Source organism: Lygodium microphyllum, chromosome 4 (genome assembly GCF_053477565.2).
Source record: "Lygodium microphyllum isolate KBCC chromosome 4, Lygodium_microphyllum_v1.1.10, whole genome shotgun sequence".
Classification (NCBI taxonomy): Eukaryota; Viridiplantae; Streptophyta; class Polypodiopsida; order Schizaeales; family Lygodiaceae; genus Lygodium; species Lygodium microphyllum.
In genome coordinates, this window is record NC_141138.1 from 86,143,598 (window position 1) to 86,215,686 (window position 72,089).

The 72,089-nt window shown below is 37.9% G+C and overlaps 1 protein-coding gene across 1 annotated transcript; it reads right to left on the reverse strand.

Moving 5' to 3' along the window:
• Nucleotides 1–23,026: 23,026 nt before the first annotated feature.
• On the reverse strand, nt 23,027–42,368 carry LOC148037265 (putative xyloglucan galactosyltransferase GT13). Its single transcript, XM_087677085.1, has 3 exons — nt 42,252–42,368; nt 36,538–37,788; nt 23,027–23,712 (listed from the first exon to the last, which is right to left on the reverse strand). Exons 1-3 carry the CDS (start codon nt 42,366–42,368, stop codon nt 23,074–23,076), a joined length of 2,007 nt encoding a protein of 668 aa, XP_087533211.1. The 3' UTR covers nt 23,027–23,073.
• Nucleotides 42,369–72,089: the final 29,721 nt, after the last annotated feature.

Genomic DNA, 72,089 nt, shown 5'->3' on the forward strand with positions numbered 1-72,089 from the left:
GTGATTAAGATGACCACCCTGCGCTTAGTCTTGGCTTTCGTTGCTCAGCTTGACTTGGATTTATACCAGATGGATGTCAAGATGGCTTTCTTACATGGGGACTTGCATGATGAGATTTATAAGAAGCAGCCTAAGGGCTTTGCAGAACCTGGCAGGCAGCACCTAGTGTGCAAATTGAAGAAAAGTCTTTATGGCTTGAAATAGGCACCTAGGGAGTGGTATCATAAGTTTGATGCCTTTATGCAGTCACAGGGCTATAGCATGAGTGGTATGGATCGGTGTCTTTACACGAAGAAAGCCCGTGATGATTCTTTATTGATTTTGGTACTCTATGTGGATGATATGCTGATAGCAGGGAAAGCTCATGATGAGCTAGATGTTCTTAAGGCTCAGCTCAAGAAGAGCTTTGAGATGAAAGATCTGGGACAGGCCGCTCACATACTTGGTATGCGCATTAGATGCAATAGGCATCAAGGACTCCTCTACTTGTCACAGAGGGAGTACATTCATAAAGTCCTTGAGCGATTCCGCATGCAAGACATAAAGCCTATTGGCTGTCCATTGCCTTCTTATATGAAGGTATCACAGGCCGATTATCTGTAGACAGATGAGCAGAGGGCCGAGATGGCCAAGATTCCCTATGCATCCGCAGTGGATAGTCTTATATATGCCATGATAGCCACTTGTCCAGATATTGCCTTTGTAGTTGGTGTTGTGGCACGCTATATGGCTACACCTGGCAAGAAGCATTGGGATGCCGTGAAGGGTATCATGAGATACCTGAAGGGCACTGCAGATATGTGCATATGCTATGGCAGCCAGGATACAGGAGTCGTGGGGTACACTGACTCTAATTATGCAAGACACGCAGATAGTAGGAAGTCCACTTCCGGCTATGTATTCACCTATGCTGGAGGTGTTGTTTCTTGGATGTCCAGGGTGCAGAAATGCACAGCCCTTTCTACTACAGAGGCGGAGTATGTTGTAGCCACTGAGGCTTGCAAGGAGGCCATTTGGTTGGGTCGTTTAGTTGCTGACCTTGGTATTGATGCTATCCCTACACTGCATTCGGATTCTACGAGTGCTATTCAGTTAGCCAAGAATCCGGTCTTCCATGCGAAGACGAAACACATTGAGGTGAGGTATCACTTCATACGTGGGGTCGTTGAGAACAAGTCTATTGATCTTGTTAAGATCTTGACTGACCAGAATCCTGTAGATCTACTCACAAAAAGCCTCTCTACAGAGCGCTTTGCCTTGCTTAGGAGGTTGATGGGCGTGGGATGAGATGACGTCTTTCCTCATCCTATTATACATGTGTACATGTTGTATTGTCTTTTTTTTCTTTTTCTTTTCACTCCTCACTGGGGTAGATTCGCCTTTAAGTGGGAGGTTGTTGGGGGTAAAGGCGCCTCTGCCTAGCCGCTCGTGTATTACTACACGGACAGTCACCGCCACTGCACACTACAGGTGGCGAGCACCCGTCAACGTCACTTTATTATTTATTCTTTTAGTGACAGTTTGAATAAAGGAAGGCCCGGTCACACATTGTGACTGTTGGAGTTTCCATTTCTAGTCTCTCCCTTTCTTGCTCTTGCTCTCCCGCCATAGCTCTCGAGTCCAACCTTCGATCCGTCGCTCCCTTTCAATCCGTAAGACTTTGGCACATGCCAGAGGATGTGCAGATTAGGAGGGGGTGGATGTCATGCCGCTATGCGCATACTGTGTGAACAACTCTAGAGTGTGTCTTTCTTATTGATCTAGCAAGCTAATGTCATTTTAGACATTAATGTTAGTGTTCATAGTGAGGATGGTTCAAAAATTCTAGATTTTTTGATAATTATAGCCAATTTTTTATATTTTAAATATTATCTCTTGTAAAAATCCATATACAGCAGGATGACATGTAAAAGAAAGTAAGATGACAACTTCTACAGTAGGATGACATGTAAAAGAAAGTATGTAGCTTTTAGCCATTTTGAGAGGATGTTATATAAAAAGAAGGATTGGTGAAATATCGCGACATGCCATCGCACTTTTCAAGCAATGAATAACACTCCAAAAGTGGGAGATGAAGAAGGAGTGATCAGGAAGAATTTTGGCCAGGTGTCCTGGTGTCCTGGTAATTTACCCCCCCTTTCAAAGCCAATGGAGGCATCAAATTGTCAGCTTGAGTAGCATAGAGGAAGGTATTGTTTTATGTATGTTTTTGTCTACAAGAGATTTATCTTCTCATAATGCAAAAATAAATTGACAGGCTTCACCTCTGTGAGTATTCTTCTACATCTTCTATTTCTTTCTATGAGTATTCTTCTACATCTTTTGTTTCTTCAAACCCCTTCTCTTCCATCTACTCCTCTCCCTAAATCTTTCTTCACCCTACTGTCTCTTACCCCCACGGTAGACTTTTGACCCCAAACAATCCGACACCGCATAGCAGCACGACAACGTTTCAAGCAAGTGGCAATGGTTATCTCTCACATAGTTGTGTACGCTCTCACACAAGGATATAGTGAGCTTACCATTGAATCCAATCATTGTAGTGCTCTTCCATGAATCCTTTGATGGCTCCAAGATTCAAGGTGCTAGCTCAAGCAAGCTCCATCTCCATGCTCCAACCTTCAACCTCTAGAGTCGTGCGTGTGAGAAAAGAGAAGAGAAGAAGGAGAAGAAGAAAAGAGGAGACCAAGACCTTCTCCATGATCCCTCACTCTCACACATTCACACTTTCCCTCTCTCACACTCCCTCTTTCTCTCTCTCATGCATAAGAAGAAAGTAAGAGCAAAAACAAGAAGAGAGCTACTTTACACATACACCAAGAATGAGCTTATCCAATCACTTTTTGGCTTTTATATATGCCCTTCTCCCCTTGGGCATCCAAAACATTTACATGATCAGTTGTCTAGCCTTAGTCCTCTTTTTCACTCTTTTTCTATTATTTCTTATTCTCATGGCTCCTTTACATATGCCTTTTCATTTACGACTTGCATAGGAGGGAGGTTGGTGCTCTTTTACAAAGGGCTAGAACGTGCTTTCTCTCTTGTGCACCTTGTTCTTGATTCTAAAAAAATTCTCATAATTATTGGTATTGTTTTTCCATTGGCTTGTCTTCTTATGCTCCTTCTTAAGCCTTCTTTGCCCCTTGTGTTGTTTTGAGGGTTAATAGAATGGAGGACTTAGGTTAGATCAATATTGAAATTGATAAAAATTATAGCTAATACATGCAAGATTTTCTTAAGCAAAAAAATGATAGAGAAGTCTAAGCTAGATTTCAATCAAAATTTTTAATGGAAAAAGCACATACTAGCCTAATATTTAAACTTGTAGTTATGAATAGGCTCTTTATCTTATTAAAAGATAACTTAAATACTTAGATTTCTTTGTAAGAGTATTAAACCACTTAGATGGGATATCATGTTTAGTCTAAAGTTTTTCATAGGATTAAATTCAGGTAGGTTAGATTTAACTATGGCATAATCATAAGATTATTGTCAGTATGAGACCAATGAAAGGATCCAATTTGACCTTACCTTTGAAACGCTAGGTAATTTGGATAAAATTTAATTTAGAAACTAGATGCTTGTTTAAATGTTAGAGAAATAATAAAAGGATGATCTCTAAAATGAGTTTACGTCAATGAATGATCTTGGAAAATCATTTACTAAAATACACTAAGGACTTATACTTCTTGACCTGAATCAAAGGTAATGAGAAACCTTGATAGATTGATTATCATGCTTTTGATGAGTTGACCTAAGCTAAGGTTTCTAAAATCAAAACCCTAGCAATTGAGAGAATTGATTACATGATTTCCAAGAAGATAAGAGAGAGAATTTTTAGAGAATACTAATTCTCTAGAAAAGAGCGATGAGACCTCATAGCCTGAAAAAGCCTAGTAAATCCCAAGGGGAAGAGTAAACCCAAGGACTATTGGAAAGATTACCTATGAGGATAAATTCTATTTGTTTTTGTGCATTCAAAGGGCTGCTTGATACACCAGGAAGGAAACGTTTGTGTTGTAAAGTTTTAGGATTCTAATTGAATCTTACTATAAATAAGTTAACATGAAGGATTGCACTAGACCTCCTGCAAGGCTAGTTGTTGAACCCCACACCAATGGGATTGGTTTTATCACTTTGGAGAGCTCAAACTAGCCCCAATGGTGAGAGATCACTCAATGGGGAGGATGTTAGAGGTAATAAGGATGCCACAGTGATTCTAGCTAGTAAATTCCTTATACATCCACGAATTTCCTATCCCTTAAGTGATTCATGATGGACTTCTTAAGAGCCATGTTACTAGGTAAGGGAAAAAATCTTGGTGAAATTTAAACCTCTGGGTTGTACTTTCAATATGGGAAATTGTAAAAAGAATATTTCAAGAAGAGCTATTTCACAAATGAGTGTTTTACTTTGTTTGAGTACCATTGTTTAAATTATGTGAACGAACCCAATGTCCTAAAAGGTTAATTAGGAAATTTTCATTTACATGTTGAAGTATAAGCATGATAGGCAATTAGACAACTATTGTGATGTAACATGTAAATAGTATTGCTATATTGCCATTATGCAAGCATTGAATTCGTTGAGTTGCTGTGAGCATGTAATTAATGTTTATGACTGAAGTAGCTTGCAATAAGTACTAGTACTAGAAATCATTTTTACAAATACGAGAACTACTTTAGTATAGGCTAATATGATGTAATTCCTTCTCAGTAATATTTGGAATTTAGGCTTTTGTTGAAATTTGAGAAAGCTAGTGCTACAAATGATTCTATACTTCTAAACTTAGTTTGATATGTTCTAATCCCTTTAAGTAATTGATGCTTATGTCATGATTAATGTAGTAAGAAATTAGTAGTAATGAACTAATCCATAATACCCTAAGTTAGTACCTCTAATCATTGTCTAGTATATTCCAAGCCTTGATAGTAATGTTTGAAGTTGATATTGCACACAAATAAATATTGACTAATATGTCGTAATGATTGATATGCTACAATCCTTCAAAGTAGTTCATGCTCACGTAGAATAGCATTGCCCAAATATAGTCTATGAATTGATTCAAATACTAATAAACATAGTTGTGATATGCTACAATCCTTCAAAGTAGTTCATGCTCATGTCGAATAGCATTGCCCAAATATAGTCTATAAATTGATTCAAATACTAATACACATAGTTGTGACATGTTCATGCTTTTTGTCAATATGAAGGATCATTCAATTGTTGGTAATGATAAACACTAGGAAAAAAATGAACTCACAAATGGGCCCTTAAAAATAATATAGTTTAAGATGTGGGCCTTTTGGATTGTCCATAGGAAGGCTAGATATTGACATCCATGGAGGGTGAATCTTCTCTCTCCAAATCTTGGGATTTCTATTAAAAAAAGAGGTAGTGGGAGATTTATAAAAGGGAGAATCAATAGTACACAAAATTTGAATTTCTCTCACCTCGTATTTCCCCCCTTTTTTTGGAGAATTTTCAATTTCGATTTTTTTTCCTCTCACGAAATCAGTTTAACCCAAAAGTTGAGCAACAGACCACTTTCCCTCTCTTCTCTATACTCGTGAATTTTCGTCTCCATTGAATCTCCCTACTGAGAGTAATTAGGGTTTTGAGCGTTCTGCTTACCTCTGTACTTTCTTCTCCATGCAGCTCCAAATTTTGGGCAAAACACAAGTTCCCATCTCTCTTTGCATTTTCTCTTGTTCGCTACTGTTGTTGTTTTATTGCAGAGGTTGTTTGAGGCAGGAGACAGAGGTGCTTATCTCTCTCTCCTTTCTTTCCCCCCTCTCTCTATGTGTTGTTTCTCTTTTATGTTGTGTTTTCAATAGAATTTGATGTTGGTTCTAATTGTTGTTTTCTTACAAAGTTTATTTGGAGCAAGAGGCAAAGGTGTTAATCTCTCTCTCTGTTTGGTTTTTTTTTTTGCTGATATTTTTTGAATACAACACAATGTTACTTTTATTGGTCCTATGTGTCCATTTGGATCTCCATGCCAATTGGTAATGATCCATGAAACTCTTGTATAATATCATCCATATAACACACAATGTGTTGAGTCTTAGAATACCTCATGTGTCAATCCAATGTGTCTATTAAGATTTGCATGCCATGTGGCTGCTATCCTTGTAACAACTACTCTATAATACCCACATTTCATACAATGTATTGAGTCAAATCAGACTCCTCTTCGTTATAATAAAATTTATTTTGGTGAAATTCTCTGAGTATTCTTGTGCTATTCTTTTCATTATATTTCATGTAAATGGTATGATTAAAATGATGTCTTGAAATTAAATCTATACTTTGTATTGATGTATATATCTAGATGCGTTTCGATACCAATGTTTATGTCTATTTACAAAAGTGTAAACATCTCGTAATGCCATGTTGATTTGTATGGCATATTGGTGATTATTGGACAGACTTAAAATGCTTATTATTTAGGGGTTAATGCATTCTTCTTTATATCTAATGCATATGTTATAATGCTTGAGAGAAGAACAAGCATTTTCTCAATAGAAGTACGTAACAGAAAAGATGAAGAAGGGAATTGGATCACTGTCTTGGGTACATATGTGTCCAAGTATGAAGGGAGCTTTCAGGGTGAAAGCATCTGCAATTGCAGATGTATCAAAGCACTGGAAGGGTAAAATTTTAGCTCTCAGACAAAGGAATCTTGATTCTTACCTTGTAACAGAGATGTTTGTACAACATGTATTCATGCAAAAACAAATACACATTGCGCCCACTGTGCCCTTTCAACAAAACATTGCAAACAATAAGTATTTGCAACTCATTGAGAATGAGAACTTTCATGATTCCTATGTAACAACTTGTCTTGTATTTACACCCTTCGGATTGCTGTGAGTGGCAAAATGTTGAGAGTTTCACTGGTTCTTTTAAGTGTTACCACCTCGAAATTAACAGATTGCTCTTTGAGGGGCGTATAGCTAAGCAACTCTATTGAAATTGACAGTGCTAACAAAAACTGTAAGTAAGAATTGAAAATACAGCGAATATGCACAGTCAAAGTTGAGAGCGAAGGACAAGCGTAAAATATTAATTCATATTTTAAGGGTGCACACAACTATAGTTTTGCACTGGGACATAGTCATATGTCTAATGCACGAGGATAAGACTATGCCAAAAAAGATAACATTGCAAACTATGCTCATTCCATTTGAATGAATGCATCCTTCACTGCTTGAAGATTTCTTACAAGTTGGAAGTCCTTGGGAGTTACAGTGATGCGCTTCGCATGTATTGCACAATGTTGAGCATCAGTCACATCAAGTCAACTAAAAAGGCCTCTGCAGCACAGTATAGAGCATGAAGACATTCTTTTATGAAGCGACCAAGTCTATCCTAACCTTGTGCCAAAAACCACCTCCTTCTTTCTGTACGGTAGAGGTCTTTCACAATCTCGCGAAGAAGTCTGGAGAAGCTCGCCTTCAGAATGATGAGATCAAAAGAGCGCTGATACCTTCTAATTTCTCTCAAGGCCACTATACCTGGCTTCCACTTGTATTTCTTGTGGGGATGCTAAGGAGGACCCTTGTGAGGGCGACTTGAGGAAGGTGGATTAGGTTGAGAAGGGGGTGCATCTGAGCTAGTAGATGCTCCAAGGGGCTGAACACAATATGGAGCTCTGAGCGGAAGCTTATTTGCAACTACCTAAGACCTAGCCATCTTTCATGCACAAGAGATGTGAGAACTCAATGAATAAGATAGAAAGTGAAACCCTCTTTTATATAACCCTAAACTATGAGACTCATTCACATAGATGCACACACTCTCTTTCTCTCTTAAACTATGAATTGCATTCACAGTGACTCACATTGTTCATCTTACTATCTTAGCTCTTTTCGAACCCATTTGTTGCCTTGTCGAAGCCTTGTTTCTAGCCACTTGGCATGGTTTTCTTTGGCACTTGAGGCTTCATAACGCACTCTTTTAGTGACACGACATGATTCCATCATGTTTGCAGCTGATTCATCAGCACTTTCATTTGCTCTCTTTTGCAAGAGTTTAGCTTCATCCGCTACTATAATCTTATACCACCAAGATAGCAATTGGATCATTGGATTGCTACCATTCACCCCTCCACCATGATCAATTTTTCTTTGGTATACACCACACGCTATCCAATGTGAATTTTTCATCCCTTGTGTGGACCAAATTGTGATGCTTCCCTTTTCTGCAAAGCATGGCCCATGTGCCTCAAGGATATGCTACAAAGACATATATCACACATGAGTAAAACTATGCTCAATAGTTTATACAATTCATACAATTTTAAAATATTAACTTAGTAGGCACCATGCAATGTGTGATAGAGATTTTGCACCATGCTTCCACCATGTTTTCGTAGAAGCTATGCACCGAATTGATAAATGCTTGCTTATCTTCATTGTTAAACACCATCTTGCAAAGTAAGGGAGCCAATTTGTTAAGACTTATCCAAACCTTAGCTTTGGCCAATCTTGTTTTTCCTCCATCACTTCGATCAGGAACTGCAAAATGTAACTTTTTCCACCCATCGTTGTCCTACGGCCCACAAACCATGACATTCCCTTCCTCATTGATGGGTACTGAGAGAAACTTCCTAGCCTTTGCTCCTCCAAAACAAGGCTTTTTTGGCAAGTTACCAGATTTTGCTGATCTCTTCTCATCTTTTTCAATCGTCACTTGATGCTTGTGTAGCCCAATTTCTGATAGCACTCGCTCCACATTCCTATACGTTGCAATAGCTTCTTTTCTGGTTGCATCCTATAAGCAAAGAAAATGTATTCATATACAAGTTTCTCTATGATTTTGACAAAAGCATGCAATGAACAAATGTAAATATGATCCAAGGAAATGTTGAATATGGGCTTCCAAGTGGGATCTTCTCTATTACGCGTCAATGCAGCAGTTGTCACCTTTCGCCAGTTCTTCTTTCCGTCCTTTCCTTCCACCCTCTCTATCAAGCAATATAGGCATGAATTCTTTGTATTTGCACCATTGGAGATTCCACGCATGCATTTTAAAGTTTTCAAGTCTCCTGCAAGATGCCATTCAACCAAGTATTGACCATACTCTTTAACCGAGAACATCTCACCATGTTCTTGACAATCGATAATGCTTGGAATGCTTATGTGCATAAAGAATAGCTGCAACACCTCAAATGTTTCCTTAGGAACTTCAAATGCAGCAAGCCACCACACATGGTGCTCAAATGATTGAACACTAAATTTCCCTCAGTTGTTCTTGTCGAATTGTAAAGCTCTATTCATCAGAGTTACACTAACTCTTTCAAGCTTTACTCCTTTGACGACCTCACTTTCATCTAATTTTATAACAAACTGCAATTTACCATTACATTCCTCAATAGACATATTGTAGTACATTACCATTGCCGACTGCACCTTGTTCAAATCTAAATAGTAATTAGTGAGTTCGGTGAACTTCACCTCATATGCATTTTTGGACTCCCTTTAGTGTTTCCACACATTGAGCATGCATGGGATCTCCTATCAACTCCAAAACCTTTGTATTAAGTTGCCGTCGGGCCTCTATTAACTTTGAAGGTTGAGGGAGAGGCACGATTCTATTTCTCTTCAGCACATGACCAAACCCAGCTTTCACACCTTTGAATATCTTTGAGTAAGTCGTTGTGCTAATGCCAACCCTGTCACAAATAGATTGTGCATCCACAGCTCTACTAATACACCATCCAACCTCACCCTCACCTAGGTTCTCTTTCTGAGCTACGTTACATGCTTTGATACGTTGCTTCCACTGGCCACTATTCACAATTAACTCATTGATTGGCTTCTTCTTTTGTTTGCACTCCTATGTTAGCTTGCTGTTGATCTTTCTCAAGTCTTCCGATTGTGCCTTTGCCTCCTCATATGAGATACCAATGTCATGGATAATGTCGTGCATTGAAATAATTTGATTGTTTTGTTGAATTACAGTGTCATTCAATTGTACCACTTGTCCTATGAGCTGTTGTATATGAAGTTGATGTGCAGCGATCACATCATGGCAATTTTTTATGGTTGCTTTGCAAGTTGTAAATACTTTGAATGCCTGATCATTGAGCTGCCTACTATAACCAAGTAACCCATTTTTACCCTCGCACAATACTTCAACAAATTTGTGATTCCTGAGAAAGTTGGAGGTCTATTGTTTAAGGGGTCAATTGTATAGATTCCCCCATCAACCCACAAATCCACATGTTTCAATCCCATTTTCCTGTAACTCTGCAAAACTTGAGGGTTGATATTGGTACGCGAGGTTCTTTTAAATAATGGGGCATATTCAAAATATCTACCTCAATATGAAGCTCCTTCTTTCCTGTATTCATTTTACTATTAATAGAAACAGGGAGCCTACTTGGTTGTCACAAGAGGTAGAGTGGAGATGCATAGAGAGGCACACAAATGTGCCAAGGGAAAGGAGGGTGTAAGTAATTCACTCTGTTAATGAAGGTTGCATAAACACAGAGAAGAGGTCACAATAGAGCCATGAGAGAGTATAGATATGGGGGGAAATAGCTTAGAGGGTAGGGATGTCCAAGACTTTTCATATTTTAGATATTTCTATTTTGCCTCAAAAACATCTCCAAAAAACACGAAATTTGACCAGTTGGTTTGTTTTTTGACCAAAAGATAGGATATAAAATTTTCCAAAATATCTTAAAAGGAACTTCCGAAATTTCATTTTCCTTATTCTCGATTAAAAAATCAATTACCTCATATCTACTAATCATTTTGCATTGAAAACGAAGCACCACACTCCCGTAACTAACTCCTTTTTGAAGATAAAATTTGGTTGAAAAAGACTTCTTGAATGAGGAGAGAGAAGGAATCTGAGTATATCTTTGTAGATAATATAAAAAAGGCAAAATGAGATTGCAAAAGTGGAGAGAGAGAAGGATTATTTTACTATTCTTCTCTCCTCTTTTCCTTGTTTTAAGTGGGGGGGGGGGGGGGGGGACTAAAAGGCCCATTTGTGAGTTCATTTTTTTCCTAATGCCTCGAATTATAAAGAATCCTTTGCAACCCATGTATTGTCTACAAACTGATTCTCTTCTTAATCTAAATATTTTCGCTTATGTAGGTTTGTTGGATTACTACAGTGCCAATGCTGACCAAAAATGATGTTGTACCACTATAGTGGCATATGACTACTCTCTTCTAGTAATAATAAATATTGGGATAGTTATACCTTTACTTTTTATACTTATAACCTTAAAACTAACTAATGTACCTTGTGATATGTTTCATCTAAAAGTACAGAAACATCTATATAATACATCTAAAAATAAGTGACAATTTGTTGCTATATATTTTGATTGAACAAAAGAATAGTTAAAATTGACTACTTGTGCCAATTTAGTTGGCTCTCCTTATATAAAGCAGGGTTGTTGACTTAGCTCTATTAGACAAAATATTGGGCAAAAATATGTATCCTTCTAATATCTAATCATGATTGAGTGCAAGGAAAAACTCATGATGAAGCATTAAAGACTAAGCCTAAAATGTTGGTTGTGACAAATTTGGACAAAAGGATAAAGATTTATACTAAGCTCCTAGAAAACAGGAACATGTCAAAAATAGAAGGCCTTATTTAGAGCTGTGTCATGCCAGCGCTAATAGAGGTAAGAGTGTTTCACATTCCATAGTCTCTTCATCTTGTGGTTGCACACAAGGCCTATGCATTGGTTCACGCAGAGAAAGAAAAACATGTGTCTGACGATCAGATCCCAAAGTCACGAATTGGTGACAAGGCAGGAACCCACGAATGAGGATGAAATTTATGCCTTAACCCCACAAATCTTGCATTAGAATATCCTTTTCTATAAGGGTTTGTGGGGGCTACTCAAGGGTAAGCAAACCCCACTGCCCCCGTTGCCAAAGGGTGTGACTGAGTGGTATTACCACTCAATGCCATGGTCTAGAAATCTTTTAAAGGATTTTTATATTGAAAATGCACACACAAAAAAATCCATGTTAAATATATACATATATAATAGCACATCAATTATAAATTATTCACATTGTAATTAACATATAAATAATAATATATATGTATAATTAGTATTAATATTTTAATTTAAGGTATATATCAATATTAATTCATTAATTACTAATCATTAATAGGTGTATATATAGATAATATATACACATACACACACATATACAAAATATTTTAAGCATATATATAATAACACGGGAATAATAAATACTTCATATAATAATTAGCATATAGATATAATAACAAATTTTTTGTAGTTAATCATTCATAATTATTACACATATTGTAAGTACTAATCACTACATTATTGTCATAATAATATTTTATGTAGATTACATATAATGTAATATATTGTACATGGTATATTATATGTAATATATCATATGTTGTATACATTATAATAATTTGTATCTAGTCAATACTTAATACTAAATAATTATATATACCAATAATAATTTTAATTTATAAATAGTCATTATTATAATAATCAATCATATATATACATATACTCATATACAATATATAATAATTAATAATTTGTATATAGATTATTTACTATACATGTAATTAATAAATAGATTTGAACTTTGAAAGATGCAAAACAAGTATGTACCCACGGTTTCAACTCATTCGCGCATTCACCAACTTGCATATCCTTAAACCAGCTGAGCTACAACCACATCGCCATGCATAGGATATTCTAGAAACTTACGAGCTTATAATATAATACACACTCGGATCACAAGAAACTCTAGACCACATACTATATAGGAAAAAAAAGAGAATTTTCTAGTTAGATTTCCACATAACTAGAAAGAGTCTAATATAGGAAAAATCAAACTTTACTAGATTGCCAATCTAGAAAGATAGTTTCTAATATAGAAAAAAATTTCTAGTTAACTTACTATATAGAAAGCTTTTTTCGGTTAGCTTACTATATAGGAAGTTTATTATCATGACTATCTCTATAGTAACTTCATAAATAGACATTATCTATATAGTAACTTCATCGAAAAAGTTACCATATAAAAAAGTATAACATATAACATCTATGTAGTAACTTTATCATACAACTTAGCATATAGGAGGCATATAATGACATAATAAAATCTTATAGAATGATATTTTTATATCTCTGATATAAATAATAATAGAAAAATACTTGATTTAAAAAGTGGTTTTAATAAAGTAAAAGTGAATAATAGAATTTTTGCCAATGTCCACAATACAAACACAAGGGCCTTTTAATCATTTCCTACACAGGAAAAAAAAGGGAATTCCCTATCAATTCCCTAGATAAAAATACACATAAGTAGGGAAAGTATATAATAGGGGAAATGGAACATTTCTCTAACTAGGAAATGTTCTATTTTCTCTATTATTTACTTTCCTTACTTATGTCTAAATTTTCCTTTGCGATTCCCTAGTTTTTCTAACTAGGAAATGTTCCATTTTTCCTATTATTTACTTCCCCTACTTATGTGTATTTTTATCTAGGGAATTGATAGGGAATTCCCTTTTTTTTCTTTTCTATGTAAGAAAATTTTCATATGGGGGAAAGTTTTCCTACATAGGGAAATTTTTCTATGTTTCCCTATAAAGGGAAAATTCCCTATATATGATAGTTTTCCTATATAGGAAATTTCATATGTGATTCTAATTTTCTCTAACTCACAAAACTAGATTTGAAACTAGTGGCTTATCAAGCACCTGTGCTTTTGCAAGGAAGCCAAGTTAGCACACATATCTATTAATACAATGCCAACTACTATATCATGTGTATTTCTTGGCCCTTGTATGCTGCTTCTATGCACCCATATGTCTTCAGGATGCAACCAAAGACTGAGTCAACGTAAAACACTTTCAGTTTCATCTATTCAAAAAGTTTCAATGCTTCCTCACCATACCCATTGTGTACATATTCTATAATTGGTACATTCCATGAGACTAGACTCCAAACTATGCTTCTCAAACACCTCTTACACTTTTGCAAGCAACCTACTTTTTGCATACATGTCTAGCAATGCATTGCCAGCTAGAATACCTTATTTTAGAAACCACTATTTAGCAATCTCAAAATGTATTTCTTGTTCCTCAACTATAGCTTTGACACAACCATAGGCTATCAGTATTTGGAAAGATGCCCTCATATCATGTTCTTTCATAACAGTTTAGTACTTTCTTATCATGCCCATGTGGCACATATCCTGCTATTAGGGAGCTCCATAAAACCACCTCTTTGACTAAAAGTTGGTAAAAAATGTACTGTGCTACTACAAGTAAAGCACATTTCACATACCTATCAACTAATGAAATGCCATCAATAGTATCCTTTTCTTAGCACCACAGGCTTTCAAGGCACAAGAAAAGGTGAAGAGACCCTCAAGTTGCATCTATTCATAATATGTCAAGGCCTGTTGTCCACACCCACCCATATTGTATATATCCTGCAATTCAAGCATTTCATGATGCCATACTCCAAATCTCTTTTGTGTTTGCAAGTGAAATATATTTAGCACACATATTCTTAAGTTGTTTCCTATGTAAATGTTTCTTTCCTAGCAAAACCAATATGAGAATGTCAACAAGAAATTTGCTACCCTTGTGAAGATCTATTTTCTTAGCATAAGACTTTAGTATGGCCATGTACTTATATGCCCTTCTCAAATGCTGATATGCTACCACAAGCTCCAAAATAGTTGGGAAAGGCCCTACCAACATGTAGCCAACAAACCATACTCTACACAACATAAAAGTTTTCTCAAACCACTTCATAAACTATATCAAGTTTACCACCTAGTATTGAGAGAGGAAAGATATGATCTAAATTTTCAAACACAATTCAATACATGATTGGAGCAAACATGCTCACTAAAAAATTTGAGTAGACCACCCTTAAGCAGGAAAGTACCTGGAAATCCCAACGTGGTTACAATTTGTCTTTATTTGCAAACTGCAAGCTGAATGTCTTCACTCTTCCTTCAAGTAGTTGTTGTGGTTTGCCTTCATAAATGGAGACAATGATCTCTTTCTTTACCTCTTTGAAGTAAACCAGCAAAACCACCACTTTTGATGCATGTAGACATTTGACTACAAAACTTGTTCTTCCAAGAATCCACTCAATTTTGCATATCTTTAAATTTGATCCACTACTAAAAAAACCATGTTGAAGAAAAGGATAAGAACAATTCTTAAAACTCTCACCTAAGCATTTGTGGTTACTTCCTTTGTGTCATGATCCGAGCATTTCATATTTAATAATCTTAAGGTAGCATCCCAGAGTCATCTTGCAAGCTGGAAACCAAAATTGACCGATAATTAGTACATGTGCTTAAACATTACTTCTAATCCAATAGTTTATCAAAGGCTTAGAAGGCAACTATAGACACAAGAAGATAATGGGAACCAACCATCAGTAAAACCAAAGCTATCAAGGGAAGAGCAAGTATGTGTCTAGCCTAACTAAGAAACACATACACATTTCTACCTTCCCCATAGCCTATTTCTGGTCAAGCAAGAACTAATTGTAAATATTTGGGCTTCTTATCTTGCTCTCATGCGGCTTTCAAATACTAGTACCTTAAGGGCAAAAGAAATTTCTGCAAAGTGCATCAACAGAAATTTCATTGCCCCAAGCCCATGATCTTAAATACAATTGAATAAGGTAGCTACTCATAATGGCATACATGGTACCTCAACAATATACTATCTGTATTTTAGACTAAGTAAGAGAAGGAGCATACCTAAACCTGCAAATCAACTCCATTGTGCTTGTACTCCACATACAAGTTTCTAGAGAATTTCTCAATGCACTTGCATAATCAGACATTAGATGATATCCGGAGACAATGCATCTTATGGGCATCCCCTTTTCCATACCTACATGCTCATTACCAACACATGTAGATGAATTTCACATGCAAGAGACTTGCTCTTGATGCACATAGAGATAGAAGCAATGTACCCTTTGGTGCCAGTATATATATACTGCATAGAGAGGATGTGATGCCAGTATTGACGCAGTTCCAGACCCGATGTTCACAATGGCACCGCACTTGTGATTGAGCATGCCTGGAAGCACAGTCAGCACGTATGAGGTCCGTAGTCAGCTTTACATCGATCGCGATCTCATGAAAGAAGTGGGCGTATGGATAACATTGTCCTGCGTTATTGTAGATCAAGATCCCCACATCAAGGCCGACGATGGTGTCCTTCACCCTAGAGAGCCCTACGTCAAGGTCATGATTCAAAAAATCTAGCACCACAAACTACACATGCATTGATTTGTACTACTTCGTCTTCAGGTGTGAGACGCTAGGGTTAAAGGTTCTCCTACGAGTGACCAATGAGGAAAAGGTTGAGGCGGCGGCGAGACGGAAGCAGAAGCCACATTTGATGCAATCCATGTAGCCTCGCGATGATGATGGCCCAGGAGCCATAGTGGGAGAGATGCACACCAATGTGAAGTGACACTACAACTAGGCTTTTGCGAGGGCAAGGGAGGGGGAGGGGTATTCAAAGGGACTAAATGTCTCTTATTGAGTTGTCAAAAAGGCTCAACTTCAAAATCATACACACAACTATTCACTTCCTTTGTCTTTGAAAATTTAAGGATCGTAACTCTTGTTCACACAACATTCTTGACTCTTTATTTTCCTCTCTCTATATGTAACATGGCTATAGCTAATGATTAGCTAGTGTTTGGGCTTTAAGATGGGCAAAGCATACATGAATCCTTCTTGTTCCACATTGAGAAGGAATTTGGAAATGAAGGTGCAGGGCCAATATAATGATACTAAGGGATGCATTGTTTGAAGATTCTAACAAAACCAATACTAAGCAAAATATAAATGGCACTTAGACAAAGCATGTATTCAATGTCTATGAATTTGTATTATATAGCTAATGATTATGAATCTTTTGTACAAAATTGCCATTAGGTTGTGTTTGCTTTTGGGGTATTAATATATGACTTTGCTTGAAACACATTTTACAATGTAGCTCGTGTTACTAATATTCAAGCATACCTTATATATAATCTAAATGGAATCATTAGCATTTATTTCTTATAATATATCCTATAAAATAAGAGGTATAGCACCAAAGAATAACATGAACTCTAAGCATGTACTTCCTCCTACAAATCTAACAATGAAAATCTGTAGGCTACATTAGAACTTAGAGAAATTACTGGCAAAAGACCTCAAATTATAGTACATTAACAAAAGCCATTTACACGACAATAAATATATAAAAAATTCATACATAACATGTTTTGATACCCTTTCATACATCACATATTTTCAAGGCCAATGATGCTTACATGCACAACTTCAAACCACCCAACTAATCCCATTCTTCACAGTTCTCCTCACCTACTGCAACCTCCAAACATAGGGGAATGGCCACCTCTATATCATCTGCAAGAGCCTTCTCTTGTCCAGCAACCTTCTTTGATTGTGGAGCCCCCCTTCTACAAGTCAATCTAATGTACCTGCTTGAAATTAGCCCTTCTTACAACATCTAGCCACTAAATATGAGCTCTTTGCTGTAATCCCTTACCTAAGCAACTGACTTTCTCCACAATCAAAGTAAAAGAGCTTATTTCAGATGAAAAGAAAAACATAACAAGTGTACAATGCAAATTTGAAGTAACCCTGTAAGACAAACACCGTTGGGCACCAAGATGAAGGTTCCTAAACCTAGCCATCGAAATAATGTTCTTTTTAATACTTATTTTTTGAGGGGCTAAGAAAGATATGTCTTTTCTGCAAAGGTATGTTATGCTTTTGAGGGGCCTTCTAGATCTCATAGATCAATATCATCCTCCAACTTTGCCTCTTCTATGCCATGAAGCAAGTAAGGTGACATAATATTTTTAAAAAAGCAACATCTAGGGCTTTTTACATCTCTTAGATCATCATCATCCTCCAAGTTTTCCTCTTCTATGTCATGAAGGAAGCAAGTATATACATGGAAGGAGATTAAAGCATGGTTGTTGTTGTTGTTGTTGTGTGTGTGTGTGTGTGTGTGTGTGTGTGTGTGTGTGTGTGTGTGTGTGTGTGTGTGTGTGTGTGTGTCCTCCAAGTTTTCCTCTTCTATGTCATGAAGGAAGCAAGTATATACATGGAAGGAGATTAAAGCATGGTTGCTCTGTGTGTGTGTGTGTGTGTGAAATATTGTGCTATGTTTTCTCAAGTAGCAAATACTAGAAGATACTCATGAGATTTCTCAAGTTTTTTTCATTGTAGGAAACATATGTGGTGACAACATATTAAAAGAAAAATGTAAGGTTGTTGTTGCAAGCTACTTGCTTTAGTTGCAAAAGGGTTGAGTTGATTCTATATAAGTTGATGCCTTACCCATACAAGTTGATGGCTAAGCCAATGGGTTTAAGAAACCAGTATATCTCACCCAAGGTACTCAACAAGGCTTAGTGTGGCCTTATTTATTCTAGTAAAATCCATGATGGTATCCTCAATATTGTTATTGGGATAGAATAATGTAGATTAGTAGGGGCTATTGTGTAATAAACATGAATGTAGATAAAGGGTATGACAGGATCACTTGGGAGTTCATCTTGATCGTATTACAGTGGTGTGGTTTCAAGTGGATTTTTTGCAAAATGATACATACCCATTTTTCTAATGCTACATCTATAATCAACATAAATGGTTATTTAACTATTCCATTTGAACTGAAAATATCCTTATGACAAGGGTGTCTCACCTCACTTTTTTTTGCTCTAGTCACACATCCACATTTGGAGAAAATCAATTATAAGATTCATGTTGGTTTGATTACATGTCTCCCCTTACTACTAAATGGCCATATATTTGCATCATTGATGATAATTCCAATGCTGTAGCAAGTGAAAGCTCAAATCTTTAGACAGTTGGGTGCTCCCATTGGGTTGGGATTCAACATATCTCAAAAATATTTGAGTGGCCTGATACATAAGACATGCAAAGATTAGGAAGAGGACCAGTCTCAAGCTTGGTCTTACTAGTCAAATCTTTAGACAGTTGGGTGCTCCCATTGGGTTGAGAGTCAACATATTGTCTCAAAAAGATTTGACTCATGGCTAATACATAAGACATGTAAAGATTAGGAAGAGAATTGGAGCTTGGTCTTACTAGTCAAATCGTAGACTCAAAGATGTTTCTTAGCCCCTAATGATATTTAGTGCTACTATCTTCCCCTTTCTATATGGACATGTTGGAAGAAGTTAAAGTCTCTTTTCAACGCTTACTGTTGGAGCTTTGATGGTGGAAGGGAGTGATTTGCAACATCATAGGAAAGATTGAATGAAAACCAAGGCTACTCAAGAGACATGTAATCTTCAATTTCCAATTCCATATAATCCAATTTCAAAGTTTGTCTCCATTCTATCCATTTCAATGCTTATATTCTTAATATTCTTAGCATTGAACTCCATTGAAATATGATATCAAGCTCCCAACTAGTTACACTCACATTTTTAAGAGCTCCACACTAGTTTAAGGCAACCCATTTGCACTAAGCAATACATGTGCACCTCATATAGGTCCATTTTGCTAGTTATACATGGTTTTAGGTACACTTTAGGTCACATGATGGCTTATTAGTTGCCGTCTCACACACAAAAAATAGTGCACTATAGGAATATTCTTGCCACCAAATTGGAACCTTGCAAGCATGAAAATCTCGTGACAATTGACAAAGATAGGGACAACTAACAAAACTTACAGTGTAAAGGTAGCTTCTTGTCACCACTAGGAGTTAACCTTGCAAGTAAAAAAAGAGAGTGATAATTGACAATGGGTTCACCACACCTAGGTCAGCCCATTGGTGCATTGAGACCATAGAAATTAGGGTTTCCACTATTGGCTACCAAGCATTGCCGCACAAGGAAACAAGTGCCCAAAGAACCCTAGACTCAAACTGAGTATCAAGACTACTAGAGTGGGAAAGAGGTGACTCTTTGCCAACTTTGAAATTGAGGCAAGCACCATAGGACAAAAAGGAGTTACAATAAAAATACAAGGACATACACTAATGGACTCATATTAAGGTTGGTCAACTCGAGACCTTGAAGGGTCTCTAGTTGCACTTGCAGCCTTAAAAACGTTGTGTGTCATTTCAACTCAAGGCTAGGTCACCAAAAGTATTAAGTACACATGAATTAGGTATAGATTACACCAAGTAAGTAGTGCACACACACACACACACCCCTCACCAAGAACACTTTATAGCTATAATCACTATCCTTTAGAAAGTAAAGAAGCCTTGGACATCATCGTAACACCATTGAACATGAAAGTCCCATATTGAGACATTTTGCCCCTTATTAAGGAACTAGGTGTAGCACAATAGATCCACATTCTCATAAGTTCTACATCCCAAGGACATTTTCTTTAAGTCCCATGTGGGATTGAGACAAGCTCTTATTTCACCTGAGAAGTCTTAGGACTTGCCTACCTAGAGGATAGAAATCACAATCAATTTGTGGATTCTTGTGAGTTGTCTCATGTAATAAACCTAGAGAAGTCCTCTAGTATTCAACAAAAATTTATGTCCATGCACATCACTGCCCAATTTTCCTTGAAGAAACCTCAAACTTAGTTGAGCATGAGAATCTTGATTCTTCTTCATAGGCAAGTCATCCCTAATAGCAACATAATGCTTGCCTAAGAAATATTACTTTGTAATCAATCATAGGTGAGACTAGAGAAAACAATAATTTTCGAGAATAATTTTAAAATATTTTTTATAATTAGAAAAAATGATAATGTCATAGAGTAATTTTAAAATATTCGTAATAATGTTTTTTGGGGCCATAAATATAGTCTTTGGGATATGATCTTCACAAGTATATATGAATGGTCTTGCTAAAAATTCATGTGTCTATTATTTCTAAGGGTAGAGCAGGGATATGATAGTGCTCATGAATTTTCTTGAGTTGTTCCAAGATTTTTGGGAGCTTTGAATTACCTCTAAGGCTTGACTTATAGGAATAAGGGCTAGAACAAGTTAGGAGGGATTAGAGGGTAGCATAAATAGACTTGTCATGGATGTTACACTTGATGTTTGTTATGACCATGAGATGATACTAGCCAAATAGGTGCCTATAGGAGAAGTTGCTACACAAGATTGCACACATCATAATTTTTGAATTGTCAAATGCACAGCATGATTGAAATCCTCACGGAGAGTACATTAAGATCCTCTAGGGGTTCAACCTCTCTTGTAGAGATTCAAAACTATGGTTTTTTACCCAACATGGAAGGTTTAAGATGTCCAAGAGAGAATAGTCCAACATGCTTTCCTGCCCTCCTTGCTTTTTACAGTACTCTATTTTAATATTGGCCTTGTTGAGCATGTTCTTAGCCCAAAAAGCATGCCTTTCTTTTAGCTCTCTTATTTTTTCTCAAAAGATAAATTCAAAAATTTTCCAATATTAATTTTTTCTTCTTTTCCTCTTTCCTTTTATTATGATGCACTTTCAACGTTCCATTGAGAATTTGCAAGAGTTTCTACATTGTTTGAATTATTTCACCTACCTTTGAGATTGGTGAGAATTTGATATGCTCCCATTGATACTTTTCTATGGAACTGCTCAACTTCAAACCCTAATAAAATGAGAATATCCAATGAGGATTTCTTCGTTTTGGAGCACTAGTTCTTGGTAAAGGGAATATACTTCCACCCTTGTAAGGCTATTTTAGGTGTCGCCTTCTTGTTATTCAAGTCACCTCATAGTGAACCTTGAAGTAGCTTCCCATCTATCATATTGCAAGCTTCCACATAGAGCTAGCTACAATAGTTGGCAATCACTAGAATCCTTGGTACTTATATTTTTGAGTTAAGACATGAAGTTTATAAGTTTAGTGCTAGTTTGAAAGGTGATATTATTTCATCATACAACTAGCAATGTAGTTTGCTTTATTTTCTATAGCCACATGTTTTGGGCAATGCAATTTAGCATTTTCTCAATATGGCTATGCGCTTTGCCTTGGTGGTTCTTTTTGTCCATGTGCACTTCCATGACCAATATGGTCATGCACTTGGTAATGTGCTTTCCTTTTTAATATGTCTATCTAATTTTCATGATGGGGTATACATGACTGGGTGGTTTGCTTGCCATGCACTTTGAATGTTTGCTCTTGTTGCTCATTTGGATAGTAGGGAAAAATATGATGTTAGTGTGTGGAGTTTCTATTTAATCCATTGGTGCAATATGCTTTTTTTTCACTAATATAATCATGAGCTTTGCAATAAGATGGATGTCATTGCCATGATATATGCTTGGCCAATGTGGCCATGTACTTTGGTCAACATTGTAAGTGTTATTGTTGTTGAATGCAATGACTCTGTTGTTGGGGCCACACAGTTTGTGTTATTCATGTGTACTAAACATATTTCTTTTAATTTTCTTTTTTGTTATTGTGATTACCTTTCAACAACTGTGGTCTTGCTTTTGTGTCAAACAAGTGTGAAAAGCTTAGCTGCGAGTAAGTATTATACAAATGTAAATTTCTAATCAATGAATATTTATTTACTAGTTATACCTAGAAAATCATGAGTTCCAAGTTAACTTGATAGAATATCTATAATTCCCTAGTTAGAGGATAGTACTTGCTAGTTATGACTAGTAAAAACTAAAATTTTCTAGTTAGGTTGATATTATTACTAGTTATACAATAACTTCCTAGATAATGTTGCTAGATAGGGCTTCAATTTTCTAGATACTTTCTAGGAAAAGGATATTGTTACTAGTTAGAAGAGATTGGTGATGGCAAAATTATCCAGTTATAACTAGAAAAATCTACATTCTTCCTAGTTCTGTTAGTAATCTTCCTAGTTATAATGTGAACTTTCTATGGAGTAAGTGGTTTAGAGTCTCTTGTGCGATGCCTCTGTGGCTTCCAGCTAACAAAGTCGCAAGCGCGCCATATGAATTTTGGTGTGATGATGTTCTCTTGAATTAACATTCTCTTAAAAGTGCCATGCTATCCTAACTTTTGTTATTGAATTTATAATTACACGAATGTATCATTACATGTCAGAACTGGCCGAGAGTTGTTCCAAATAGGAATGAATGGCTATATCGAAGGCATCGTCAAAACGGTTACGTGAGCGTGAGCTCAAATTGGAGGTAGAATACGGGACAGATGAATATACAATTCTTGGGATGAGGTCTCTCACAGCCTGCTGCATTGCCATAAGTTTCTCGCTCGGGATATCGGATAGCGTTTTCAATACATTTACTCGTCCAGAGACCACATCATCTTCGCTGATGAAGACGGAGTAGTTAGAGGGAGAGGATGGCAAGTGCCATACGTATTGCTCATAGGCCGTATTGTTGGCAAACACGACTGGTATACAGCCGGCCACCACACTGTCGAAGAATCCTCTCCTCGTAGGGCTGTCGCCGCCTGGCTGTAAGCAGAAAACTGATGTGGCCAAGGCGTTTATCACCTTGTCGTGCTCGGAAGAGCAGTTGATCACATCCATGCTTGTGTTGGATATTGATGCAGAGTCATCGCACTGTATCGCCCTGCATTCCGTTCTATTTGTAGAGCATTGATGCATCAGCTCCATCCTCAACCGCTTCATGATTCTGTCTGAGAACTTCCTCGATGATGCCCCTAGAAAGGTGACTAGCCAAGGCCTGTTCACCACCTTAATTGCCTCCTATTAACGAAAGCCATGAATTTGTTAGAACCGCTTTGCTCAGTTGATTAAATATAAATTGGTGAAAAATGTATGCTCTTTGAATGCGTAATGTCTCTAGAGATGGTCAAGCTGCTGAAGGTTAGGGTAATATCGTTAAGGTAAGGCTTACATACTTGGGCACATTTCGTTTAATATACAATGTCAACGGTGATATTCCCACTTCACATTTTGTGTGTGTGTGTGGGGGGGCACTTAGGGGGTTGTAAGGGTTTTTGGGAGGGAGGAATTGCTGTGTGTGTGTAACTATGTTAGTTTATATTGGAGGGGGCAGGGGAGGCGAGACTTAGGGGGGTGTAAGGGTTTTTGGAGGGAGGATCTCCTTTGTGTATGTAACTATGTTACTTTATATTATAGGTTAACAAGAATAGGCTATGTGCATTTGTGTGTGCGCCTCTCTCTCTCTCTCTCTCTCTCTCTCTCTCTCTCTCTCTCTCTCTCTATGTGTGTGTGTATATGAGTGTGTGCACATGCATGTGCATGTGTGTATGTACTATCTATGTGTTAGATTCTATTTATGTATATGTATACTTCTCTATTTTTTGTTTGTTTGTTAGTCTACCTACCTACCTATCTATGTATCTATCTATCTATATATCTACATATCTCGATCTATCCCCCCTTCTCAATAAGGAAAATGATCGATTACAACTAGAGGAAAGGTGGTTTAAATTTTTTTAGGTAAGGGTGTGAGGTTGGATGGAGGGGCATAAGAGTAGGGGCTTTTGGGATGGTATGCTAGTTATGACTTGATGCTTCTAAGAGGGGGTGTTAGGTTGGATGGAGGAGGTTCAAGATTAGAGTGTTCACGAAGGCCAAAGATGTCTAATTATTGGGGGAGAGGGGAAGGGGAGGGAAGGTGCATTATGATTTTGGTGAGGTCTATTGGGATTTTGCATTTTGAAGGAGGCACACATATAATGTTTTGGAGCTAAACATGTTGGGGATTATGAGAAGGGTTTTCTAGGTGTGGTCTTACTTGAGGGGAAAATTTTCTTGGTGTGGTGATGGGTACACACACACACAAATGCACGCATGTGCACACACAAACATATGCAGACATGCTCACTCACACACTTAGACATAGATGCAAACATACACACATAAACATTCTGTGTTTGTGTGCATGTGTCCGTACACACATATGCACACTCTTGTGCCACTATGCACACACTGTGTGAAAAACTCTAGAGTGTGGCTTTCTTATCGATCTAGAGAGCCAATGCCATTTTAGACATTAGTGTCAGTATCTGTAGTATGGATGGTTCAAAAATATTATATTTTTGGACAAGTTTAGCCAATTTTTGATATTTTAGATATTATCTCTTGTAAAAATCCATAAAATTGTAGACAACTTCTAGATTAGGATAACATGTAAAAGAAAGTAGACAACTTTCAGCCATTTTGAGAGAATTTTATGTAAAAAGAAATATTGGCAAAATCGTGCAATGCGTGATCACTGTTTTTAGGCAGTGAACAACACTCCAAGTGGGAGATGAAGAAGAAGTCATATGGCAGAATTCTGGCCAAGTGTCTTGGTATTTTACCCCCCCTTTCAGAGCCAATGGAAGTTTCAAATTGGCAGTCTGAGTAGAATAGAGAAAGGTATTGTTTTATGTATGTTTTTGTCTACAAAAGATTTATCTTCTCATAATGCAGAAATAAATTAACAAGCTTCATCTCTATGAGTATTGTTCTACATCTCCTAAATCTTTCAACCCCTTCTCTTTTATCTACTCCTCTCTTCCTTGAATCTCCCTTCACCCTGTTGTCTCTTTCCCCCATGGTAGACTTTCAACCCCAAACGCTCCTACAGTGGTGAACCCAACATGAAAGTTGGCAGCAGAGGTGTGTAAAGATGGAAAATTCTGCTGGATCAAGTGGTGGTGATGCTTTATAACAAATGATTGCTTTGTTGCAGTAATAACAACAGCATATGCTGATGCCAGGAGGCATATTCCACGGTGGATTCCGTGAGGTTTTACGGTGGATTCCGTAAACTTAGATGACCGGGGCTCATACGCAAAGAGGATTCTTTGTGCGAGAAGTTGATGGGGACGCCTGTCCTTTTCGGGCGTTTCATTAATTTAGTGTGTACATGGGTGATTCCATAGCGGGTGATTCCGCAAAATGCATATTAAATTAATAAACGTTTATGAGTTTAGAGTGCGCACTCGTAATAAATTAAGGTTAGGATTTATTTCTAACTAGTTGATTTATTTATGTAGTTGAAGACTGCTAGGTATTCACTTTTGTCGGTTTAATTGTGTTATTTTACTAACGATTGTGAATGCTTCAATTGATGTGTAGAGATAGCAGCAGTGGCGGAGGAAAGCATTGGAGTCTAGCGGGTTTTCGATCTTTGGACTATATTTTGATAGGCGCCACGCCTATATTTTGATTATGTCTATAGAGACATCGATTATTTATTATTATTTTGTATGCGCTTATGCGCCTGGATATGTTATTTTTATTTGGACATTGAGATTGGGCGTGCCAGACACTATGGGCACCGTCCATTAGCTTTATTTTCTTATTTTTGGTAGAAAGCAAACTCAAAAGCTAAAAGCTTGTCATATTTTTGTAATTGGGCTATTTTTGAGCAAAAAGATTGGAAATATACATTAAATACATGCTTTGTGAAGCGCTCACACAAGGCATGGGGGAGATTGAACCCAATTTGTCTCTTGTCTCATGTCGTGCTTGTTTTTACATTGGTCTTTGTGCTAAAAAGTAGAGTACTTTTGTTCTTGGGGACCTTTGGGAATTCACTACGTGAGCTACCTGCGTCCGATCTGCGCACCATATGCAAACTCGGCAAGAAGCAAAAACAATTGATTTCTTAGCTGTGAATGCATTGCACGCAATGGGACAAGAATTGAAGTAGTTTAAAGGTCAAAATGTTTCGGCCTTCATTTGGTTGTATGAAGAAAATATGTTGTTTCATGGGGTACCATAGTATACATGGAGTCGGTATTTCTTCCATTTGGCCATGCATGCTTTACATGATTGGATTGATGAGTTACATAGAAGAGATGTTGATTGGGCAATTTTTAAGAAAGCTTTGAGAGAAGAGTTTTTCTTGGAAGTTGTAGGATTGGTAACTATAAATTTATTTATATATTGGATTGAAAAGCCCATGTTTCTAAAGATTGCAGATCCTATCTTATAAGAAAAGTTGACTAATCGTTTAGAAGATGCCTCTTATGAAACAGGAATAAAGTCAAATTTGGCTAATATAACTGAGGTAGTGCATATGTTGGTGAAGAGAGAGTAGATGAAATGAAGATGGGGTACAAGCACCACACCTACCAGTGGTTAGAAGGGGGTTGAAATTGCAGCCAAGGTGCCTATAGCTATCGCGGAACAACTGGCTATACCTATTGGTCTAGCTCTTAAAGGTGATGTTGTGGATAAATTAATCAAAGGCATGTGTGATTTGAGGCTGAATATAACAGAAATCTATGCAAAGGTCAAAAATTTGGATGTCAAGGTAGAAGAGAAGGGTCGGGCATTATTCCAAAGGCCATATATAGAAGGTTACAAGAGGAGATGCATTTGGTGTGATAGTTTACAACATGAAAAGTGAGATTGTACAGCCTATCATGAAGTAGAAGCAAAAAGGTTAGTCTTTTAGAAAGATGGAAAAATACATGCAACAGAAACTAGTCTTCCAATAGAGCCAAATTTTGCAAATAGTGGCATGTAGAAGAGGTTGGAAGATATGGATGCAAGGAGAACATTTGTTGCCATAGATACAACCACATATGGGTTGAGAATTGAAAGGATTAACGAAGCTCGTAAAGGAGGCATAGCTGAAGCAAAATCTCGTGTTTGAATGTAAGCATTAGATTGCATGGAAAAGGGAAAAACAGCAAAGCCTGAATTGTCTTATGCAAATTAGAGTATACCAGGGAGAACAGGATGGATTGCACCAGTGGATTCATTTTCAGTCTATTCTTATTTGATTGAGGCTCACAATCAAGATGATCTTGTGGAAGAAAAGAGAAGAAGAGATAAGGACACTACTTGTCCTTCCTCTTCAGGCCCATCTAAACGCATAACACGAAGTAAAATGGAGTAGCAGAAAGAGGCTGAAAAAGCCATACCTGAGCATGTTATGGAGGATGCATCTCAAGAGAAGAAACAAGAAAGGAAGAAAAGGGGCAAGCAACTCGATTACAGGTTATAATCGAATCTTGAGACTGCCACAAACCTAACAAATATCTTGGAAGATTGCATACTTGGCAGTAGAGTGGAATTCACACTTGGCAAAGTTCTTTGAATCTCAAAGCATGAATTTCATAATGCAATCATTGAAATGTTAAAACGAAAAAGACAATTTGATGGTGAAGTTTTTCAAGCATTGATGCAGGTTGACAAAGACATAGAGAAACAACTTTGGAGGGAATATGATGGTGCATGTAATGCTGATTTGGAGTAGGTTGATATTGAAAATGAGTTAAATGGGAGTGTAGACAACAAGCTTGTGGCTAAAGTTGGTCTTCTGGGGGCAGCAGTAAGCATAGAGAGAAGGCTATGTATAATGGGGATGTCCATCAACAAGCACATGAAGAATAAGATGCTCATTTTATTCCAAGCAGTCATTATTCACGAACACATTCGGCTCGTGCTACAACAGAGAAAATTGTTAAAGTGGAAGAAAGAGAGATGCCTTGCATAGCTCTCTTGGATCATGGTTCTAAAATCAATGGTATGGCACACAGCTTGTATGAGAATGGAGGTTGGGCAATTGATGTAGATCCGGGATGTCACATGCAAGTAGCAAACAATTCATGAGGGGATCTTTATGTGGCTTGTTCAAATGTATCTGTGACTATTGGAGATGTGAGGGATGAATATCATTTTTCTGTGTAGGATTCATGTAGTTATTCGATGATTTTGGGGCAGCCCTATATCTTGGAATCAAGACTCGAAACAAAAGCCTTAGATGATGGTTCTTCATATGCACAGGTTTGAAGTAAAGACAATACAAAGGCGGTACAGTTTCTCATTATTTGTGTGAATCATCCCCATAATCACAATATGCTACAGGATAATCCTATTCCACCTACTGCACGAGAGTTTAAGGGTTTTTAGACAACACTGCAATAAGTGGAGACTATGGTAGTGCCTCTAGGAAAATAATTATGCCTCCAAGAAAAGGGAAAACTATATTTGTGTCTAGATTGTAAGAATGGACAGCATGTAGTCTTGGCAGTTTTAAGAATATTTGAGCCATGTGAAAAGAAATATGTAGGATGGGCTGAAAAAGAGCTGAAGACATATGGTTTGATGGCTACAAATGAAGGTATTTCACGGCTATTTTTTAGAATTGGTTAGTGTTGATACAATGTTTTAAATTTCTCTGGCAATGAATGCTAAAAATAGGGAAGAAAAAGAGGTTATTTATGTTGACACTTTAGAAATGTGTGAAGTCATTCAAAATTTTGCTAAGCATGAATGTTATGGGCTACAATATGGTTTGCAAAACAAGGCTGAAGCAAGGGTGGATTCAAAGTAGAAAATAGTTGCAAAAAAGGTTAAGCTTGTGGCTTTGCCTTTACCATGTGAAAGTGATGGGTTGGCTGAAAAAGTGTCTCAACAGCCTAGTTTGCGGGATCCACATGGAGTAGGACATAAATTTACAGCTGAAACTTTGCAAAAGCTAAAAATTGGTAATACAAGCTTTCTTTTGCCTGTAGAAAGAGCTTGTTTCTTGCAGATGTTGGCAAGGCATGGGAAAGCCTTTGTGTTTCAGCCAAATGAAATTGGATGTGTTGATCCGACCATAGTTGCACCTATGATGATCTTTACAATACCTCATGTGCCATGGAATTTAAAGCCTATTCCAATACCTCAAGCATATTTGCCTAAGCTACTGGAGCTTTTGAACAAGAAGATCAGGATGTGGATTTTGGAGCCCTCTTCAGCTCCATATTCGAATCAATGGTTCATTGTTCCAAATAAGAATGGTTCTTTAAGGTTTATAAAGGATTTGCAACCAGTTAATAAAGTCACCATAAGGAATGTTAGATCATGCCTGATAGTGGATGAATTTGCAAAAGCATTTGCATGCAAGTCAATTTACTCTATGGATGATTCATATTCAGGATATGATCAGTTCCAGCTTGCATTAGAAAGCGGAGATATCACTACCATGAAGACAAAACTTGGATTGGTTAGGATGTGTATGCCAAGCAATTCAATGGTGCATATGGTGAATGATATGCATAAAGTTTTGAGTAAGTAGATTTCTCAGTTGGCCTTACTCTTTCTTGATGATGTGCCGATCAAAGAAAGTGATACCTATGAGAAGAATGAAGAGTTGAATGAGCATGGATGTAGAAGATTTGTGGCTGATTATATTGCTGATTGTGATAAGATTTTGAGTAGTCTTGAAGAAGTGCATTTGATTCTGTCATGAGAAAAGTTAGTTTTTGGAGTGGAGGAAGTATTAGTTGTTGGGCACATGTGTGGACCATATGGGAGAAATTCCTCACCAGTAAAGATTGATGCCATAAGCAGGATGCGAAAGATGTGTTCGAATGTATCGAGGTGAGAAGATTTTTGGGTGCATGTGTCTTTTACTTGATATGGATTCCACATTTTGCTCATGTGGCTAAAAGTTTATATCAGCTCTTGAGAAATGGGCAAAAATGGTGGTGGGAAAAACAACATACGAAGGCAGTTCAGAGGTTAAGGAGCTTATTGATTTCAAGCCCAACACTAAAGAGAGCAAATTATAAGAATGGGAAACCTATTATTCTCACCGTGATACAAGCCCAATTAGCATTGGTTGGGTAGTGGGTCAGGATGATGCTGATGGAAATAGGTATGCCATTTGGTTTGGAGCAAAGGTCCTCAATGAATGGCAGCAACGGTATTCTCAAGTTAAAAGAGAGCTTTAGGGTGTAGTGACAGCCCTTAAGTGTGATAGGGCGTATTTTATGGGAGCTCATGTAGTGGTAGAGACTGATTGTCTACCTCTATTGGGCATGATAGTGAATTGCTCAACTCCTAATATTGCCATGTTACGATGGATTGCATATATAAAGTCACTTAACCTTGATTTTCATCGTATTGTAGGTAGAGAAAACTTCATGGCTAACATGCTTTCATGAGTAAGGTTTGAAGATGAAGAGGAGATGATGGAACATGAAGAGGATGATATGATAGGTGTTGAAAATGACTTTATGACAATAAGGAATGAGTATACAAATGATGTTACTACAAGTACAACTATTATAACATGGATTTCAATAATAAGAGTGGAAACACAATTTTTGAAAGAGTTGTATGAGGATAATTGGTTGAAAATAGGCCAATATCTCAACCTCATGACAAAATAGATTGAGTGGTTTGAAGTTGAATTCAAAAGGATTAAAAGAAAAGCTTATGGGTTTTTCTTAAAAGACAGATATTTATGGAAGCATGCAAAGAAAAAAAGAGGAGCTCCATTACATGTATTGGGAGATAGGGCTTCTCAATAACATGTGATGTAGGAGTTTCATGAAAGCTTATGGGCTGGACATAGAGGAGTTTGGGGAACATTTTCCAAGATCAAAGAGAAGTATTGGTGGAAAAACATGTATAAAGATGTGGAGCATTATGTGGAATCGTGCAGTGTCTGTCAGGTGTATTCCATGGTAAAGCATAGAGATGGGTTGCAACTGACCTATCCATTGTCTATGCATTACAAATGGGTAGTAGATTTGGTTACCATGCCTATAGGTTTATGGAATATGAGATATCTTGTGCTTGCACAAGAATACTTGAAAGATCAAGTGGAAGGTTGAGCTCTTAGTACAAAGACTACTTCAACAGTTTACATGTTTTTATCGGAAGAAGTGTTTTGTAGGTATGGTTGTGTTGGTAAAGTGGTTGCAGATAAGGAGATTTGGATGTGGATGAGGCTCATGAATTCTTTTCACAATTTGGTATCAAGATGTCTTTAACTTCAGCCTATAATCCTGAAGCAAATTGCAAAAGTGAAATAGGTCATTAGCCTATCATTAAGGCATTAGCAAAGTCATGTAAGAGCAGGATGAAAGAGTGGCCAAGGATGTTACTCTTTGCCTTGTGGGCTGATAGGACCACTCATAGTGTAGTTACAGGGTATATGCCTATTGAATTAATGTATGGACAACACTAGCCAATCATGCCTATTGAGGAGACTATTGCTACTTGGAGTGTTCTACCATGGGAAGAGGGTTTGAATAGAGAAGAGTTGCTGGTCCTACGCATTAGACAGTTAGAAAGAAGGCCTAAAGACTTTGAGACAACCATAAAAAAGCTTAAGACTATAAGGATCAAGAACAAGAAGAGGTTTGACAAGTGACACAAATTTCGACCACGAGCTATACAAAGAAGGGGACTGGGTGTCGGTTTATGATAGCAACTTGGAAAATCAGCATAGTGCTAGTTGTTGAAAGATGGCAAAGCAGTGGTTTGGTCTACATGTGGTAAGGTTTGTTTTTTATAATGCTACCTATGCATTAAATGAGATGGATGGGACAACTCTAAGGATTCTAGTGGCTAGAAAATGTATCGAGCTCTTTAAACGTAGGGAGTTTTCATCATATGAGTTGAAGGAGTTGGATACTGAGCATAAACATGAGAATATGGAAGAAGAAGAGGTAGAAAATAAAGATATTGACATGGCAGAAGATGCTTCTTTTGATGCTACAAATCCATAAGACTTTGGCACATGCTAGAGGATGTGCAAAATAGGAGAGGGTGGGTGACATGCTGCTATGCACACGCGATGTAAAAAACTCTAGAGTGCGGCTTTCTTATTGATCTAGAGAGCCAATGCCATTTTAGACATTAATATTAGTGTTTGTAGTGTGGATGGTTCAAAAATATTAGATTTTTGGATAAGTTTAGCTAATTTTTTATATTTTAGATATTATCTCTTATAAAAATCCATAAAATTGTAGATAACTTCTAGATTAGGATGACATGTAAAAGAAAGTAGGTAGCTTTTAGTCATTTTGAGAGAATTTTATGTGAAAAGAAAGATTGGCGAAATCACATGACACACAATCACTATTTTCAGGCAATGAACAACACTATGAAGTGGAAGATGAAGAAGGAGTCCTGGTATTTTACCCCCCCCCCCCTTTTCAAAGGCAATAGAAGGATTAGATTGGCAGTCTGAGCAGCATAGAGAAAGGTATTGTTTTATATGTAGATTTTTGTCTACAAGAGATTTATCTTCTCATAATGCAGAAATAAATTGGTAGGCTTCATCTCTGTGAGTATTCTTCTAGGTCTCCTATTTCTTTCAACCCCTTGGGGGGGTCACTCGTGAATATATGTATATATAACGTGAGTTCAAAATAAGGGGTTTTAAAACACGTCTCTTCTATCTACATGTATATATATAGTGAACCCCCCGAGCAACCCCTTCTCTTCTATCTACTCCTCTCCATCCTGAATCTCCCTTCACCCTGCTATCTCTTACCCCCACAGTAGAATTTTGACCCCAGACGCTTTGATAGCGCGTGCACACACATACACATAGGGAGAGGGTTAGGGTATTTGGGGTGGCATGATAGGTGTACTATTTTGGCCAAGGATGTTACATTTTTAGGGGGACATCAAGGAATGTACATTAGGATTTTTGTGTGGAAGATTATGGATCTCTTTGCAGACTCTTCCATCACTCTCTCCCTCACCTCTTCTGTTTCTCTCCCATATGATGAACCCTCACTCACATCTTAATCAAGTTTGACTCAATCCCATATGGAAACAATAATGGATAGCTCAATGAATGAGATTTCTAATTGCTTCCATTATTAGTGAGGTCGATGAGAGAGAATACCCATAGACCATCATTCCCTAAATGGAAGATGTATGGCCCATTAAAAATCAAATAAACAATCATTATATCAAATTAACTAATGATGAACTTTCTTAAAAGCAATGCATCAATACTTGAAGATGGAATATCTAGAGCAAGGTCACATGTTTGACAACAAAACTTTAAAGAAATCATTTATTAAAAATATTTTTCTGAGAACTAGTAAGGCCATCAAACAATAACAATACACTAGAATAATTGTTCAATGCATTTCTGATAGTGTAGTGATAGGAAATTCTCTACCCTTCAAAAAAATGTGCTTCCAATTCATTAAATAGCAATCCTTTCCCAATAGTGTCAAGAGCATCCTCTTGTATCCCCTAGTGTTAGAAAACTAGGTCATAATGCCCCAGGGGGAAGAGAGAGAGAGGATGGGGGGTTTGAGGTATTATGTCAACTTAGAATAGAAGTGTTGAATGCTTGCACTACTGGTCATAGGTCTTTGTGTGTGTGCATGTTTCTTTCTTTTGGGGGGGGGGGGGGGGGGGGCATTAGGACTTGATGGGGTGAGGGGATTGGGGTCTCATTGATGCAAGCAACAAGGGGACTTAACTAGTACATGACTAAAGGGCAAAGAGGGGTGTCAATGTTTTTGGAACACTTATGTCCATTTGGAGTAGTGGAAGGTTGCATTTCTAGGGGGGGCATATTAATTGAGATTTTTAGTCATAAACAAGGACCATGGTGTAGGGAGGAAGGGGGATTTATAACTTTTGGATGAGGGGGATGGGACATGCTTAGGGGTAGAGTGTTAGGGGTGGTGAGGGCAGGAGCATTAGGGAATTTGTATAGGCATTAGGATTTGTTTAACTCAATGTTGGGCGCTCTAAGAAGTGCCATCTTATTAACTCCTTGGAAAATTGGGAGACGTGGTTAGCCCAACCAATCTTACATCGAAACCCTAGCATATGATATTATTGTTAGAAATCTCTCAAGGAATACAATGTAAGTTTTAAAGGTTTAATAAATTCTAGTCGCTATACTCAAGTTATGCTAGATATGTTGACCTTATCTTTACAAATTGGGATGTTAGTTTTGAAGATTTAACAAATTTCTAGTTGCTATACTCAAGTTACACTAGATATTCTAACCTTGGCTTAAATACATAAAGTTCAAAAAAATATTGATTCACTTTTTCTACATCTCACAATTAAACAACTAAATTCCAACAATTTTGGGGTTGATTAGTAAAAATGTGATTGTGGCTTGATTTCTCATAACAAAAGGGGATGTTGCACTTCTTAGAGGCTCGAAAGTGAATCCAAGAAAAGCCTAGTGAGGGGAGTCAAGGCTTTTGTGGTGGCAAGCATATTTGGTGATAAGTCTCTCTTCAATTTGGAATTGCTCATAAATGTTCCCTTTTTTTTCCTTTCTAATCTTAATCGTAGAGTTGTTGAGGATGTTGGTGATTAGGTTGTTTGGTATGTTGGGAAAAGAGGGGAAGTGCTAGCTTAGATTCATTCTTCTAAATGGCAAGAGGTTCAACATTGGAAGAATAGGAAAACTACCTTTTTTGTTTGGGGGGCAGGGAGTTAGGGGGTGGGGAGAGGTGGGGGCTTTGGGGGCAACATTGCCAAGAAGGGGGCTACATCCAAGAGGGATGCAAAATTAGTTTATGCATGTTAGTAGCCTCACGTTTTGTAAAGGCAAATGTAGGTCTAAGCTAAGAGAGGTGAAGGAATAGGATGTTCTCTTCAATTGGGAAGAGGGGGTAGGCTTGTTTTTAGAAGGTCATAGTTTTTGTAAGTCATAAATAAGGACCGTACTTTGAGGGAGAAAGGCATTATGGGATGTAAGGTTGTCGTGGTTATTTATCTATTTGTGACATTGATGCCACATGCTTAGGGTTAGAGTTTTAGGGGTGGAAAAATGAGGAGCATTAGGACATCCTTTTTCTTTTATGTTTTTTGCAGGGGGAGGGGGGAGTTAGTTTTCATGGGGAGCAAGATTTTAGGAGATTGGGGAGGTTTAGAATGAAAAACTGAGGTTTGGAGAGTACCAATGTCAAACCATAGATAATGTATTATATAATTCCTTCCTACTTGGTCTTTGGGGAGAAATTATAAGAAGATAGGGTCATTACTTCGCTTTTTGAAACTTAAAAAACAACTATATTAATCATCTTATATTGAATTACCTCCACCACATGGCTTACGCATTGAATAGAAGGTTTTTTTCATTTTTCCTAACACATCATAAATTACTCACAAGTACATGGTCATGTGAGCTTTCTCTTTTCTTTTCCTAGCACATGCCAACATTTCATGATGAACACATGGTCAGATATTGGATAGGATCTCCTTTTTGTCTATTCCTCCTGATCATTTTCCACACAAAAGTACCATGTAGTGTACCATTCGGATAGATCAATCCTAAGCTGTGCCTAATATGTCTTGATCAATATTTTGTCCCTAAGGCTTGAAGTTAATTAGAACACATTAATCAAGTGCTTTATATGGGTAGAACAATTTTAACTTCTCCCTCACATGGTTAACACTAGTCTTGTAGTTTACCACAAAGGTAGCTCCAAGCCACTTTAGTGGCTCGGGTTCTTTTTTACTATATATTAAAATAATACGTGCATATGATACGAAAATTGTATGGGACTTTACAAACTTTGTGAGATAGTAGAGTAAAAGATTTGGAACAAGTTTCAAGTGGAAATTCGGTTTTTACAAAATTTAAATTTTCAAAAGTGCATTAAAAATGGTCAAAACATCACTTAGCAATGCTATTTATAGTATTTACCTAATTCCAAATCTTTGAATGGGAATATATATATATATATATATATATATGTATATATATATGTATATACATATGTATATATATAATGGAAATTTTAGGGTGATTGAAAAAACTTGAGAAGGTTTTCATTAGAAACACTAAAAATTGTCGATTTTCTACGAATAGATTACCTGCCAAGTGTGGATGTCGTCCAAGGACGAAGGGTGGAAGGAAGTGGGGTAAGGGAGGCCCATGTCACGGCGGTCCATGAAGGTGCGCTCGATGGAGAGGGCGGAGACGCCACGCTGGATGATTTCGGGCTGGCGCAGGAGGGAGGTGCCCCAGGCGACGGCCAGGGGAACGCGCTGAAAGTCACTGGCGATGCGACCGAGGACCAGGAAGTGGTCAACGGCTGACGTGGCGGAAGCGGGAGAGCTGGCTGACTCAGTGGTCCACGTGGCGGGGTCCGGGGAGAGGGGTGCGGCTGAGTCAGCGGCAGCGGAGCGTTGTCGCCACGAGGACTGCGCGCTGAGCCAGCCCAGCAGGCGCTGCGTCAGCTCGTCGCGCAGCTGCATCCGCGGGTTGAAGAGCGTGAAGGCCATGTCCACGGCCGCGTAGAAGGGCACGTAGAAGGCCACTGCCTGCCCAGGGTCCCGCGTGAGGCATTCGTACCGCTTCATCCTCTCGTGGAATATCACCTCCGCCGCGAACTGGTCCGTCTCGTACCATGCGCCGCGTGGCACCAGCACCACCCCCGAGCCGCCACCTGCCCCGCTCCCATTGGTCGCTACCCGCTTCAGCGGCGGGCCCAACCCGTGGTTCTCCGCGACCCTGTCGCACGGCACGCAGCGAGCCCTCCAGCACTGCTCCTCTCCCTCCCTCCTCCTGCACCTCTCCAGCAGCCCTTCGTTGAACTCCCTCGGCAGGTCGTACATGTATATCCACCTTCCTTCGCATCGCCGCTGTCGATCCTTAACCCCCTCGGCGCCCTTCTTCTGCTGATCATCATCATCACCACCATCATCATCATCATCGCCAGGCAGAGAGCCCTGCTGATTATCGCCGCCACGCATATAATGATGCTGATTATCGTCGCCCGGCACATAATAGTTGTGATCACCTCCAGGCGGACCTACCTCCTTTCCGGTGCATATTCGTCCTGCCAGTATTGTCCTGCCTTGCGGCGCATAATACAGTACCGCTGTAAAGGACAGGGAGAGGCACACCATCAAGATCAGGCGAGGGGAGTACGCCGCCCTCCCCATACTGCTGCTGAACTGCATCAGAAACCTGCAGTTTCCACATCTAGCTGGGCCTTTACACACGATGGTCATCTGTTTCGCATGCCGCAGCACGGCGGCTCCATAACTGGTCAACACCTGCGATGCTGATTCACGTGCAAACAAATGGCGGATGCCGCGGATCACAGTACAGCTTCGTAGCTATTATTTGACAATTAGAAGGTCTTAGTGACGCGGAACATGTGTTGTTGACTTGCAACTTGTGCAATTTTTCTATCGCAAAACAATGTCAAAAGCCGTAATTGCTCTACCCACCCACAAACCTGCTTGCTTGACTTTACGATGTATATCAACCTAATAGCCTCAGCTAATCGTGTCTTTTGAAAGTTGCGCCTAATGTCCAAGTGCGTGGTCACGTGTATACGAGGTGGCACTTCACAATTATTAGCATCATTTTCAATCAGTCATTATTGGGCAGACATCAATTTCATTAAGTTACCCTTTGAATATGTGCATTACAGAGAGCGTAGAAAAGAGAAACACGTTACTAGCTAGCATAATTTAAATTTAGTCATTATTAGACACATCACTAAGTCACATCATTTTCATTCTCTTGACCCTATATATGTGTGCATTAAACTGTACTAAACAGTTGTCCATGTGTCTGTAAATGTGATGTGTGAATAAATATTGATACCTTTTACATCAAGGGAAGACAAAGAGGCAAAGCCCGAAACCCCTTCTAGCACTTACACAATTGTTGGAAGGCTAAATTTAAAAATGGCTCTTTTAAGGACTTTAGCATCGAGGGCTAGTTTACTCTCTTTCCTGGTAACAATTAAAAAAAAAAAAACCAAAGGAGCTTGAAAATCACTACTCTAGTTGCATTACATAGCTTCAAACTCTCCTCATCTAATGCTCCCCTTACTCCAATTTACCCATTTTCATTAAAGTGTTGAGATTGAGTTCCTAGAACCAATCCTTGACCTTACACCAAAGGCATCTATCATCTTTATGATGGGGTTCTCATGCTATGGTGTATATACTATTGGCAACATACTAAATGTAGGTTCCTTTTAATGAATAATAATGTGCACACTTCATATTGAATAAAGTTTTGTTGCAGGGATTCGTTATGAAAAGTTGAAAACCATGTCTACATGCACAAGTACTCAATATGCATGTCTAATCCTTTAGATTCCCGTTACACATGTTGTATAGTTCGTCTCTCTCTAGAGTGATAAGGCTATCATTCATGCGCGTGCGTGCATGCGTGTGTGTGTGTGCAACCTAAGCCATCAATCATGGACGAAGAAGGTAGCAAAGAACTCTCTTACGAAAAGAAGCCCTATGAAGAAATTGGCTCCAAATAGTTCTCCCTTGAAGGTGTAACATACATAAAATGGAAAATTCATTGAAGTGCAAGAGTGAGGAATATAATATTTGACTTCATTCAACTTTCCTTATTGAGTTATGCTTGATGAAATTTCTTCTTGCGAGCCCATCTAGAAACTTACCCAAAGCTAGAAGATTGGTCGATAAGTGCATGGGGTTCATCACATCCTACCAAACGCAGAGACTTCCACATTATTGGCCTTAAGAGGGATCCATGTGATGAGTCTCACAAGCTTTGCGAGAATATGTTTCAAACTAACACCATCATCAAGAACAAAGTTGGCAATGTCTTGGCTTGTGCCTTTGCCTCATCACACAACATGGAGGCATTGAGGTTGAGTGAGATGATTTAACTCAACACAAGCTTTCATTTTAGAGGGGATCTACCTCAAGTAGTATAGGTGTCAAATAAAGTTTCTAGAAACTTGGAATGATTGAAAGGTAGGAGCATACATTGGTGACATGTAAGTCTCATGTGGAAGATAGAAATTATGCATTGGTCAATGAGCTAGAGGAAGCCTCTAGGTTCAAGATGGAAACTAAGAAGTGTACCATCACTACAATCACGTCTATTTGTATTTTAAGCAAAATCCAAAATTTTGAGAGAAAATTGCTCATTAAATTTGAGTTGCAAATTCTACTCTCTCTTAAAATTTGGCAAATGGGACTACATTTGCTAGCCTGTCATCAATATTTCCAGGATGAATCTGACTAGAAAGGGGACCTTGAGTTGCCATGGGGACTTCTGTAAAGAGTGCTTTTAAGATGTCAAAGGAGGCTTCTACTGCAAGCTCATTCTCGGCCTTGATTTTTGCCTTCTCTCTTCTCACATACATTTGGACTTGTTCTAGTGCTTGCCTCTTGATTGCATCATTCATTAGGAGGTTGGGTCTAACCAGTTGGTTTGTACTCAACATAATAGAATCAAAGGGGTCTTCAATCTCTGTGGGACTCTTTGGCCAACATCTCTTCTACTTCCTTCTTTTCAATGTCTGTGAATTCTACTTTCATGCCACTACAAAGGGGGAGATATTCTGTTCTGAAGGTATTAAAACTCATTCTTTTGAGGATCATTGTTATGCCATCATCATAATAATACTAGCTTCTGATGGTTTGAACAGTGTATGTTGTGAAGAACACTCGATCCACCAACTTCCAGTAGGTTGCTAATTGGACAAATAGGAGATTGATAGCTCACCATGCGCCCATGTATCCTATTGTTGAGTATCCACGAACAAATTCCAACTCTTTTCTTTCTTGTTTTTGTGAACCTCCATTGACCACGACTCCTGAAGCTTCTTCACGATCTCCCATTTAATGATGCATGAAAACTTCTCAATAAATATCAAATCTTCCATAAATGGTCATTCTCTCTGTTTCTACTCTTCAGCTTGTTTCCAAACAATTTGCCACCAAGATGTTGCTACTTCAACATGAACAAGAAATAGTCCACCACATAGAGCCTACATCATGATGGTAATATGTTTTCACCATTATGGAATGAACTTCTTGTGAAAAGTTGATTTGGTAATAAAAATCTCCAACTCTTCAGTGGAAGAAGGAACTTTGCAAACATTAATTGAATTCTTCTCTTCTTGGCAATGCCAATTCTTTCATTTTCAACCTTTTATAATGCTTGTTAATGGCAAGTTCCCTGGCTGTGCACCAAAAATATGGAGCCCCAAGAGAGACACCAAGAAAAAGAGGTTTCTACTGTGCAAGAAAATCTATCTTGTAACATCAACAAGCTTTTGTTTCATTCTTTAGAGAACCATGAGAAGGAAAAAAACACCACTAGCAATAAATTTTTATGCAGCATCATAGAAACAATTATCGATTTTATTTTCAACAAAACTCATCATGTTTTTCATATTCTTTATATTTTTCATAAACCAACAAAAAAAAACATAAGAGAAACACCACTTTGAATGAAAAAATATCACATTGTATTCATCTTTAATATCATCATAGTTCTCTCACAATTTCTCATAGATTGATACATTGTTTTTCATAGAATTTGCTATCTCTAACTCTCTCTTTCTCTCTCAATCAATAGTACGTCACCTCCTCACTAAAATACTCAATAATCACTCATGATACTCCTTTGATCGTGGATGCCCCTTCTAAAAGGTATATTTGATATGAAAGGTCACTAGAGTCACTACAGTGACTCTTCATAGCTCATCATTCTCACTTCATTCCAGTCTTATCTTAAGTCTTTAGCAGCTACTTCTTTGACTTCTTCGAGCTCTTTTGGACTTACATTCACCTCTTTCTAAGGCTAGAAAACTTTTCCAAAGTCTCACATACATTCCACAGAACACTTACAGAAGCATACAGAATAAAACAGAATAGACTCTAGAGCAGGGACGGAAGCTCAACAAAGGGTTACACAAAAGGTTTCACAGAAGGTCAACAGAAAGCATCAGAATCACATAACTCGTACCAAAATCATTACAAAACATCAAAAACCATTCAATGATCTTTCAAAAGATCTCAAATTTCATCAATCATCAATCCATGTTCATACAGAAGAGAAACAAAACAAACCAGAAGCTAATAAAACTAATCAAAACCTCAATAGAACCTATCAAAATATCACATAGCCTCATATTTATACTAAAAATCATCATGAGCTTCCAAAACATAATCAATCTTATCCAAAACACTTTCAAACACTTCTAAAATGATTAGTCATCACTCAAATTTCATAAAAAATCAACCATTCAATCTTCAAAAATAACAAAAATCAACCAAAAAATCTAGTCATTTCAACATTCAACACAAATCCCAAGAGAATACCTAGTACAATGGAAGGATTATCCCAAAGAGGATACCACTTGGATCGATGATGCAACCCTTATAACATAATATCCCCAATTTCTCTCGAGATAAGGACATCTCGATTTCTCTAAGGAGGGAAGAGTATAATGTTTCCATTACTTAGTTTATTGTAATAAATAATGTGCATATACATTCCAAAAATTAATTTATGTTGAAAATAAAATGGTAAAGATTGCATATTTTTAAAACTAGCTCTAACTATAAAGATAATTGATGAGGTATTATATTCTAGCTCATGGAAGCAACGCTTGGGAAACCCTCCCAATATAAGCTTATTAAAACTATGTTTACAGTCTAGAACAAAAAAAAGAACTAGCCCAGTGGATAGTCACTTGGTAGTTAAGTGCACTTAGGTGACAATACTATCAAGATGGGTGACCTCTTGGAAAGCTTTTCCTACAAGCTAGTGGGAGCTTCTTACGCACAGCCAATGGTGCCAACGAAGCTTTCATAGCCATTGCCAAGTATGCCAAGGCCAAGATGCCAAGGTATATGCCTTGGTCACCACCTTGGAGTGATGCCTGCTTGACGATGCGACGCATGGTGCTCGCAATATCTTTATCTCCATGCTACATTCCAAAAACGAAGCCCCCTCTTTGATATCATCAATGATGTCATTAAAAACATTAAAAGCAAGCATTCTCTCTTTACCCCCCTAATTACTATACAAATAGGGATAGAGTGTCACATCAGAACAACAACCCATGCGCAAGTCTCTCTGTTCTTGACGTGACAAAGCTCCGCTACAATTAGTCGAGCCTCTCTCTCTCCACACCTACGCAAAAGCGCTACTCAAATCCATCAAGCTTCTTCCATAGCTCCCAAGAGACATCAAGATGCTAAGGGAGGTCGTGCTCTAATAGCTCCCCAATGCGAGAAAGTAGTTGCTACTATTGAGGGAACTTAACATGAAGCTGAAGTGCAAGCAAAAGTTACCCTTGAATCCATTCAACTTGAAGGACCAGTTATTCCACAACAAATCGAGGTTGCGGTCATAGCCCATAATCATGATGGATGGACAAATGGAGATACTCAGGTTTCATACATTAAAAAATGATTACTTTTAAGCTATTAACTCTACAAATTTCTAATATTTCTATTTTATGTTATTGTTTTTTTACATCTTACGATAAAATGAGAGATAAGTTAGTAATATTAGAAAAGCCTATAGGATAAGTCTATCACATAGATTACGATTAGTTAGAATGTACTTAAACTTACAAAATCATATTAATATTATCAATTGATTTTTAGGAAAGAATATAGGAATTGATGAGAGAGATAGATTCTATGCATCACATACATTGACAAGTGTGTTAAACATGTTTTATGGTTATGTCTACTTTTGGATTTGTGAATAATGAATTATGACCCTTATGATTCCGTGCTTGTAAAACAACCAGACGAGTTGTGGATTTTGGTGGTTTGGGACATTGGGATCCCCAACCCGATGCTCCCTAACACTCTGAGTAGTGTGGAAAAACTCACATGTAGGTGGGGATCCTATGCTCCCAATGGAGATAGATATTTTTAGTTTTTTATCACTCAAGCACTTGAGATGGCAAAGGGCCAAGTGATAAGTGTCCCTGTTATGTGGGACGGCTCCTGAAGCTCAGGGAAGCTTAGAGGGGCTTTGAGCCGGTAAATTCCATGTTGACCACAAACGAAGTGTAATCACATACATACCAATCCTATGAGATTGGAAGGTCCTATCCTAAGCCGAACAATGTCTTTTTGTGGAAATACGATTTTGTATTACTCTATAGAGTGATGGTTCTACTTGTTATAATGAAATAAAGTATTTGATTTCTAAATTGTTTGTTATGTGCTAAAGATTAAGTTTAACGAACCCAATTTAACTGAGTAATAAAAGAAAGCTATTTCTTTATATGTCCAAACAGCATGGTATTATGCTTTGTTAATTAGAAAACTAAAGCAAACCTAATTGAGAAAAGTTGGAGGCTTCGATCGTGACAATCAAACGCCTATGGTTAGGTGGACCTGATAAGTCAAGTAACTTTTCAACACTAGATAGAGTTAATTAAATTGTGACCCTCCCAATATCCGTAGGATTAGTTACCATGTTTAACATTGTTTTAGGGGGCTGGAGCTGAGATTTCACCTTATGGATAGGGGGATCAAGCTACACTCTCCCCCATCTCTCACTTTCTTTGTACCAAGTGCAGTGTTAACCTCACTCCTGCCTTTGATCGATTACAGAGTGGTCTTTCTTAGGTAGACATTAGATTGTTGTTAGGGGTGACTTGTCCATGCTTCCCTTGTGAAGTAGAATTGAGATTCCCATGTTTCAAGTAAGTCCTAGGTTTCCCATGGGGAGACTAGATGGTGGTGTGCATGGATATGAATTTCGGACAACTACTAAGACGACTCCTCCGGGTCTGTTGGTGGAGGAGGCATCTCATACTGCACGATCTCTAGTTGAGAAGAGGTAAGCTTTTATATTTGACTTATCACATCCATGTTTCACTTATGAAATCATTAGAGAATAGATCTTGCAACTCATGCATTGTTTTCTATGACATTGTGCTATTACAATTATTATTCTTAATATGATACCTCACCATGATGGAGATGGAGAGGGCTCACAGGTGTGATGAAGCTTGGGATGAGCCAATGTATCTAGGTAATGGCAATGGATAATGGCTTGAGGTGAGTAGCCAATGTACTCAAGGTGATGGCCAAGGAGCCTTGAGGTGTGTCGTTGATGGTCAGTATGATTGGAGTAAAAATTGTCCCCTCATGCGACTCAAGGTGACTCAAGGTGTTGTTAACTTTACACCATATGGATTTTTTCCACCCAATGAACATCATCATTGTCATATTCATCATCACATAGGACAAGTTTTATCACACTAGAGGATCTTCTTCCACTCCTTAAAGTGAGCCTACAAACATTTAACTTGACCATAGAGATATTGTTGTGCCCAATGGGAATGATTCTTTCACAAGGAATTGACTCTTTGGTTGTGGGTCTTCTCTTTATCACAAGAATGGATCTAGAGCATGGCTATGGTGGCTTGAAGACATAGAGTGAACTCAGAAGACATATATTTGAAGATAAAATGTCACACAAGTGAATTAGGTTTCAAGACTTGGACTCATAAACACAAAATTGTGTGGTTGGACAATGACTCGGACACTTAATTGAAAGGACAAATTTTTTCATTTGAATGCACTTGATATGAATGATTTCTTATAAATGTACCCCTCAAAGAGATGACCCTTAATACTATGAGACCACTTCTCTTTAATTTATCATTCTTGTGTGTAGTATTAACTTACCACTATAGTTACAACATCATAGAAGGAATTCCATATTACTAGTCTCTTTACAAACCCATCATTGCTTTGTAATCTACTATTTATCTTGTGAATTGCCAATCCAACATTTTAACTTGGATGCTTGCAATCATCCTTCTAGGATTCAAAATCTAGAATTTTGATTTGCTGGACAACTTTGAGAAGCTTATAGAACACTATGACATGACAAAGTGTGGATTAGTACCAACTCCAAACCTATGGTAAGGTAATAAGTCGACCTACTCAAATATCTACTTTTATAGACTTTATTTAAAACTATAATCATAATGCCAAGTCATATCTTATCCCTTATACTCATTCAATAGCTAGTAGAGCATGCCCTAGATATTAGATACAAGTTTGGAAAATATGACAATGTAGTAAAAATCATCAATATAACATTAAGATGGGATGAAAAGCCTAACGCCAATCAATATGGACTATTGTTCATAGCCATTCCATAAAAGATCTTAGAGTCAATGCATAAGTTTCTCATCATATGCTTACCTATAACATAACAAGTTTTTACATAGCCAAGATTCCCAAAGACTTCATAAAAGAAGTTCTAATAGGTAGGATAGCTAAGCAAGACTTGAATGATTTATGTTGGATGTAGTTTATGAATCAATCATAAGCTCAAAAATTCAAAGGATATTCCTTCAAGAAAAAATTACATTTACAAATGCTAAAGAAAGTACAATCAATTATGGCAATGCTCTAACAACATAATTAACATAGCTGGGCATGATTCACAAAACACCATATTTAGTGGAAATTCCAATTCCACTTGATGCTCCTCATCCACCTAGGAGAGTTTCAGCTCCACAAAGTGTAGAGAACAGTCCTCCACAAATAGAAAGTTAAGGGAGGTAGAATACTAAGAGAAAGGAAAGGAGATAGAGAGAAGAAGATGAGATAAGTTCATCTTCAGAGGAATGAGATTCAAAAGCAAGGTAGAAAAGAAAAAAAAAAAGGCTTTTAAAAAAGCTCCAAAAGGCATGACAAAGCAAGATGTAGCTACTACGATCCTTGTTGTGATAAAGGAATCAAAGAAAGAAGTGAAACGGATGGAGATTGCAATAAAAAAGAAGAAGGAATCCTATGCTGCAGCCCTCTGACTATCCTATGAATAAGTTATATGCAAACATGATAAAGATAGTTGAGAAAAGGTAAAAGAATAATTTGATTGGAGAGTAGGAAGCTTGAACAAGGGAAAGGAGAAGGTTACTAAAAGGAGAAATCTTTAGTTACCCAAAGTGGCATTCAATGACTCAAGATAGCTATGCAAAACATGTAGGCTAAACTCACTAAGGTTAAGAAAGGGAAGTCTATTGAAGACGGAGCTAAGTAATCCTACGATTGTAGAAGAATTAAAGGTATGAAAAAAATGGAATGCAAAAAAGGCAAAAATGTGATGTATTGGCTATTTGCAATCATTGATAATACTATGCTATGACATATAAAAAACACATAAACTTCACATGAAGCTTGGATAATTTTTGAGAACTTAGCAGATATTGATGCAATGGTTTCATCTACAATTTTGGTCTCAATAATGAGAAACCTTGAAAATCATTTGTCACTTCTTTATATGTATGGAAGGTGTTCTTAGTTTTTGAAGAGTTGATCTCTCTCATGATCATTGAAGATCAACATGGAGGATGGCTTGTTTAAAAAAAGTGGTATACAAGTCCAAGCATTTTACTCAAATTTAGAAAGAGAGTGTAGCAAATTCTCCTTAAGAGACAATGGTGTGGCACATGCTAGTGATAACCTGCAAAACATGTTAAATTAGTAGTGATAACATGCTAGTGCCACGGAAACTTTAGAGGTAGGGGGAGCTCTAAAGAAAGAGGCAAATGGCAGAACACAAGTTCTAGAAACTTTTGTACTATTTGTCATTATTGTAGCAAAACAAGTCATATTGCAGTCTAGTGTTATGCTAAGAAGGATGATACCTGCAGTGATAAATTGTAGCAAGAAAATTATGCATCGTCTTCATGACAGAATGAAGATATAAATGCATATCTATTTGCTATGCAACATATGATGAATGATGTTATAGGAAAGGAGACACATGATGATGTATGGTATGTTGATTTAATTGCATCTAATCATATGACTAACCATGTTGAATGATTTGGAGAGATGTAAGATTTAGAAAATCTAGGTTATGTGCAAATAACTGATTATTCATGCCACCCAATTTTATACATTAAAAAAGTTCTCTTGTCCTTTCATGATGGTCGAACAAAGAGTTTATCAGATGTATTAGATATATCATCCATCACAATAATTTGGTGTCTGTTTGGTCAAATGGTAGAGTAAGGGTTGCAAGTTTGATTCAATACAAAATGTTATTTTGTGAAAGAATTTAATAATAAGTGTAGGTTAGTCACAAGAGAAAGTAGAGTTGGCCTCACCTTAAATATTGAAATTCGTGCTATGAATGTTGCTATGTATACTAAAGGCAAAGGAGTGGTTGTAGACATTGAAATATGGCACAAATATATTAGACATGCAAATGTGTAAAGGTTGAAATTAATATAGTCCAAATGGTTGGTTATAGGGTTGCTTGCTTTTAGTGTTAAAGAATTTCATAGTGTGTGAAACATCTCAGTTTGGTATGCAGACAAGATAACCTTTTTCACATGATAGAGATATGAGTCGAAATATACTTGATGTCGTACATATAGATATTTGGGGATATACATAGAATATATTTCTTAGTGGCAGCAAATATTTTGTCACGTTTATTGATGATCATTTAAGAAAAGTAGGGGTATTTCATGAAGGAAAAGATTGATGTATTTGAGCACTTTAGAAATTTCAAGGCTATTATTGAAACAAAAACAAGCTTGAAAGTTAAGTGCTTGACATTAGATGGGGGGGGGGGGGGGGGGGAGATTATCTCTTTAACGAGTTCAGTGACTTCTTGAGGTCTCATGGGATAAAGGAATAGTTTACATACAAGAATACCCCATAGAAAAATGGGGTTATAGAAGGAAAAAATAGAAATATTATAGAAGTTGCATGGGTATTATGGAAGTTGTATGGGTATTGATGGTCAAAATTTTTTTGCCAAAACATTTTTTATCTGAAGCTATTCATACTACTATCTATATTATGAAGAGTACTCCCATAGTTGCAATTCATGAAATGATCCCCAAAGAATGCTTTATACATAAAAAGCTTAATATGTCATACTTGAAAGTGTTTGGTTATATTGCATATGTTCATATACCAAATAAGCTATAAAAGAAGCTTGATCCAACGGCTTAAAAATGTATTTTTATTGGATGTCCTTTAGAGAAAAAAGAATATCATTGCTATAATCCTATCACATGTGAGTTTAGAGTGAGCAAGAATGTTATGTTTTATGAGATGAGCAGTTTGTATACATCTAGTGGTGATGCATTGGATAGCAATGATGATGATGATAATTATATGCATAAAGAAAATAAAAAATCATGGAGTCTTAGTGGACCAAAAACATCATTTGATACTACATCTACAGTTAGCCCTTAGTCTCCTAGACTAAGGAGTAGTTTCACATCTTTAGATGTATCTACTAGTGTTATAGGTAAAGATAAAGGAAAAAAGAAAGCGTCAACTGGTAATGATGCATCTACTAGTCATTTAGGGTTTGATGAAGATTATAATGGTTTAGAAAGTTTGGATGATGAGCTTGGTATCCCTTCAATTAGGACACTAGTTGTACATAGAGCACATGGTAATGTAAAAGGTCCACTAAGTGATCCAATGAGATTTAGGTCTAGTAGGGTTATACAACCTATTAAAATATTTGGTTTTGAAGGTAATGTAGCTCATAATTATGCTTATATGGTAAATGTGATTGATGAGATTGAGCCCACTTGTTTTGAGGATGTTGTTGGTTATGCTCATTGGGATGTAGCAATGGATGAGGAGATAGCTACATTAGAAGCCAATAATACTTGGGATCTAACACCATTGCCTAAGGGTAAAAAAAGACATTAGCTATAAGTGGGTCTACAAAATTAACCATAATGCAGATGTGTCTATTAGCACATATAAGGTGATGCTGGTTGCAAAAGACTATGCTCAAACATATGGCATAGATTATTGAGAGACATTCAATGAGTTGCTAGGATGGCAATTGTTAGATGTGTAATTACTTTGGAAATAGCCGAATGTTAGACTTTGTAGCAAATGGATGCAAAAAATGTTGAGAGAGAGAGAGAGTACGAGAGAGATACACAAGACATGCTCCCAAAGAATGAATCATATTGATGTAGAGTTAGTATATATAGGTGAGACCCAAGTCAAGTGAGAGATGATATATATAGTTGTAACATCCCCACTCAAACAAAGGTCTCTGGCTGCGAGTGAAAAAACCCTTGGGGAGAACAAGGGAAAAACCCGAGCCCCTACACATACCTACGATACAAAAAATGATTTACTATAAAGTTTTCTTGAATACAATGATACATGCCTCAATCAATGAGACAAGAACTTGGAACAATACCAAGTGCATGTCTTAATGAGCTAAAGCGAGCTTCACTAAGAGCTTTTGTGAAGATGTCTGCAACCATTTGATCACTGGGACAATGCTCCACCATAATGGAACCTTTCTTGACTTCATGTCGAACATAATGATAATGAATAGCAATATGCTTTGATTTACTATGTTGTATATAGTCTTTGGTAAGACTAATAGCACTTTGGTTATCGCATCGAAGAGGTGTACTAGATGATGAAGGATGTCCCAAATCTGCAAGTAGTTGTCGAAGCCAAACTAGCTCGCGAGCTGCTAATGATGCAGCAACATATTCGGCTTCAGTTGTAGAAACCACAACACATCGTTATTTCTTGCTGGACCAAGAAACCAAACATCCATTTACAAAGAAACAATTCCCACTTGTAGATCACATGGATAAGTGTGAACTTGCCCAATCAGCATTTGTATATCCAATAAGGTCAAGAGAAGTTGAAGAAGATAAAGAAGAATCCTCTCGACGACGATAAATAAGACCAAATTCCTTAGTACTCTTGAGGTACTTAAGAATACGTTTTGCAGCACTCCAATGAATAGTGGAAGGGGAAGAAAGATACTGTCCCAAAAAGTTAGCTGCAAATAAAATATCAAGTCTTGTGTTTAAACCAATAAATTGAAGACAACCAACAAGATTAGCAAAAGGTTGATGAATGGCTGATTCTTCATTGCGTGTTGTAGATGTACCCTTGGTAGAGCTTGAAAGAATGGGAGTATTGGCAAAGTGCGCATTTGTCAACCCAAACTTCTTAACAATATCATTAATAAACTTTGTCTGGCGAAGAAGAAGAATGCCTTGTTGTCGGTGTCGTTGAACTTGAATACCCAAACAAGAATGTATCTCACCAAGATCCACCATTTCAAATGCAGTTGATAAAAGCTTCTTCATGGCATCCAAGAAAGCAATATTATTTGACACAAGAATAGTATCATCAACATATAGAGCGAGAATAATAAAATATTTGTCCTCCCTTTTGATGTAAAGATTTGGGTCAGCAAAACATGCAACAAAACCTTTAGATGTGAGGAACTGATCAATCTTAATATACCAAGCACGAGAGGCTTGCTTCAATCCATATAATGCACGATGAAGCTGGCATACAAGATGCTCCTTTCCTGCAATCATAAAACCTTCAGGTTGCTCCATATAGATTTCTTCTTCAAGATCTCCATTGAGGAAAGCCGTTTTAACATCCATTTGGTGAATTTCTAGATCAAATAGTGTTGCAAAAGCCAAAATCATACGAACAGTTGTGGAGCGCACAACGGGAGAAAATGTTTCTTGATAATCTACTCCTGCAATCTGTGAGTAACCTTTTGCAACAAGTCGTGCTTTGAACTTATCAAATGAGCCATCAGCTTTGGTCTTGGTTTTATAAACCCATTTACATTTGATAGGAATACGATTTGGGGGGAGTTCAGTAAGAATCCATGTACCTTTGGAGATTAAAGAATCGTACTCAGCTTGCATAGCTTCTTGCCATTGATCCCTTTGAGATGAATTGATAGCTTCCATATACGATATTGGATCCTCTTGGACAGACATAGCATCATTAAAGACATCATATTCAATAGAATAGAATCCATGCTCTATCTCAATAGGAAGATCAACATAGATCTCCAAATTTTCATCAATCTTCTATGGAGGTGAATGAGGTTTATGATCATCAGAATTAGTAGAATCACAAAGCAAGTAAGGAAATGCACTAAGCAAAGACTGTGTATCATCTGAAACATCTGATGACCATGTGCGCATAGTCTTCTCATCAAATATAGCATCACGACTAATGATAACCTTTTGAGAAGAAGGATCATAAAATTTGTAACCTTTGGAATGATCTGAATAACCAAGAAAAATAACTTTCAAACCTGGAGGATCCAACTTATGTCGAGTGTCCTTGGGCACATGAATATAAGCAATGCAGCCAAATGTGCGAAAGTGAGAGACCGAAGGTGTCTTCCCTGTCCAAATTGTTATAGGAATTTTACCAGCAGGTGCAGTAGTTGGAAGATGATTTTGAATAAAAACAGCTGTTAGAAGTGCTTCAGTCCAAAACTTTCGAGACAAACCAGAGTGTATAAGCATGCAACGTATAGCATTAAGAATCGTGTGGTTTTTGCGCTCAGCAACACCATTTTGCTTAGGAGAATAAGGAACTGTAAACTCATGATGAATACCTTGATCCTTACAGAAGTCATCAAATAGATTGGATACATATTCACCGCCATTGTTACTGCGAAGCGTCTTTATAGAGAATCCAGTTTGAAGCTCCACACTTATCTTGTATTGTTTAAATATAGGTAAAGCCTCAGACTTATGTCGAAGAAGATAGACATGTGTGTACCATGAGAAATCATCAATGAAAGTTATAAAATATCGATATTGAAACTTTGAGGCAGGAAAAGGACCGCAAATATCGGTATGAACCAAATCCAAGAGAGCACAGGAATGTGATGAAGTAGAAGTGTGGAAAGGCGAACGATGGTGTTTTCCAAGTGCACAGTACTCACATATTCCCATACGTGGATGAGATTTAAGATCCATACCTTGCACAAGACCATGACGATGAAGATCAAGAATTTTGGCAAAATCGGAGTGTGCAAATCGTTGATGCCATAATTTGCAATCTGCATCTCCAGGGGCAGTAACAACATTTGCAACTGTATCGTTCAATGATAGCTCAAATAGATTACCATGTCGAGGAGCCACTGCTATAGTATGCCCGTCTTTCTCTATATGACATTGATTATGATCAAAGCCAACAAACAAACCAAGATCAACTAGACGAGCAACAGAAAGAAGATTTCTTTGCAAATCTGGAACATGAAGAACTCCTCTTAATATTCTAGTGGATGAAACAGTCCCCAGATATAAATCACCCACTCCTTTGACTTGACAAGTCATATCATCCGCAAGGTAAACAAACTTCTTGATAGGAAGAGAATGATAATTGTGAAGCCACTGCGATTGGTATGTCATGTTTCCAGTGGCACCTGAATCAACGATGAATAGAGAACCATCATGAACATGAAGTACCTTTTCTGGAGAGATATCATAATGGACGAAATTGAGCTCCTGATGAGTATGATCATCATCAGTTGTAGTTTGTTGAACAATATAAGCTCGAGAACGTTCTTCATCATATCTGCGTTTATAACAACGACGAGATGGATGATCTGTATGTGCACAATAATCACAAGGAGGAAAACTTTTGGATGAGCGAGGTTGCTTTGTAGTAACTCTATGCTCCTCATCATATTGGCGTGCCCAGCAATCAGAAGCCACGTGACCTTTCTTATCACAATAAGAACAATGTTTGTTAAGATAAGCAAGACGAGAAGATTTACTACCTGGATTAGGGCATCCACCCTGCTGAAAACGTGAAGCAGGACGCTTGCGAGCAACAAAAGCAGCATCAAAATCCCTTTGTTCGCGAGTGACCAAAACAGCATCAGATTTTCCAAATGATGCTCATGACGTTGAGAATATTCAATAAGAGATATACATGCTTTGTCAAAGTGAATATCATCCTTGTTAGACAAAATAGTGATGATATTGTCATATAAAGGATCTTTGATGGTATGAAGAAGTTGAGTAACAATCTAATTTTTAGCAACAGGAGCACCAGTAGCACCAAGCTGATTGATAATGTCTTTAAAAGCCTCGATATGAGAGTGCATAGAAGTACCAACCTTATATTGAAGATTCTTCAAACAAGTTTGGAGATATAAAATTTCGGTGACCGATTTCTTCTCAAACGTTGAGATAAGATACTCCCAAATAGCATGAGAGGTTTCCAGATGAAAGACATCCAACATAAGTGAGTTAGGAAGTGTAGAAAATATATAACTACGAGCCGCTTTGTCACGACGAATCCAATCAGCATGATCAATTTTCCATTGTTCAAATAATGGACCATCAGTAATCACATAATTGTTATTCATCACATCAATAGGTTGAACTGGGCAAGACAGGTCGCCCAAAACAATATCAAATAATTTGTCACCTTCAAGAATTAGCATCATCTTTGCTTTCCACCCAGGAAAGCCTTGTCCTTGGAAGAAGGGAACCGAACGTTGGCAAGACGGATATCTGTTAACAATTACGCAATTGGCCATGCCTGTATGTCAAGAGAAAACAAATAAGATGAGATCGCAGAATCTACAAACCATGATCAAGACGAGCGTAGTTGAGACGCATGACAATCAAAATAGGGATATGCACGTAAGAACGACGAAAAGTATTGAGTGACTAAAAAGAAAGCCCGAAATAGAGAGACGTAACGTGCAAGACGAGATGACGCATATAAGAAAAGTGCTATTTCAATCGAGCAAATAACGTGAACGATAATAAAACATCGCTAAAAATAGCAAGATGTTTGCTTGTCGTAATCAACATCATTAACGAAGACGAGCGATTAATAAACTGTAATTGGGGATTAACAAACTGTAATTAGAAATACAGTTTTAAATAAAGAATCGCAGATTCGAGCAGAATTGCTGTCTTGAATCCTGAACTATCATAACTTTTGATCCAGAACTCTGATTGACAAGCTGTTTTGACAGGATTCGAGAGCATGTATCAAATCATCACTTGTGCAAAGAATTCAATCAAGTATAAACAATGAAACAACTTATCTTCCTTATTGTTGCTATGCATCCATAGCTCTGATACCATGTTGAGAGAGAGAGAGAGTACGAGAGAGAGAGAGTACGAGAGAGATACACAAGACATGCTCCCAAAGAATGAATGATATTGATGTAGAGTTAGTATATATAGGTGAGACCCAAGTCAAGTGAGAGATGATATATATAGTTGTAACAAAAAACACCTTCTTGCATGGTGAATTATAAGAAAAGATGTATATGGAACAGCCAACAAGTTATGAGGATTTATAGTATCCCACATATATGTACATGTTAAAGAAGGTGATCTATGGGTTGAAACAAGTACCTAGAGAATGGTTTGATGAGATTGGAGAGTATCTTGTCAACATTGGATTTTATGTTTCTCATGTTGATCACTCACTTTATGTGAAAAAAGAAGATGTGGGATTGGTTAGCATAGTCATCTATGTGGATGGCTTGATTATTACATGTAACAATGATATCAGGAATGCTAAAGTCAAGGACCTTTTGAAAAAGAAGTTTGAGATGAAGAATTTGAGCGAGGTGAGATACTTTCTTGGTATTGAGGTGATCAGATGTGATGATGGTATATGGTTGTCCCAAAGGTAGAGACGATAGTAGGGAGTTTGATTTACATGACTATTAGAAGGCCAGACTTGAGTTATGTTGTTGGCCTTGTTAGTCAATTTATGTAGATACCTAGAAATTCTCATTTGGATGTAGTTAGATGCATATTGAGGTATATGATATAACGTGCCCGCCTATTGGCTTTTCATGCACGTTTTAGCAATCCATCGAGAAATAAATCTAAGTGTCCCTGCCTAGCACTCTCATGGAATATTCTGAGGTTTGTCGCCTAGGGTTTCCTAAGTCTGCCTCTCGAATAGAACGTTTGTGGCCGAACCCAGTAGGATTGTCGACTTGAAATCTAGGTTCCTAGTGGTCAAGGTCTCCTTTGACAACATTCTAGCATCGGCTGGTCTTGGACTTTCTACTTTACGCACCCAAGCTGAAGCATATCCATACCGCACTTGGTTCAAAGAGAATGGAAAATGAGAGGGATGTGCCACTCAACCTCTCTGTCGATAGGGTATAGTCCCATTTTGGTCTCCTAAAACGGCATGTATCGGGGTCTAACCTAACAATACCCAAAAGTTGTACGAATCTATAACCTTGTCAGAAGTCTCCCAATTCTCTAGGACTACCTCGCCGTAGAACAGTCCCGTTGGGGTTCTACCCACCCGCTTCCCTTGATAGCTTTAGTTTTCTAATTAGGTCCTATCACATTTATATGTGACATTCAAAATCAGCTTCCTTAATTAGGCCTTTTATGGAACATGGTTTGTTTGCATAATTTATGGCATAGACACAAATACAGAGCAAGCAATCATTTGACAAACAAGTTCAAACAAATTCCTTAATTTATCTTCATGTTAATCTTTGTCTCCTACCCATACAAGAGAAATTATGTATCCCTTCTTTCCAATAGAAGTACCTAGTCCCAATCACATGGCACAATAATTTCCATCCATTTCCTAGAATATGATCTTTCAACTCCCTAGACATTGGACTCACAGCAGTCTACAACTCCGTTCCAGCCTAGGCAAGGGGTGTCCAGAGCTCCACTAACCCCAGGCAACCTAGAAGCGAGACACAACTTCCATGGTTGGCCTTTTCACCACTTGACTATCGGCCTGTGAATCGAGCAGTGCCCTCTCGGGTTGAAATGTTGCGTGACCTTGGAGATGATCTGCCCATACAAAAATATCCTTCCTTAATTAATCCAATTAAGAATCAAGAACAATCAAGAAAATCAATCTAATATCATCTTTTAGAAAAACATTCCTTTATTCCCCATGGCAACTTGTCATTATTGACCCCTGCCATGCATATATCATCAAACAAAAGTACTTGGAATAATCATCCAGATCACATCTCAACAATTATTTTAATGCAAAATAATTTAGGACATTGTTTGATTAATCAACCAAAAACAATGGTATCCTTTTCCAAACATTGTAGAAATAGTCCCGATAACCTTTCCATTGCATATTTGCCCTCCCTCCTTGGGACCAAGAGAGGTTCTATGTAAAATTTACTTAGCACACCCTTCTTTTGGCTAAGGCATAAGTTAAGGTTTCAAACATTATACAAGACATAAGTCCTAGTAGTCACTTAAGTTGATTAATAACCTAGCCTTCTTCCCAACAAGTACAAAAGCATCGGTCTTTCCTTCGACTTAGGGTTTCCTAATCCTTGAGCTCTTCACCTACCTAGAGTTGTTGTTGCATCCAGCCCAATCCACAAATTTGGATTGATAAGCATAGTGGTTATTGGACGGATCCCAAGGCATCTTAGTCTTTAATCCTTGTGATCATTATTTGTACTAGCTAAGTACAACCTCAAGATTCCCAATCTATTAACATGAGCTATTAACGAGAGCTTGGGCAAAGGTCTAGAGCTTTGGAAATGGTTCTCTTCTAGACTAAGTTGCTTGCCATGCAATCCTTTAGGCATGCAAGTTGGAACATATACCTTCAAAGTTATGAAAACGCACCTATTATTGCGAGGATGAGAAGTTCAAAATTCTTGAAGCCTTATATGTCATTTATGAATTCGTCGCATAGCATCTAAATACGGGTAACTTCTCTTGATACACACATTTGGGGAATCCAATTCTTCGAATACTTGCGTTGCAGCTTATCCTTTTCAATGTCCTATTCTAATGTATCTCATGCGGAAAGCAAGCAATGGAAATACATTACTTACGACCAATACCATGGATGGGCAGTACTATCCTCGCCCGAGGCTTCATTGCTTGTTGTGGGGTTTCCATCCGTGCGCATCATTTTTTTCCTAGGGGCCATTCTCAATCTTCATCTCCCTTAGACATGAGTTGCACAAGAATTTTACACCTTGTGCTCGATTAGTGGATCAATTGGGGAGAAAAATACATTGCGAGTAATCCAAGCAGAACAAGGGGTATGGGTTCGCGGCAGCGGGGATGTGTGTGGCCATGCTCTTAGGAGGGGAAGAGAGAGAGTCTCTCTCTCTCTCTCTCTCTCTCTCTCTCTCTCTCTCTCTCTCTCTCTCTCTCTCTCTCTCTCTCTCTCTCTCTCTCTCTCTCTCTCTCTCTCTTTGCACGCTCAGGTCGTTAAGCCTCTTCCTAAGGCCTTTTCTGCCCCCTTGTAATTTGGGTGGGGGGTCCTTTTTTTAGGGGGGGACATGGAGTGCTGGTCGTCTCCCCCACCCACCACCTATCGGTTGCATGGCGATGTAGAGGGATAGTAGGCCCGTGGCCTCTCCCTCTTTGTCATCGACATCGTTGTCCTTGCCAACTTCCCTTCCTCCCACCTCAGCATTGTCGTCAACCTCCCTCCCTTGCCATCTATTCGGCGGCGGCTAGGGAGTGGGATTTTAATAAAAATTAAACTCCTTTCATTAACATTGGGAGAGGGGAGTTTGTATTGGTGGCAGAATGTTACATATGAAGTTCACTTTGTATTATGGACTTTTTTATGAGACAAGTAAGGATATACAAGTATTTTGACATTATGAGAAATATGGGCTCTCTTTTTTGCCCCTTAAGGGATTTCTCTCATCTCTCTCTCTCTAAAAAGAGATTCCAAAATAATATTAGAATAAGATATCTTCTACAATCAAGCAAATCTCGTATTTGTATTTTCAAAAGATTTCACCCATTATTTTATTCTCAAACTGTACGATAATGTCATTTTTTCTCAAAATCCACATAACTTAAAAAATACAATTCTATTTTCTCTAAAAATGAATCCAATCATTAATATACAACTCTTTAATGCCCTCATGACTTTTCAACATAAAAATATATTAGAATCGTTCTCATTCTTGCTTCTTAAAAGGACAAAATTTAAAAAACGATATAAAATGACGTACACATCATTTTTTAAGATTATTTTTTACCCAAAGACACATTTTTGACTCAAGAGTTTCCTTGTAAATTTTTATCATTTTTAGAAAATTATATGCCTATTTTTGGGTATTTCTTCATTCCATCTCAAAGCTCTAGTTTTGTCCAAAATTTTGTGTACTATTCTTCTTCCATCCAGAATATGGTTTCTTGCATACGAATTCTTTTGAAGCAACACTGAGTACTATCTACAACACTCTCTACCCTACTACAAGTAATCTCAAGAGTGATTTTGATAGCATTTGCTGAGATCAAATAATCTCTATCTGCAACACTCTCTACCTTGCTACAAGAAATCTCCCTCTTCAGTACTGTGCTATAAGATATCTTCATCTTCAATACTCTATACTATAAGCAATTAAGTGATAATTGAGGTATCTTTATTTTTTTAATCTCTTTGATGTTATTATTCTTCATAGTTGTTGTTTAATCCTTAACTCTCAATTCATAAAGAGAAAGAGGGGGGAAGAGAGAATATTGTGTGAGATCAACTAAGAAAATAAGTAATAGAGTGACATAGAGTAAATTAGGGTAGAATATAAGATTATGTTATTGTTCTCCACCACTAGCCAAGCTTCTGTATAAATGAGTTTAAATATCTTTCATCAATTCTTCTTGAGGGAGAGAGAGAAACGGAGAGAGAGAGAGAGAGAATATTTTGGATAGAACAGAAGATAAGATTGGATCCTAATTAGACGTAGATTAAAAGCTAAGATTACAGGCAAATTAGGGATTTATTAGACTCTATCATGGTTGAAATCAAGAGAAAGAGATAAGATCCAATTGGGTAGAAAAGAACACAGATGTAGTGAATCAAAGGAGTGTGATTGTGTGATTTGAATGTTAATCCAAGTTGAAATTTGCATATATTTTTTTTTACAGGATGCAGATGTAGGATGTACCAAGAGAAAGAGAGACATTCACTTTCAATTGGAGAATGAATATGCACAAATGTTCAAAAGAAGTGTTGAAAGGGATGATACAATAAGATATAGGATGCAACAAGAAAGAAATGCAGGGGAAAAAAACATGGACCTTTGGATTGATAGGTGCATTTATCCACCTGATCCAATTACTCAAAGGCCACCACAATTTGAAGAGCTTACATCATTTGTAAAGTTTGTTTGCAAAGGTAATGAAAGATTGTATGGATATACATGCAGATTTTTCACACAAGGATTAGTAGGGGTTCATCAAGTCTTGACAAATATAAAGCATGATTACAAGGAAATATACAGTCTTTGATGGAAAATGATAGATTATTGACTGAGAAGGATAGGGAGAACCATAGCCTACAACAAGCAATGTCTATCATTTAATATGCTATGCATGCTACACACGTGCAAAATATGGAGTTACAATCTAAAGTTATGGACTTAGAGAAGAAGAATCGAAACATAAAGAGGAAGCTCACAAAAACTTTGGAGATTGGGCCCACTTAAAAAACCAAAGAAGCATGTCGGCGCATCTGATTAGTTAAACCAATTCACCATTTAACCAAAGGAAGTGGACGATATCATAGACGGATATATGCTTAATTTGCTACAATGAGAAATATGTTCCCTCATGCAAACAATGATACTATTGCCAAAGTCCTAACCAAGGATATGGTCAAAAATGCATTGGAAAATTGTAAATTTAGGGACATTGTAGATGGTGTTGCAAGTGAATATCTTAGGGATGTGAGCAAGTTATTTACTACTACAGATGCTCAGGGATTAAGTGACAAGGTGGGAATGAGTTCTAAGTCATATAGTATGCTCTATTAATAATTGAATACAGGATTTAAGCAAGTCTTTAAAACTAAGCGAATAATGCCTCTACCAAAACCATTTCACGTGAAGAATGCTCGAAAACAACTAAATTAGAAAGTTTTAGAACTAATTGGTAATCCAATGCATCTGAAAAATACACATATATTGAAGTATGGTTCCAAAGAAGTTGCATTTGTATTGAATGCATCCAACAAATTTGTATTGGATATATGTAGGGTTCAGATTGCTATGGTCAAGTTCTACAATATGTTTATGGAAGAGTGTAGAGGCAAGCTTAAGTTTGTCCTCAAACTTGATGAGAGTGAGATTATTAAGGAGAAAAAACTTGAACGTGTGAGTATAACACTTATGAATTGAGCATTTGATCCCAACATTGATGAAAACCATCCTTTATACTTCAATGTACAGTCACAAAATGAAATATGGTGGCTTGTAGCATTTGAAGTACCAAAGGAGTACCATGAAGTACTTAAAGTTTTTTATAACCTCACTAATATACCCAATGTTATTCAACATCAAAATAATGGAGCAATTTTACACATCGAGGGGTTTGGGGACTATCAAGTTGAAAGGCATCTTGCAGGTGATTTAAAAATATTAAAGTGTATGGTTTATCAAATGCAACAAATGTAAAATTTTTGTGCATATACTACATGCAAACTAGGAAGAAAGGGAAAGATGGAAAGAAAGAATGGCTTGCCAAGGCAAGACAATAAGGTGCTCCAACACGTGATTAAAAATTCATGAGAAATAAAATGCTAGTTCTAGTGGATCCAAACAGGTGTCCGATTTTGAAAATACCACTAACAAGGGTTCACTTTTGCAAATTGCATTGTTTGGTTAGAATAATTGAGAAGCTAGTATATGAATATATATGCTTTGCATACAAGATGCAACATGTATAGAAGGTGATGGTACATGCAATAAGGTAGAAAAAGTCATCTCTGAAGTTGGATTGCATGGGAGCCAAGTAGAAATAAAAAAAGACAAGAAAAAATCGAGAAAGAGTGGAAATATCCCTTGTAAGCCATGCTTTGGCGAACCCAAGGCTAGGAAGTTTATATCTCCACCTCGAGATTAGGAAGGAAGTATACTTGTAAAATAACCAAAGAAGTATGAAGCATGAAAAAAGTTGCACCTTGTTCCGGATTTGAGCAATGGGAGATGAACGAGGATTGCAAAGGCAGAAGTGTGGATATACCTAGATAGATTAGTAGCTCTCTTACAAAAGTTGAGGTTTCGGGATGGTGATACCAATACATTTAAAGAGATAGTTGCTAAATTTCATAAGTCCATGGTGGAGGCATGGATTACAAAAAATATAACACACTACATAGTCAATATTGTTGCCATTGTAAAAAAAATCATCATTTCAAAGTAGTTTGTGTTTCTAATCTCTCTTATTATGCAGTATATACTTGAAGCACATGGTCCATACTTTGCAAATCAAGGAAGTTTGGCAGTATGGTCAACTCAAGGTATGGAACGATCTCATTGGCAAGCTCACTGTGCTTTTCAAAAGGCAACTGATCATGGAGGTGGCATCAATGATTCCAATTCTATGGGGCAACTATTACAATGGTAGTATAGGAGATTAGAGATACGATACAAGAAAAAATAAAGAAGTCCAAAACCTCTTAAGCAAAATTTACAAGTAGGACAATATATGAAGTGAGAAAAGCAAGATATGAAAACAACACAACTAGACAACGCTACATAGAGTGGTTGGCAACCCAAGAGAGAGATGGCAAGAAATGGAGATCTAGATAAAGTTAATACTTTTGATGCATTTAGAGTCCACGAGAGAGCATAGATACCTAGGATATGACACATCAATACTCCTATCTTAAACATGAGATGTCTTGCAAATTTTGTTTAAAATTTTGAAGGTTTGTCACTATGTTTTTCAAAGTCGATTTCAAACTATGTTTTTTAATTTTAAAGTTCATTTACACCACAATAAGTTTAAAATTTTTGTACTTAAGTCAAGTCTCTCCTTTCAATTTTTCCCATTACTCTTTACTCTACACTTCACATTTCTATCCTTCATCATCACAACCATGGCATGTTCCAAGATTCCTTTCAAGAAGGTGCCTACAAGAGCAAGAGCTCAATACTCTTCCGAATCTAGTGAGCATACTGTGAGTGACAAAGGTCCCTTGGTGGCCGACAACGGTGGTCCCACTACAGCTAATAATGGTGGTGCTATTGTGTCCAACAATTGTGGCCCTAGTGTAGTCAATAATGATGGTTTGCCATTGTCCAAAAATGGTGATCCACATGCTCCAGTTGCTCCACCTCCCAATACTACTCCAACTGGTAATACACGTCCTCCAACACATAAGAAGCAAAGATGGAGACTAGGCACATCTGCGCTACGTGAGATAGGGAAATTCTAGAAGAGTGCCAACTTGATTATTACTGAGACACCATTCTCTAGGTTGGTGTGATAAATATTGCAAGATGTGCAATTAGGGCATCATCACAAGTTCTTTTCAAGGAGCTAGTCCAGGAATGTGGGGTGATGGTCAAGCCAAGCCTTGCTTACTCTCCAAGAAGTAGTTGAAAGGTATTTGATTGATCTAATGGGCGATTCTCAACTTTTAGTCATTCATGCCCGACATATCACTATTAAGCCCATAGATATGATTCTTGTTCGTAGGATCTGCAACAACAAGAATGTATTTAATCTTAATGTCAGCAATATGCTTTGAGAAGCTACCTTGTAATTAGATCTATGTTTTTAGCTCAAGTTTGGTTGTAGATTGTAAGGGGTAGTGGTCTACAAAATGGAGCTAAATTTTATCTACCTCTAGTTGTACTTGGTGTAATGCACTATCTAACGTGTATTTCATGGTTTTGTAATATCAAATCTGATATTTGATATTCTATTTTGCCATAATTTGCATTGTGCGTATTTCCAAGTTTCTAATTTTGAAAATATTTTTGTTGAGGATAAATTCAATGCGCAATCACACACACATCAGTGATCAGCTATACATGGGCTAATGCACTATATCTTTACTGTATCTAGCAGTTTGACAACACTATATCCGATATGCGATATTTCATTTGACCCATGACTTATTTTTTGTGAATTTTTAAGTTTTCAATATTTCACATAGTTTGGTTAACAACACATTTAATATGCAATTGCACACACTTGGTGTGGTGGTAAAGTATTTTTTTATCAATGAAGTATAATCTAATTAATGCATTTCAAGAAATGATTGAACCATCAATTTTATAAATCAAAATCTGGTGAAACTTCACCCACATGCCGTGCATCATAAAAACTCATGGATATTAGAAACTTGGCCCCATCAGAAGTCTCTAGGAGACTTGTTTGGAGGCTCGCGTCTAGAGCCTTGAATGTGCAGATTCACGACTCTAGATACTAGCCTCTGGACAGGTGTCCCAGAGACTTCTGATGAGGCCACAAAAATTTTAGGTAGTTGATATACCCTAGAGAAGTCCACATGTAAAATTTCACATCAATCGGATCAATGGTCATATTTTTCCAAATCCTGGATACATTAATTCAGGTTTAAGGGTTTTTTGAAAGTTTTACTATAAGTTTAAAGTTTCACCTCATTTTACACATTTCACTTTTAAGTTTTGAGTTTTCTCTCCTAGAAGACATGGCACGCACCAAGCAAGTGGCCCGGAGACGCCCCTCTAGAAATCCTATGCACAAGCCACCTCCCCCAACTTCACACCACCACCATGCCAACATCGCAAGCGTTAATGAAAGCCAGGCACTGTGGCTCTTTGTGAGATCCGCCATTACCAAAAGACCACGCACCTCCTCATACCAAAGGCTCCATTCTAGAAGCTAGTGCATGAGATTATGGATGGCATACTCATTAAGAATAGTAGGAGGCACTTCCCAAATGGAACATGCTTGCAACAACCCGATTGTTGGACTGCACAAGTTCTCCTTGCACTACAGAAAGCTGTCGAAACTTACGTCATATCGACGTGTTCGAAGACTCGGTCTATGCAGCAATACATGCAAGGAGATTCACAATCGCCAATAGGGATTTGCGGATAGTGAGATTCTTCCCGCAATGGAAGGATAGTCCTCATGGAGATTAACGATAGGGATGTACTACCAAAACATATACGGAATGTAGCTTCCAAAGAGATTTTGTAAAACCCTGGTTATAATGGATTCCATGTAAAATGTTATGAATATGAATATAATTTTTTTACTGCATCTTATTTTTTTATTTGCTTGTTATTTATTTTATTTATATCTTTGAGTTATCGTTACATACGTTCGAATGAATACATGTTGCGCACGAACTCAATAAAGCACTACGTATTAAATTGTTGCATATAAATCCGATAAATAAAAGTAACATTCAAGTAAAAAACAATAATAAACTATGAGTATGACAAACTACATTGTACGTAAATCCAACAAATATTGGTTTTCATTGCTTCAGGATAAGATTACAAATTACATTACATTGATGATAAGATATCATTTGGCACTAAGTACATATACTCTCTCCTAGGCTTCTTTAAGCTATACTATCCATGGTTAGAGCTATTCTTGATCAAAGGCAACATCACATTTTGCCATAGTAGTTCCTACCTAATGACATTGGGGTCTTCAACACCAACAACCATGCCACGGGCCACTATGGAAAAAGTGACCCATACCTAATACTAGAGAATAAGTAGAGGAGCTTCAAACATCAAAGCAACACTACTTTCTCCAAGCTAGAGTTCACTGGGATGGTCTGGAAGGGCCCAACCTTCATTAGTGCCCTCAACTTCAAGAGGTTCTCATCAAAAGTTGAAGAGCATGTCTTATGGAATACAATAATGTTGCTCACAAGCTAGCCAATATACTCCTTCAATGCCGAGTCCTACACCTTCCTTGGCTACTAGATCAGCTACCTTGTCTAGATGAAAATTCATATATATAGAAAATGTCCTGCATCACACAAGTTTAGTGTCAAACTCACTATGCATGGAGTGTGCTAAAGATATATACATTGGATTCACATAAATATTTACTAATAGGGCCCCTAGCGCATCCAGAGTATGCACATAAAATTTTGCTGAGATTGGATCCCTAGAGAAACCCTGGCCAAAGACTCGCCTCTGTGCAAATTCAAGTCCCTAGACGCGAGTCTCTAGCCAGGGCTGCTCTGGGGGCCCAATCCCGGTAAAATTTTATATGCACACTCTCAATGCCCTAGAGGCCCTAATTGAAAATTTTTACGTGAATTCGATAGCATTACCTTCTCTGCATCATCTATTTGCTACTACTGTAATGGAGCATCTAGGTCTGCTCATGCAACTGGGCCACTCTCGTCTCTCTTGGGAAGGTAATACGTAGTCGAGTCAAGGTCCAAAAATGCTTTCTTGCAACTGCTTGAACTCCTCATCTGAGATCTCATATTATGGCGCTGCATTCTTGTCAAGAATCGCATGGTGGGGGGACTTACTCAAGATGCTGCGTAGAACACACACAGAATGCACAAGGAGAAGCTCACTCAAGAGACAAGAAGAGAGATGGAGGCCAAAACTTTTTCTTGCTGATTTTTTCTTCTTCTTCCACACTCTTTACAATGTAACAAAGTATAGATAAGATACAACATAAAGGAAAGTGGCCTAGTAAGTCAAACAATGCATAATCAACTATACTAGCCGACTGGCGCTATAACTATGCTAGCTGTAAATAGGTGTAATAACCTGAATATAATATGTAATGAGTCAGTGGTCATGTGAGAGTCATAATGACCACCGATCTGCTAAGTGTAGACGTGTGGACCCATTTAACCAGGCGGTCCATCATCAATGTCCGCATGTGTTGAGCTTATCATCTCAACACTCCCCCTCAAGCTCAACTGCATCTCTACAACTCCAAGTAAGCTTCGAAACTTTTGAAGCTTCTCTGTATCCAATGCCTTCGTGAAGATGTCAACTATCTAATCCTGTGTGCTGAGATACACCAAGTCAATCTCACCTGCTAGTGCCTTCTCTCTCACAAAGTGGTAGTGTACCTCAATATGTTTTGTCCTGGCATGGAACACAGGGTTCCTAGCCAACTGTATACTGCTCATGTTGTCACAATAAATGACAACTGGACCTTCCTCTTGCACATCTAAATTAGCCAATAACTTTTGTATCCATACTACCTCACATGCTGCAACAGCACCACCTCTATACTCAGCCTCTATACTTGACAAAGCAACTGTAGATTTCTTTTTGTTGCTCCAAGAAATTGTTACACTACCAAGAGAGAACATGTATCCGCTAGTAGATCTTCTATCCGACATACTACCAGCCCAATCTACATCTATGTATCCAAATACCTGTACATCTGTACCTGCCTCATAGAAAAGTCCATAATGTACTGCATCCAAATGTGGCTTTTTAGATACTTGCATAAACTGACTCACAAGACCAACAGCGTAGCTCAAGTCTGGCCTTGTAATGGTCATGTAGATCAAACTCCCCACAACACAATATTAGTGAGTTTCGGAATCTCCCAATTCCCATGTTTTGAATACTAAAAAGGTGACTCCCGGATAACATGCCTATAAGTTTCTCAAAACCATATGATGTGACCTATCATTGGAAAGTGCTTGAAAAATGGAATCTTTTTAGCTATAGAGTGCTCAATTTGGAGTCATAGTGTTCAAGTTATGATAAATACAAAGATTTTTCATGTGTACCAAACTTATGGGAAATTTCCATATTCCGAAAAATGGTATTCCACTATCCTCCTGAACATAGTAGGGTCTTCTATCTTATCCCCAACATCAGCACTCTACTTTACATTCTGCTCCAACAGGACTGAAAGTGGTTCGCATGTCATACTATACTTGGACAACATATCCAAGCCATACTGTCTTTGGGACTGCCATATACCATCATCACATTTGATCACCTCAATGCCACGGAAGTACCTTAGCTCACCTAAATCCTTCATCTCAAACTTCTTCTTCAAAAACTCCTTGACTTCAACAATCCCACTATCACTATCACTTGTAATAATCAAGTTATCCACATAGATGACTATGATGACCAAACCTGCATCTCCTTTTCTCACATAAAGTGAGTGATCAGCATCAGAAGTATAAAAGCCAATATTAACAAGATACTCTCTGATCTTGTTAGACCATGCTTTAGGTGCTTGCTTGAGCCCATAGAGCGCCTTCTTCAACCTACACACATACGTGGGATGCTCTAAATCTTCATAACCTGCTGGTTGATCCATATACACTTCTTCCTGCAAATCACCATGCAAGAAGGCATTCTTCACATCCATTTGCTACAACCTCCAACCTTTGGCTGCTGCCAAAGCAATCACGCATCTGACAGTTGCCATCCTAGCAACTAGACTGAAGGTTTCATCATAATCTATGCCATATGTCTGGGCATAGCCTTTTGCAACCAACCTAGCTTTGTACCTACTAATAGAACCATATGCATTGTGCTTAGTCTTATAAATCCACTTACATCCAATAGCTTTCTTGCCCTTTGGCAATGATACTAGATCCCAAGTCTTATTGGCCTCTAATGCAGCCATCTCCTCATCCATTGCTGCATCCCAATGAGCATGACCAACAGCCTCCTCAAAACATGGGCTCAACATCCTCAACTAGTTTCAGCATATAAGCATAATGGTGAGTTGCATAACCTTCAAAACCAAATCTTTTAACAAGATATCTGACCCAGCTAGATCTGCGTACCACCGGATCACTCAATGGAGCCTTTACATTACTATGAGCTCTCTGTACACCTCGTGTCCTGACAGAAGGAATACTAAGCTCATTATCCAAGCTCTCTAAGTCACTGGAGTCTCCATCAAGAACTGCATCAATGCCATCTGACACTTTATTCTTTCCTTTGTCTTTACATGTAGTGCTACTAGATGCACCTGAAGATGTAGAGCTACTCCTTAGTCTCCCAGACCAAGGACTACCAGATGATGTCTCTGGTCCACTAAGAGTCAGTGCTTCTTTCTTTTCAGCCTGCACATGAGTGTCATGATCATCATCATCATCCAATGCATCACCACTAGATGCATACCAACTGCTCATTTCATCAAAGATGACATCCCTGCTCACTCTGAACTTACATGTGACAGGGTTATAACAGCGATACCCTTTCTGCTCTAAAGAGTATCCAATAAAAACATATTTTTCTACCTTTGGATCAAGCTTCTTCCGTAGTTCATCTGGCACATAAATGTATGCAACACAGCCAAATACCTTCAAGTGCGATACATCAGGCTTCTTGTCAGTAAAGCATTCTTTAGGAGTCATACCATGAACTGCAGCTATGGGAGTTCTATTCATAATATAAACAACAGTATGAACAGTCTCAGACAAAAATGCTTAGGCATATTCTTTTCAGCGCCATCAAGGTGCGTGCAACTTCTGCAATATGCCTGTTTTTCCTTTATGCAACCCCATTTTGCTGTGGGGTATACCTGCATGTGAACTGTCTCTTTATCCCATGAGACCTCAGAAAATCACTGAACTCACTCGAGAGGTACTCTCCCCCTCCATCTGACCTCAAGCACTTTACTTTCAAGCTTGTTTCTCTTTCAAATGCATCCTTGAAAGTTCTAAAGTGCTCAAACGCTTCACTCTTTTCCTTCATAAAATATACCCATAGCTTTCTAGAACAATCATCAATGAATGTGACAAAGTATGAACTGCCTCCAAGAGATACATTTTGTGCAGGCTCCCAAATGTGTGTATGCACAACATTGTCGAAGGATTTCGAAAGCAAAGCCGCGTCCACAGAGGACCTTGACAAATTTCAAGATAGAAGATCCAGCATGTGAATAAGCAAGACGAGAAAATGATGCCAAGTAATATTTATATTACTACCATGAAGTTTGCAAAATACAAGATGACTTCAAATCTGATTAGTCCACTGATTTTAGGCCACCCAATTTAATTATGCTGCATTTGTAGATCCTTGACCTCAAACACTATGTGCAGAAATCTAGAATTCAAAGATACAACACTATCGTGATCTTCTTGGATTCAGGCTGTCTAGTAAGACCATAAAAAGCTTCTTGTGGAGGAAGCTAGAAATACAAAGGCACAAGCTTTCTCCTAAGCTACCCTGTTATGATGGAGGTACAACATAAGAGATCTTAGTTCTACAAGTATCCAACTGAGCTCTTGTGAGAAACAAGTTAGAGTTGGTTACTGACTCCTTGGCTGTATTGAATGGGGTAGAAACACAGGCAATCTGGTATACTGGATGCACATTCAAGACAAGATCATTACAATCTGTAAGCTTAAACTATCCGCTTCAGTTCTCTGGCATAGCCCAGAGTTTGATTGATCAATTATAAGGAAGATATTTCCTTGTACACTGTATTTATTGCTTTCTGGAAATACACACAGCCATTGCGGATCTCCCACTCTGGTTAGTCCTCTGCAATATAGGTCAGAAGTTCTTGATCTGAGGAGAACATCAACATCTTCTTTGCATCAGCCAAGGGTGACAGTCCTCACATCACAAAATTTGAATTCAAAAATCCAAGTTCCTTCATTCATAACTGGAAAAGACTTGTAAGATGTCTTCTTCTTTCCGCAGAATTCTTGGTAATCATCTTCGTGCTCAGGATCAAAAGCTGCGATGTGGAGGCAAGCTCAAATAGGCTGTATCTATATGGATGGCAATATAATCCATTCAGGCAAGGGCAGTGTTATCACTGGGAGATTCAGCAAGGCCTCTCTGATTCCATAGAGGAACAAAAAGCAGGATCGAGTCGTGCAAGCTTCCAGAATTGGTAGCACCTTGCTTATCTGCTTCATTTGGCACCTCGTGTTGCTTCTTCTCGGCAACAATCTCTGCATTCCTCCTAAATATGGCACCGGGTGTTGGTTATGGTCGTTGTTTAAACAAAGGTTCTGTTGCTGTGGTATTTGCCGCTCTAGGCTGCACACCTTTCAGACCAACACCCCAGCCTCCTCGACGTGCATCAGTATAGGAATTAAGATCTATGGGGTCAAGCTCATCGGTATCAGATGTGACTCGCTGTCTCTGTTCCCTTCTCCCAACATTTGATCCTCTTCCCCTCGAGATTTTTGTAGACAATATGTCCAGTTCTTCCACCTGCACCTGTAAAGAGGACAGTTATGGGAGCGCATTCTGCTACCATGTCGTGTGTGAGAGTGCAAGATGATGATTAGAGATGGCTACAGAATTCTGTGAGAAGCGCCATAAGACCTCCATCACTGTGTGTTTTTTTTCCCTCTTCTTCCTTGGCTATCTCAATCTAATTCTTTTGTCTGTTTCTTTCGTCTTCCGCCTTTTCTTTTTTTTCTCCCCCTGGTCTAGCTCTACATAATTGGTGAGCACTGCAGTCCACGAGACAACATCCGGACTTGATAAGCCATCAAACACTATCTCTACTTTCGCAATGCTTCCACACTTGCCGTACATAGAGATCATGGCATTCTCAATAAGTATGTCTAGATGAATATTTCTGCAAGCATCAGCATCTGGTAGGTTTCTATACTCGACATACATGCCAACTAGATAAGTTCCTCTTGCTCCAAACCCCTCTCCACTATATTGCCCACGCAGAACAAATGCAAACATAACAAATAAGTATGTATAAGGTAACAAATGTCACACACACAACATCTGGGTGGATTTCACACCTCGAATGTGCAGCTATACGACATCCATCCCCTCTAATCCTGCGCATCCTCCGGGTGAGCCAACTACCCATGATCATTATCATCAAGATTCACAAATAGATCAATCTCTTCATTGTGCATTTCCGGTATATCAACAAGATTATTTGTCATATCATCTGTCTCTTACATTGAAGTTTCTTCTCGTTGCTCTTCTCTTGCAAATTCTTCCAATGCATAATCTTCATCATCTCTTTTCTTGAAAATCTTGATTCTTTTTCCAGCAATAGGCACTCTAAGCACTATCCCATCCAATTCTGTCAACTCATATGTTGCATTATCAAAGACATGTCTAACTATGTACGGCCCAAACCATCTTTTCACCATCTTTTGAAGCGCAGTATGCTGATTTTCAAGGCTCCTATCAAAGACTAATACCCAGTCTCCCTCTTCTATTGTTCTAGGCCGCAATCGATGCCTGCTGTCAAACCTGTCCTTATTTCTTAGTCTAGCAACCTTTAACCTGTCAATAGCTAGCTGAATATCCTCTGGTCTTCTCTCCAACTGTCAAATCCGAAGAGCTAAGAGCTCCTCTCTCGTCAAATCCTCCTGCGAAGGTAAAACTGACCAAGTTAAAGCACAAGTCTCAGTCGGCATAACAGGTTTCTGACCATACATCAACTCTACAGGCATATATCCTGTGGTAACACTGTGAGTCGTACGATCAGCCCACAAAGCAAATGGTAGAAGTCTCGGCCATTCTCCAATCCGTCCTCTGCATGCTTTGGCTAATGCTTTCACTATCGGTGGATGCCCTCTTTCACTCTTTCCATTTCCCTCTGGATTGTATGCTGTGGGTTAGAGCCAACTTGATTCCTAGTTGAGAGAAAAACTCCCTAGCTTCATCTGCATCCAATTCACCGCGATCCGCGGTGATCTTATCCACACAGCCATACCTGCAGAAAATTTCTTCCAATAAGAACTTACACACTGCACTAGTGGTCTTCGTTCTCAAAGATCTATCCTCAACATGATTGGTAAGATCCTCTTTAGCCAAAACAATATATCTCATCTGCCATAGACCCATAGGAATAGTAACCAAGTCAACTACCCACTTATAATGAATGCATAGCGGATAGGTCAGATGAAGCTCATCTCGATGACGCACTACCAAATACATCTGGCAATCTCTGCAAGTCTCTACAAAGTGAGAAACATCTCTATACATTCCTTTCCACCAATATTTCTCCTTGATTTTCTCATAAGTAGCCCACACTCCTCTATGACCAGCCCAAGGACTCTCATGAAACTCCCTTATCACCTGTAACTATGTCTCTCTATCGCAGACAACCTGCAAAGGTAATCCGCCTCTTTTCTTCGGATGCTTCCAAAGAAATCCGTCCTTGAGAAAATAACCA

What these genes read in the sequence shown, in the direction of transcription:
- LOC148037265 (XM_087677085.1), bottom strand. Translation starts at nt 42,368, where the DNA reads ATGCGTCGCATCGTCAAGCAGGCATCACTCCAAGGTGGTGACCAAGGC. An exon ending in CTTCGTTGGCACCATTGGCT is followed by an intron (nt 37,789 to 42,251) that starts GTGCGTAAGAAG and finishes GTCAAATAATAG; the next exon opens with CTACGAAGCTGTACTGTGAT. An exon ending in ACGACATCCACACTTGGCAG is followed by an intron (nt 23,713 to 36,537) that starts GTAATCTATTCG and finishes TTTCGTTAATAG; the next exon opens with GAGGCAATTAAGGTGGTGAA.